This window comes from Vipera berus, assembly GCF_964194415.1.
Source record: "Vipera berus genome assembly, chromosome: 4".
Lineage (NCBI taxonomy): Eukaryota > Metazoa > Chordata > Lepidosauria > Squamata > Viperidae > Vipera > Vipera berus.
This window is the reverse complement of record NC_138206.1, coordinates 22,441,797-22,513,885: the sequence shown is the minus strand read 5'-3', so window position 1 is coordinate 22,513,885 and position 72,089 is coordinate 22,441,797. Positions and strand designations below refer to the sequence as shown.

Here is a 72,089-nt window from a genome sequence, read left to right as displayed (position 1 = left end):
AAAAAGAAGAAAAACTGAAAAGATTAAGATAACTTTGGGACTCAAAGGGAAACTTTAAAAGGGGCCTGGCTGACTGCCCACAGAAATAGATAAGATACATAACCTTGAGAACTTTGAAACAACAGCTGTGAAAGGCTTTGTGTTCCCTAGCTAGAAAAAAAAATATCTCTCTTGGATTTTCTAAGTGTAAGCCTTTAGCTTAAAATACCAATATGGAAGAAGACCAGGAACAAAATGTATTTATGGATGAAGATCAACAAACTCTCGCTATGTTAAAAACAGTAATTCAAATTCTTACCACAACCAATGAAATACTAAGAGGCTATGGGAAGGAACAAGAAGACAGCCCAGATATAAAAGCCCAAACTTTGACCACAACTAAAGAACCATCTATACAAAATACAATAGAAAAAATGAAACATTCAAATACGATGACAAAATAATCTATTATTCAACAAATATTGATATTTGAAAATCCAGAAAAGACATTGACAACTTGGAAAAAGGAAAAGGTTTTATGGAACCAACTGCCGGTTGAGCTCCGGACGGCACCGGACCTTCGCTCCTTCCGGCGCGGTCTGAAGACCCATTTATTTGAACAAGCTGGCCTGGCCTGATGGGGGGCGTCAGGGTTTTTAATGGGTTTTTATATTGCTACTGTTTTTATCTGGGCAATTGTTTAATTCTTTTTTTTTAACTTTTGTATTTTCTATTTATATATGCCCTGTTCACCGCCCTGAGTCCTTCGGGAGAAGGGCGGTATATAAATTTAATAAAATAAATAAATAAAATAAATATAACTCAGAAGGAACTAGAGGATCTAGAAAAAGAACAGTTGGATGAGAAGACAAACAATTCAGAACAACCATGTCGATATGGAAGAATAAAGAGATGACCCACTAGACCAGGGGTAGGCAAACTCGGCTCATTCCTGACTCAGGAATTCTGGGAGTTGAAGTCCATGAGTCATAAAAGAGCTGAGGTTGCCTACCCCTGCACTAGACCTACAAGTCTTCTCAAAAAATGGCGACCAGATGGTTTTGCCAATATCAATTAATATACATGATATTACAAGGAGATTGGTGACCCAAAAACAAGGACATGGAAGATGAGTTGGCAAAGGAAAAAAGCCAGAATAAGACTCAAGAAGAATGGAGTTTCGACCATCTTACTGAAATCTGAAACAGAATGTACTTAAATAGATAAGATGTGTATGCTGAACACAAGACATTGTTATGAACTGAGATAAAGAAAAGATTTTGGTCATTAAAATTTAGCAGTATAAATACTAGCAGCACAGATCTGCACAGACACTGTTATAATTTTTTAAAAAAGAATCAAATGAACATTGCTTTAATAGCTTAAAATGGGTTGGAAATAGCCTCTTTTATTACAAATTATTTATAGGGTGTCAGGCTTCCCCAACATTAAATATTGCATATCCTCCTAAACCTATTCTTCTAATAAATAAGTAGTCTAGGATTCTGGATTTCCTTCAAATCCGTCTTCCTCAAATCACTTCTTCCTCATTCCATTCTCTATCCTGAATATACTGTAAACTAGGAGGAAGTAGCTTGTATTTATGCTTTGAGTGACATTTCTAATATCCAGTTACAGTTGGAAACCTGTATCTACATGAATTCTTCTACAAATTAGAGTACACAACTTTTCAGCAACTGGCACCACTACACACTATTTTTTTATTTATAACTAATAATTTATCACAAGGTATACAATTATCTCTGGATCAGCACCAATATTTTTATATATAGTACTACAAATGAATGCATCCCACTTTTCTGAAATTATTATTATTACATATGTCTAGAACACAATACTGTATACTAATATATCTAAGAAAAAAAAAGATTTTCAACATATTAACGGGGGAAAAAAACGCCTAGATTAAAAAATATTTTATATGGCTGAAGCAAACCACCCCAGAAATCCTTATTTCAAGTAATTATGTTAATAGGTCAATAATCTGCATGTGCTAAAATATGGGTTACCAGTAAAATTATTCAGAGGTTCTGAAAAAGAAATAAGGCGAACAAGGATTAAACTGCTCAGGCTGTATTAGTCTCTGTAGGGAAATCCCAAATTGAATTTGTACAGATAAAAACTTTAGATGAGTGCTTAGTAGTAATCTGTTCTCAGTGAAATATGAACCTTTTTATTTTCCAAGAAATAAGGATGTTTTTAAGATCTTTTAAGAGGCAGTAAGGAAAGAGAGGCCATTTTTTGTCTATTTTTCCCATTTTTTTATTGTTATCCTTCTATAACAAATCACTACTACATGACTGTAGTTGCCTGTACGTCAGTCCATGGTATTGTTTTCAAATGACAGCCTTGTTGTTGTTAGCTGCGAAGTCGTGTCCGACCCATCGCGACCCTATGGACAACATTCCTCCAGGCCTTTCTGTCCTCTACCATCTTCTGGAGTCCATTTAAGCTCATGCCTACTGCTTCAGTGACTCCATCCAGCCACCTCATTCTCTGTCGTCCCCTTCTTCTATTGCCCTCGATCTTTCCCAGCATTAGGCTTTTCTCCAGTGAGTCCTTCCTTCTCATTAGGTGGCCAAAGTATTTGAGTTTTAGCTTCAGGATCTGGCCTTCTAAAGAGCAGTCAGGATTGATCTCCTCTAGGACTGACCGGTTTGATCGCCTTGCAGTCCAAGGGACTCGCAGGAGTCTTCTCCAGCACCATAGTTCAAAGGCCTCAATTCTTTGGCGCTCAGCCTTTCTTATGGTCCAACTTTCACTGCCATACATTGCAACTGGGAAGACCATAGCCTTGACTATACGCACTTTTGTTGACAGGGTGATGTCTCTGCTTTTTAGTGTGCTGTCTAGATTTGTCATGGCTTTCCTCCCCAGGAGCAAGCGTCTTTTAATTTCTTGGCTACAGTCCCCATCTGCAGTGATCTTGGAGCCCAGGAAAATAAAATCTGTCACTACCTCCATTTCTTCCCCATCTATTTGCCAGGAATTGAGAGGGCCGGATGCCATGATCTTGGTTTTCTTAATGTTAAGTTTCAACCCAAGTTTTGCACTCTCCTTCTTCACCCGCAACAAGAGGCTCTTTAGTTCTTCTTCACTTTAAATGACAGCCTAACAATATATTTACCCATAGTGTACGTGAATATGTACTTAATACTTAAAAATCTATTTTATAAAAGGATAAACCTCAAAATGTAAGTATGAAATAACTAGAAGAACCTGTGGATACCAGTGATAATGAATAATGAATTCATGCTATGCTTAGTTATTACATCAAGATGACAAAAGTTGTAATGCACTGAACACAAAATTCAAACTAAACAAGTAATCAGTTCAAAGTATCTTAATTCTCTGGAGTTGAGTAGCCCCTAAAACAAATTATTAAATTAAACCAAATTAATTTAAATCAATTCAAATCAAATTACATGTGACATTTTCTAGAGTCAGATAAATCAATGTCAGATTTAAATGCAATGGAAAAAGACACTGATTTCCCACAACAACAAAATTGTTTTTTTTTGTTTCATAACACACTTTTTCCTAGTTTTTTTTTCTTTTGTTTATATTTCTACCCTGTTTTTTCAGATGAAATAGAGTTAGTTTTCAACTTACAACCATTTGTTTAGTGACCATTTGAAGTTATAATGGCACAGGAAAAAAAAACTTATGACAAACGTATAACTGATGCATCTCCGTGGTCACACAATCAAAATTCAGACTCTTGGCAATTGGCTCATATTTATGACGGTTGCTGTTTCCCAGGGTCATGCAATCACCTTTGGCGATTTTCTGACAAGCAAAGTCAATGGGGAAGCCAGATTCACTTAAAACCATGTGACTTACTTAACAACTCCAGTGATTCACTTAACAATCGTGGCAAGAAAGGTTGCAAAATGGGGCAAAGCTCAGTTAACTACCTTGCTTAGCAGCAGACATTTTGGGCTCAATAATGGTCGTAAGTTGAGGACCACCTGCACACCTGGACTTTTCCTGTATTTTCTGTGGAACCAATTTATTAGAGGCTAACAGAATATTAATAGATTTCTTTGTGTTAAAAGGGGAATGGAAAGAATTGGATTTCTGCAACAAAATGTACACATGTGTGAGAGGATCTGAATATCAACCTTACCCTATGCTCCTGTCTTTAGGCTCTTTGGCCCAGTTTCAGTTCTGACAACAATGTTCAACTGGTGAAAAATGCACAAGGTGACAATACAGAAGGAAATTGAAAGAGAATATCCATCTTTCCCTTCTGCTAAAATAGTTTCCTTCCTTCATGTAAATACTTCTTATTTATACATGAAAGAGGCAGTCATGTTCAAATATTTGTTTGATATCTTCTATTTCATTCAATTGATTTATATTATAAAAGGTTCAAGTAATTTTCAATGAGTCCCTATTAAATTAGCAATGAATCCCCTCTCCATTAGGGCAACCTATTTTTCCATGATATTAAGAAATTAATATTTATACTTCAAAACTATATTTTAACCTTAATCAGAAGTTGAAAAAATAGGAAGCAATTACTGGGTCCCAACTTTTTTCCTCTTTCCCCATTTCTTGATGATTATTTTTTAAGCATAAGGATAAAATTGTGCAATCAAAGAAATGTGGAATTAGAAACTGTTATCTCTGAATACACATTACCAAACAATTAGTCACATTCCACTTATGTTTCAGTTGAGTCATATACAATCATTTCTTTGAACGCTGAACAGATTTCATCAATTAAGACCATTAACAACAATTGAAGGATGTTCTTATTCTATTTCCTTAATAACAGCAAGATAATGTCTTCAATGTTTTACAAATCTCTTCCATTAAACTTGAAAGGTTCTTTTGAAAGTCTAGGGGGATGATCTGTGATGAACACTTGGAGAATTTTATTGTAACTCTTTGTGTCATACAATTTCATTTAAATACTTTTCTTTTGAAATTAATTTTTAGAATTAACCATGAAGATACGCCATAGTTGGCACTGAAGGTCATTTATATGTAGCTAAAAATACATGATATATTTGTCATGGACATTTCTAGGTGCAATTTATAATTTTACAAACCAACTGATACTTTTTACCCTTTTTAGTAACATTTACAACATTAGTCAATTTTGTTAAAACTGTTTTCAAATATTATAAAAATCACCCAACATTTAATTTAATTACTGTCAATGTAAATAAATAAATGTCACATTTATTATTGCAAACCATCAAAATACTAAAATAAAGATTTCACTGGATAGTGATATTGAAACAATGGGAAATTCCTCACAAAGCTTTGAAAAAACTCTATAGTGGACAATAAATTGAAGTCTGAAACAGAGAAGGAACCAGGAATAAGACATTTACTCTAGAGTAAGCCCATAAATGTGTATTCACTCAGTGAAATCTATAGTGATAAGAAAAATTTAAACTTATTTAAAGGCATTCATTTGAATTCTCTCCCTAGCTGGAGCAAGAAGAAAAGAGTTTGATGTACACATGTGCTTGCACACAAAAAAACAAACAGAACTGTTGGCTATGTTCTTGTGACACATTGAATTACCAACTAGCCAATCACATTTTAGCCTTGTATGCTGTAATAATCTAGCTTATATGTCTATTGTCCAGTGTAATAGGACCATAAAAATGTCTTCTTCTAGGTAAGCATGTTATACAAACACAGCCATTGCCTCAGGAATTTATCTAGTATTTCCTGATAAATATACACCCAGAAGCACCATGGACAGCACCAAAAACCATTTCCTCCAGTGAAGAGATGGAAGTGAATTGAGGACTTAAAAGGACACATTCAATGGCCAACATCTTCGCCTGAAAATGAGTTGGTTTTTTTTTAAAAAAAAACACACCACTTCCTACACCTTCTACCTCAATTGTTTTATTTCTCGTTGGACAGACAAGGAGGAGGAGAGGATATTCCACTTCTTGTGCAAATTTGGCTGGAGAGAGAGAATAATCTTTCCCAGGGTCCTAATTTGAGTATGATTGGTAGCCTCATCACTAATATGAACAGTTTTAGTTCTGTCCCTCTTCACTGTCAAAGTGAGGGAGCCAATTACATCTCATACTTGCCTGTGCTGAATAAGAAGAGGTAAGAGGCAGCTTTACCTGAAGTCAACTTTTCATCATAGAACATGTTATCCCTTGCAAACTTATAACTTATAATCTCTTATAGCTTTTATTCATTTAAACTCTTTCTTTATTTGAAGTTCAGAAACATCTGAATGACCTATCAAACCTAGTTTTACTCCCTACGTGTATGATGCTATATTTGACCTGTCTCAGAGCATGATTTAAAATTTAAAATGATCTTATCCCACTCTTTTGTGTTCTTAAATTGCAATAAAGCCGTGGTCTACAAACTTTACTACATACCCTTCCCCTTGTTTTTCAAGGTATAGTTCTATTGACCACCTCCATTCAACATTGGTAGCTATTATTAACAGATTTTTTTATCCACCTTTATTTTTTTAATAAATAACACAAGGTGGTAAACATATCTAATACTACTTCCTTCTCCTATTTTCCCCAGAACAACAACAAAGAGCCTTGGTGGAGCAGTGGGCTAATGCCTCCTTAAGTAACACCAGCTACCTGCAATTAGTGCAGGTTCGCATCCCAACAGGCTCAAGGTTGACTCAGCCTTCCATCCTTCTGAGGTAGGTAAAATGAGGACCCAGATTGTTGGGGGCAATTAAGCTGACTTTGTAATAATGCCGCTTGGGGTGTGTGTGAAAGCCCTAATAAGCAGGCATATACATAGAATGAAGGCTACTGCTAAGCTTGTAAGCCGCCCTGAGTCTTCGGAGAAGGGCGGGATATAAATGGAATTAAAATAAAAAATAAATAAAATAAAAAACTCTGTGAGGTTGGGCTGAGAGAGAGTGACTGGCCCAAGGAAACCCCATTTGCTTTCATGCCAAACGGGGGTTAGAACTCACAGTCCCCTAGTTTCTGGCTTGGTGCTTAAATGCCTGCCACAGACTTTTTATCAGTTATACATGCCTTCAAAAGAGAGAGAGGAGAGAAAATGCAGACAATATACTTCATTAGCCAGCTAGGGCCACAACAAGAGTCAGGATGGCATATCATTATGTCAGCAAGATAACATATTGAGGTCTGGGTTACATTAAGTATTCCTGGGGGAAAGACTCTTTAGTAATGGCGTCCAATAGCAGAAGTGCTTTGGCTTGAAGAAACAATTTTACAATTAATTCGTCGATGCTGTCTATTTTATTGCAATAACAGCAGTGTTTATATTGCAGAAGCTCTACTTGCATTAGTCCTGGTTTCTATGTACATAAAATATTAGCTCTTCAGTAATAATGACTAAATGATTCAAGATGCAAGGGGAAGCAAGGAAGAATGATACAAGAGGAAATGGTTTTAAAAAGGACTTGTACAACAACCAAAGGCACATTTATCTACACGACATGAGCATTAAGGTCGGGTTGGAATAATAATTATGTTATGTGCTGCGCTGTTTAGATCCCCAGGCCAAATTTCTATGCTTCAGTTACTTGTATTTTTTTCTAATTTAAACTATATTAAAGTGACATCTTTAATACAGATATTTCCCTAAACACTTTGTCTTAGGCAAACCACTTTTTTTCATTTTTCATTATGAAGATGATATTCTTGACAAGTGTTTTTTTCCAGATTTGAACACAAAATTCATGTTGGGGGTCTGACCACAATAAAGGAAGAGCTACTTTCCACAATAGGAAATTTATATTTCAATTAATACAACCTGAAAATACTTTGTTATGACTTCATATATTGCCATGTTTACTGAGCATAACAAGGATATTTCTTTTCCTTTTAGTCTGAATATATCTGAAGAAGCCCTACTTTGATTTGCCCTGCCATGAATAAAAAACTAAATCTTCCCATCTGCATCATCTGCACAGTGAAGTCAATATCTGGCTGTATTTTACTTTCTTTCCAGTGCTTTTCCATAGACTGGAAGAATATATAAGAGCAAATTTTGAGTTTCTTATCTAAAATTTTTAAAATACATAATGGTCTGATGATAGCTCTTCTTTGCAGTGATGTTCACTTCACCCAGATTCTCCAGAAGGGAAAACCCCTTGATGGATTCAATATATCTCAGAAACTGTTCTAAGCCATCTCACTCTCGGCAGGCTGCACATTTCAGACTTTATGGGTATGAACATTAGACATTTATTTCTATTCCTCCCTGCAGTGAATCAGCAATTACCACAATTGTATATTTCTTCCTGTGGAACTCAGCTGCATCATCCTGAAATTCAAGGCACCACTGTCCTATTTTCTGTTCTACAATAATTGTTTTCCTTCCCTTTGAAGGAATGTTATCTATTACTAGACCCACTGGTTCATTCTTTGTGAGAAAGGTAGTGCAGTCTGATTTGAGCAGAATATCAAATTTCCATGAAATGTATTGTTATTGCTTTACAATGACAGCGAGGGCAGATTTTGGTTATTGCACCAACATCAAGAGAAATATTAAGCCTTGTGAATAATGCATTTGGTCTTGCTGTTTCTCTATTGAGATCTTACTATCAGGCATTAACATGTTCAGGAATTCTTTTCTTTTTAAAGAAAATTTTATTGGTTTTCTATTTTTTTATAAGTTTTTATTGATTTTCTAATATTACAATAATATCTTTAAAAAGCAACGTGGTGTCTGGGTTACAATAGTTCCATTTCATACAAATACATATTATTACAAATCTCCAATTTATTATAACCAAAATTTCCTCTCTTTTTTCCTTTGATACATATTATCTCTTATATAAATAAACATACCTTATTTTTATCCATCAGTTATTAAGTAGTTTTCTTACATTTATCAATACTTTAATATATTTTATATTTTAACATTCCATCTTTAAGACATCAAACACCTTATATATTTTTCCAGCTTTAATTTTGCATTAATATTAAAATTAAACATTTGAAAGTTTCTCAATTTTATATTTCTAGGTGACCTCCCTTCCCTTTACACAATTTCTAATACCTGGTGATATAGAAACACTTCTTATCTATTTCATTTCCATATCAACCAGTTGATAAAACAATATAATATTCTTGTTTTCATTATAATTTCCACATATTAAAAATTAATACATCTTTTCATCTTTCATATCACTACATCCACATATAATGATTATATTTATATCACTCTTAACATATATACATCTTAATCAATTTCATTTAAACAGTTCAGTATTTCAATTTAACAATTAATATTCATACTTCTGAGTTTGTTTTTATTTTTTATTTTTTTTAATTAGCTAGTATTTTAATCTATTCATCAAAACAATCTCTCATAATCCAAGTACAATCCTGTGTAATCTGGTATTCCATTTCAGGCCTCTTAGATATGTCCATTCTTTTTCAGTCTTATTCTTGCTTTTTTCCTTTGCCACATGATTTTTCACTTCTTTCCTTCAGGGTCATCCGCGCTGCTTTAAAATTGCCTGTTGGTAAGTGTGACTTTGGCTGTTTGCAGCCTAGTGACAAGCCATATTACTATGGCCGGTCTTTCATCCACCGTGTCAAGCAATAACATTTGATGTTAGCTTGACACGCCGGTTTGGAGGGCTGCCCTGGATCAAGGGAAGGGCAACTGACCTCCCGTGATCCAACAGGGATCCCCTCCTTGCTGGTCGCCCCTACAGGGTGACTTTTGACCCTTTCCAGGGTCCCCCAGCAAAGCAAAACTGGATGCGGAAGATGGAGCTCGCCTTCCAGACGTCCATGGCGGTGGCGGTGGCAAACTGGAAGTCTGTTCAGGAATTCTTGCAGTTATAACTGTTTGCCATATTGTCAACACTGCAACGATCCTGGTTGAAGTCATTTTTCCTTCGCTTTCGGTTGTCACAGTACTGGGAGGGGGGATGAGTGGTTTTAAGGTTAGACTAAACAATAATTTGTCCCGTGGGAACCAAGGTCATAGCTGACTGACGTTTGGCAGACTGAGCCTTCTGTTAGAAAGCCCACCAAAGTATTCTATTGGGGTTCTGGATAATTACATAGTGCTGGGGTGGGAAGTTCAACTTTATAACATTGTAATGCTTGGGAGGGAACTCCAGACTTGATTATACTTTTGACTATGCCGATACTTTGTAGCCAATAAACGTGTTCTTTGAGGAAACCTCTTGCCTTTGAGTTCTGCTTTTACTGGTCTCATCTATCAGAACCATGACATTAAACCAAGTCTCCTTAAAATTTTAAAACTTGGGGTACTGAGCCCCAGTTGCCTACCTAACTCTTTTAGGAGGATGACAATCACTCCGGGAAGAGATCAAGATGGAGAAGAAGGGGGAGTTGGCCACTGGTCTTGGTGCAATGTTGGCTGATGGAACACAGGCTACAGCCCAGGCAGAGAGTGCAGCCCCTGCAGCTGGAGTGAGGCCGAAAGCCCAGGCAATCCCATCAGAGAAGCTGATGCAGCAAGAAGGAGTACTGACCCTTAGAGGGAATTGGTGATTGGATGCTGCCCTGCAGCAGAGAAGCACCTTTAAGGCTGCTGAGGTTGAATTCTCATTGATCTCATCCCACAGCTCTCGTTCACCTGTGCTGAGGAAGGTGAAGCAGCCGGATGGGTGGGATGAATCAGGGGAGTGGAGGTACCTGACTGCCATCCACAGCCACTCCGTTGAGCAGTTGAAGGAAAAGTTTGACCAACTCAAGATGGGAGAAGTGGAGCCAATTGCCAGCCAGGTGATTTCCAGTAGACAAGACAAAAGGCGCCCCCCAACTCTTCCACCTCCTCAGCAAAGCCCCAGTCCCATAGCGATGGCTCGTGGTGCCTCCCCGCTGCCTAGACCAGCTTTAACATTAAGCCCAGTGCTCTGGCAGAGCCCCGACTGAGATCGATGCCCTGCCAGCCCAGGTGCCCAGCCAAGGGGTTTCCAGGGATAGGCCCTTCTGTAACCCCAGCACCACCAGCCAGGCATACAGCAAGCTTACTGGGGGCAATGGCCTGGGGGCCCACCCCCTATCAAATCCACAACTGATGGGGACCCCAAGAAACTGTCTTTTTTCCTGAATCAGGTGGGGGCTCATCTGAATCATTATATGAATGCTTACCTGATGACTTAGCAACAAACCTGGAAGAGGAAGCTGCCAAATGGGTGACTAGCCTACACGATGAGCAGGCACCAGAACTGTGGGACATCAGTCTGTTTATGGGCAAGCTGAGAGCCAGATTCAAAGACAAATCCTAAGCCCTGCAAGCTGAAAAGGACATCCATAATATGAAGTAGAGGGGCCAGTCAGCGAAAGAATATGTAAGAGAATTCTGAAAAGTGACCAGATGAATCAGGCAGTGGCCTGAGCGATCACTGATTCACCACTTCAAAGCAGGCTTAGATCATGAATTATTCCATGCGTGCACCTATAGGGGGGATCCCTGACCAGCTTCATGAATGGTACCTGTTGTAGTGTGGGCGACCGCGTGGACACAGGAACAAGTCAACATAGTGCAAGGTACCTTTATTGATTACAAGATGGAACTGAGTCCCCAAACCCCCCAGTGTCCTCTTATAGCCTACTGATGCCATGACTCCAGCCAACCTGTTTGCTCTATTTTCCTGCCGGCCAGGTAACACTCAACCTGGTGCTGTATATTTCCCGCCGAACAGGTTGACCAGTCAGGACGCCCGACCAATTCCACCTGGTGTTGTGGTGGCTATACTAGCCTGGCATTTCTACATACACAACAGTACCACCTGCCTATAACCTTAGACATCGATCTGGACCATTACCAGAGACCCCCAGCATCAGAGTCCAGACCAAGACGAACCCAAAAAAGACGTCAAGTGTCCCGATATCCCTCACCTGCCATAGCCTCTGACTTTTCTAGAGTACCTACTGGACCCCCGATCAAGTGTTTCAGATATGGGCAGATTGGACACTGAACAGCTGATTGTCCAGTCCCATTTCCTCCAGCTAAGAACGCACCTACTGCCTCCACAAAACCCAATAGGAAACTCGTGCAGTGCGAAAGAAGTCAAATTGGGTTTGCCAGGAGCAAGCTGCGCAAGTTACTTCTCCTCCCAGGGGAAACATGAGACTCCAGCAGAGCGCTTGCCTACGCCTGCCCCTTATGACAGCAATGATGAGGGAGAAGACAACCTGATGATGAGTCAGCCCGTCCTGCCTTTTGCCATGTTTGTGAAGCTCTTAGTCTCTAAGACAGGATCCCAGATGGGCTTGCATGTTTTAATTGACTCAGGCTGCACCAGATGCCTAATCAACCTCCGCATGGTACTTAGAGTAGGCATTCGTGCCAAATTATTGCCCATAACTATGAGGTTTGAACAAGCAGATGGATCTTTTATGGAGGAGCTCCTGCCACTCACCTAACCAAACCAGTGCGCCTGGAGATGGGGAAGCACTGGGAACTCATCCGTTTTGTAGTGGTCCCAAAAATGACTGAGGCTAATAACACCACTTTTTTTGGAGTAGTACCATAAAATTATACATCAATGGAAAGTTAATTTAATCAAGAATATAATGCAACAAAGTTTGTTCAGTTATCTGTATTTTATGAAAAGTTATAGCCAAATCACCAGAAAAAGGAAGCACAACTTGCTTAGGTTGATATCTGGTAGCTTTCCTTCATCTGATTGTAAAAAATTTGGGGAAACTTAAGCAAAGGTGGCATTTTTAAGTTTTTGAAGAGGTATAAGGAGTCACTACAAAAGCACACTGGTAAAGGCAGGAAAAGGTGCACAACAGCAAGTGATGATAGAAGAATTAAGAGACTGTGCCTATGTGACAGAAGAAAATCATCTGGGTGTATACAAGATGAAATGGCATAATGCAATGCGAAGTTGAGTGCAAGGACTGTTCAGCGCAGACTGCAGGAATTTGGCCTAAAATCTAGAATTTCATGAGAAAAGCCACTTTTATCTCAAAGGTTTTTTCAACAAAGGTTGAAAAGACTAAACTGGGCTAAAACTCATGTTAGCTGGACAGAGGAACAATGGGACAGTGTTATTTGGAGTGATAAGACCAAGATCTCCCTGTTTGCTAGTGACATAAGGAGAAGAATCGGAGAAGATTTGCATCCTGATTGCATTACATGTACCGTGAAACACCCAGTTAGTGTTATAATCTGGGGTTGATCTTTTCCAAGACAATGAAGCATTTATATTTTAACAGGATTCAGCCCCATGTCATGTTGCTGCTGTGTGCAAAAGGTGGTTTCAAGATAATCATATTCCACTGCTGGAATGGCTTGGAAATAGCCCAGACCTTAACCCAACTGAAAATCTATGGAGCCGACTAAAGAAACTTGTTAGTCAGAAGCAACCCAGCAATTAAACCCAGTTAATAGAAGCAATCATTCAATCTTGGCTTCACATTATAATAGCTGCAGAACTAAAGAACTTGGTTCACTCCATGGGAAGACATTGTAAGGCTGTAATTCATGCTAAAGGTTACCCAACTAAGTATTAACTGACATGGTGATAATTTTTGTATATCTCATTTTTTCTATGGTGATAATTTTTGTATATCTTGTTTTTTCTGTTTCACTTTTCTTCTTTATAACTGCTATTCTAATAGCAAATCCTGCATAAACATTATTGCATTACATTCTTGATTAAATTATCTTGCCATTGATATATAATTTTATGGTACTAGTCCAAAAAAAGTGGTGTTATTAGCTATCAAACCTCAAATGTACACTTTTCCCAAAAGGTTTCCACAATTTTGGCCACTACTGTAAGTCTTACAAATTGCAATTGGATGGGGGGGGAACGATTGTTGACTCTTCCATCTGGTTAAAATGAAAATCCTAAGCGGTAATCCTTGTGGAAATAAATCAGGGGTTGGGCATTTTAGTTCTTTCAGAGCTCAGTTCTCAGAATGATAATATGTAGGTCACTTCGCCATCATCTTATTAATTAAAAACTAATATATCTGATAATATATCAATGGAGATAAACTGTAAGATATTTTAAATCTAGATTCCATTTTAAGCTCATCTATGTCACCACTGCTAAGTTGTGAATTCCACAGACCTTCCTACTTTATCCTATTGACATTGCAATACTTTAAGTCAGGACCAAAAATAAGGACACTACTGGGGGTCAAACTATTCTCCAAAGCACCAGAGGGCAAGACAAGAAACAATGGTTGGAAACTGATCAAAGAGAGAAGCAACCTGAAATTAAGGAGAAACTTCCTACCAGTGAGGACAATTAACCAGTGGAACAGCTTGCCTTCAGAAATTGTGGGTGCTCCATCACTGGAAGTTTTTAAGAAGAGACTGGGCAGTCACTTGTCTGAAATGATATATGTTCTCCTGCTTGAGCGGGGGGCTAGACTAGAAGACCTCCAAGGTCCCTTCCAGCTCCTACTCTACTCTACTCTACTCTACTCTACTCTACTCTAGTCTATTCCATTCTGTCTGGAGTATTTATTTGTTATATTTCATCATTTCCCCAAGAGCCCAGGATAGTTTGCCAATTACTTCTACACATATACCATTTATACCCTATATTTGAAAATTAAGGCTTAAAAGACTAGCATGTGGGTGCATGGGCGCGCACACACACAAATACATGCAATAAACAAGACAATCTGCTATGGATCTGGAACTATTTCTTTTTAGATAGTGACATAAGTTCATGAACTTGGTTTCCAGGAAAATCTACTTGATTTCTAGTTGACTGCCATCTTTTAGCAATTAGGTGTCCTATGTTATAGAGAAAGTCATCTTATAGTCCTAAGCCTTCCTAATATAGTGTCATCCGGATATATTGAGACAACAGTTCCCAGAATTATTACTTCTCTGACCAATATTGTTAGGAAACTGATAGCTGCAAGCCTAAAAGTATTGTATTTACAGGGCTGTATAAGCCAATTCTAATGTAAAGAATCCTACAAATGGAAAGGAGGATCCTGGAGTTGTCCATCCACAAAAGTTGAACAGGCATATGGTTCTCCTGGTTGCAATTAGTCTTCTTGTAATACGGTGTGTTATTTCCACTCACAGCATAGCAATGCATTTCTAAATTTGTATTCCCACATAATGTAAACATTATGCAACTCTAAACCCTCCTTTTGTCTGATACATCAATAGCATTTTATGAAGAAGGGCTAAAAGATAATATACCCGTAGATCCATTCAGCACTCATGGCAGAAGTGGGACAAGATCAAGTCTTCTCGGTCAGCTTGAAAACAATCCCTTCTTTGTTTTTTCTTTTTAATCCAAGGATGTGCAAATTGTGTCTTGAAGCATTCTGTACCAAACTATTCAAAACAGGAGATAAAAGGTAATAAAGAAACGCTTTGTGTAGTGTATATGTATGCTCTCTTTCTCTCTCTGTGGTATATTGACATTTGTGTTCCTTTAAATTATTGCTAGAGCTGGACCACAGCCAACTGCAAACTTCTTATAGCAGAGCAGAATAACACTTGGCAACTATACTGTTCAGTACAGTTTTGTGTCATTACGGATAACACAGAATAATTAGATCCATGTTATAAAGGCTGACCCCTGGCATCCCACAGCACTAGTCAGAGCCTGTTTGCCTGATAGGACTCATCCATAAAGCTGCCTCTCATCTGCTTCTCATTTTAATTTCTTAGCCTATCTTGTTGGAATATTATGGAGAAGATGCTGTGGAAAGTTGAATATTTTGCAGAACAGAGCTGCTGCTATTGCCACCACTAGCACAAAGAAGCTCACCTGAACAGACACAGAGAACGGAGGCTTTGAAGGACACCTTGCTGGGTGGCTCAACAAAATGGAGAGATACACAGTTCAAGGAGATGATCCCTTTACAAAGGCATTTAATTCTACCAGCTGTATCACAGCATTTTGTTGTTTCGAAACTGTAGTGGTTTCCAGCTAGATTCCTAACTGGGTTTTTCTTTGTTTGCTTCTTCAACATAAGCTTCTGTTTACTCAGACTGTGAAATAATAGTTTGTCTGAATATCTGCCTTATGTAATGTGGCAGCTGTGGATAGGTTGTTGGTACAGAGTATCACATATTAGATTCTAGACCAAACATTAGAAGCCTTTTCTTCCCCAAAGCGAAAAAGCACAAAACAAGCCCCTTTTACATATTCACAAAGCCTTCTCTCTGACCCAGATTTTAAATACTGCATCTGTAGTGCTCCTTAGCTAATAGCATGGAGTAGGACTTCCATTCTCAAAGTACTTTGATTATGTCAACAAAAGCAATCTTTGTTAAAAGATCTTATGACCGCTCACGTGCACAGGATATATTCCATTAATAACCCCTTTATGTACACTTACTGCAAATATTTGTCCAATTGAATCAGTATTCTCTCCAGCCTGATCAAAACAGCAAATTCAGCATATCAGGCAGAGGTTTTTCTTTCCATTTCCTGCTATCTGAGCCTTTTTACAGGAAATATTAGGGCTCCAATCTGGCACTTTGTACATATTGTTCTACTACCAAGATATGATCCTTTTTCCAATCATAAATTTTTCTTTACGTAAAAAGTTTTTTTAAAATTTTTTTTTAATTGCCACGGTAGTGTACCTTCAGTTGTGGCACCCACTCTCTGAAACACATTGTAGAAATTAGATAGCTACCTTCTTTCTCATATTAAAAAAAACCTTACCAAACACTTATTATATAATATATTCCATGCATAAATGGGTTCTATCCCAAAGCTGGCTTTGAGGGGTCCAGGACCAAACCAAAACATGTGCACAGGGCGTGATCTGGATGTGACAGGGAACATGGCTGTTTGACATAAGAATGGCTGCTGAGAGGAAGTAGGGGAGAAAAAGAAAAAAAACAGAAAGAAGGGGAAGGGTGCCAGCACGCTGAGCATTCAGGGCAGGAGGAAAGAGGGAGAGATGTGCACCAGCTTTTCCCTAATTGCCCCATAAAATGACTCTGACATATCTGGAAATTTTGTTTTGGCTCAAACCCAAACAAGCAAAATGTTCCAAGCTTTGTTTCTGGCAAAGCATGTTTGATCCAAAACAGCTCAGCAAAACTTCTAGCATGTCATAGGGATCAAAACCAGCCAGATTTTCTGCTTCAAGCCTACCACTATTCCATTTTCTAAATAGTTTAATTGGAACAAATGAGCATAAATAGCTCTGTGAGTGAACTGGGGCACAAGCTCTCACACATGAAAAACTACATTAGACACCCCTAGCTGGTTTTTAGATGTATTGCTTGCAATTTTCAAGAAGCTAGTTTAAAAACTAGCATTAATTGCCTGTAGTAATCTCCTTTTAAGCCATCATACTGGTTGGGAAATTTGGGAGTTGAACTCCACATATCTTAAAGTTGCCAAATTTGAAAAGCGTGGATTTAAATTGATATACAGCCAGAGTGGTGTGCTGATCAAGACATTGGACAAACTGTAAAAACCAAATCAATTTAAGTCTTGGGTACAGAGGTTTATTGGATTAAAATTCATTCAATTTTCTTTCTCTTTTTTCCTCTTACAGTGTATTGCATACTGTAATTGTATTAATTGTCTGTCAGCATTCGGCTTCTAAAACAAATATAATTTTGCTGTGTACAGTATGTTCTGTTTGATTTGCTTATGTAACATGTTCACTTTACCTTGATAAGAAAAGCAGGAAGCAGCATAAAATGTATATTAAAAAAATGGAAATGTTGTGGGTAGCCATTGTTGTACATTGCCTTATCCTTTTTTATTTTTATATTCCTCAAACATTTGCTAACTATTACTCAGACCAGTTAAATAGATTTTGCCTTTAACCAATTAAAATAAATAAAATAAATAAATAAAATCACTATTCTGCATACTTCCTAAGGCCAAGATGAATTAGTGTATATGCATGTAATCTGTTAAAAAGTGGTGAACCTATTAAGTAAGCATCCAGAGACATTTTTTATCAAAAATAAATAATTACTAGCTTTAATATAATATGCCTAGGGGTTATGATGATGTTATTTTAACATTTATCAATAAAATATTCAACTAGAAAGCAGTCTTTTTATATCATATGTAAAATACATTCATAATTGTCCATAGCACGGCATAAACAAAACTCATGTATTAAATATGTTTATGATTGACATATAAGTACATATAATAATTTAATTTATCTGAACTTGCATTTTTGGAGTTATATAAATAGCATCATAGTGACAAGTCTAATCGCAGACCTCAAAATAATTTCTGAAAAGTGACATGGATAAAACATTTGCAGGAAAGCAGAATCACCCATGACTACAGCAAATGAATACAAAACATACCTTGTTCTTAAAAGGATTTGGGGGCAATGAGAAGTCTTGTCTGACACATGGGAGATGTTAATTGGATCTCCAGAGATTTTTGTTCTATCTTAAAAGCACCAAGATAGAGGAAAGCTATCTCAATTTAATGCAGCAAAAGATTCTCAGGGTGAACATAGTTCTGTTTTCTTTTACATAGTTCTGATACAAAAACATGACCCAGCTGCTGTTCTTGAAATAAAAGAACTAGGCTGAGTCAAAACCTTTTTTTTGCATTTTGCATCAGCTTGATGCAATCAATTTTCTATTTTTGCTATATAACCAATTCAGAACCTCTGGTTAATTGCTTAAACAGTTATGAAATGCATTTGGGGGTTTAGAGCTGTATTTTGAAGTATAAGGTAGTCTCGACTTATCAATATTTATTTAGCAACTGATCCAAGTTACAATGGCACTGAAAAAAAGTGACTGCTTTTCGTACTTATGACCTTGGCAGCTTTCCTAGTCAAGTGATCAAAATTTGGAAGCTTGGCAACTGCCATTGTATTTACACAGTTGCAGCACCCCGGACTCATTGCCATTTTGCAACCTTCCCAGCCAGCTTCCAAAAAAGCAGTCAACGGGGGAAGCTGGATTCATTTAATGACTATGTAATTCAGTTAATATCTGCCGTGATTTACTTAACAATTGTGGCAAAAAGGTCATAAAATCCAGCGTGACTATGACTACTTGCTTAGCAAAGGAAATTCTAGTCTTAGTTGTGGTCGTAAGTGGAGGACTACCTGTAAAATGTTTTTCTTTCAAAGAACAGCATCATACTCTATCCAAGTTTATTGCCATCCCGCTTAGTCCATGGTGAGTTTTCAACATGTGCGTTCTTTTTTTTAATCCCACCTTTATTCCTTTTATAAATAGTTTAAGGTGGCAAACATACCTAATCCTCCTCCTCGTTTCCTCAGAACCACCACCCTATGAAGTGAGTTGGGCTGAGAGAGAAAGAATAGCTCACTTAACTGGCTTTCATTCCTAAATCAGAACTAGAACTCACCACCTCCTGATTTGTAGCTTGGCGCCTTAATCTCTACCAAACTGGCTCTTGCAACCTCTGCTTTGTTTGGTTTGAATGGATATTCAAGCTTCAAGGTTAGAATAGGGAACTAGGGTTCAGCTTCTTTCCACAGGTCGCTGCACTTAGGGCAGGGGTAGGCAACCTTGGCTCTTTTATGACTCGTGGACTTCAACTCCCAGAATTCCTGAGCCAGCTATGCTGGCTCAGGAATTCTGGGAGTTGAAGTCCACGAGTCATAAAAGAGCCAAGGTTGCCTACCCCTGACTTAGGGGGACTTTCGAAGCAGAGATTGAACGGCATTCGTTTATGTCCCGTTTCCTACCATCACTCCCGCCGGTAGAAAACCGTACCCTCGGCTAACAAGTCCTGGAGAGAGGGACTCCCAGGGGTCTGAGAAGCCGAGACCATCTTTCCCGCTTCGGTAGAGCGTAAGCAAGAGCTTCATATGCTCCAAATCACCCGCCCCCAGCCCGCGTCCCTCACGCAGACCCTGAGGCTGAGCGAATGAGCAGCCGCAGTCCCAGCCGCCGCAAGTGGATTAGATTAAACCAGCCTTCCCCCCCCCTCCTCATTCGGGCGGCGGAGAAGAAAGGAGCCGCCCCCTTCCCTTCCCCCCCCCCCGGCCCCTCTCGCGGCTCGGACGAGGGTGCCGTGGCTCAGGTTGGCCGCCATGGACGGCGGAGCCTGGCGCAGGCCCAGGCCCGACGCGGAGGCAAGCTGCTCAGCCCTGCCTGGGTTGCCATGGTGACGGGCGGCAGGCAGAGCAGCAGCAGCAGCGGCAGCGGCGGCGGCGGCGGCGTCGAGGCTGTCAGTGAGAGCCGAGCGAGCGAGCGAGCGAGCGGCGGAAATCAAGCGCAGGCGTCCGTGGGGGCTGCAGGAGGGGAAGGCAGCGCCGCCGCGGCCGCCGCCGCCATGGACGCGCACTGCGATGGTGGCGAACCCACCGCGCTGGGCGAGCAGCCGCCGCCGCCTCCCTCGGGCAAGCTGAACAAAACCGCCTTCAAATTGTTTAAGCGAAGGAAATCCGGGGGCGCCATGCCAAACATCTTCGGTGTAAGGAGCGGCGGCAAAAGCAAAAGCGGCGAAGGCGGCGGCGGCGGCGGCGGCGGGCAGGGAACGGGCATGGTGAGGAGCAAGACCCACGATGGCCTGGCCGAGGTGCTGGAGGTGGAGAGCGGCAGGAACGAGGGCCCAGGGACTGGCGGCAGCGGTCGTGTGGCGGGTAGCGGGGCCGCCGCTGTGGCCGCCAAGGAAGCCGCCTCTTCCTGCTCGTCCTCGGCGGCGGCGGGCAAGTCGCACAGCTTCTTTTCGCTGTTGCGTAAAAACGGCCGCTCCGACGAAGGCGGCAAAGGTGAGAGACCCAAAGGGCGCGGGGGCCTCAAAGGGCTCTTCAGCAGCATGCGGTGGTCCCGGCGGGAGAAGCCAGGCGGCGGGGTGAAGGACGACGCCGACGCCGGTGAGGGCTCCGAGGGCCAGGCCAGTCCCAGCATCCTCAATACAGGCTCCCTCACCGCCAGCCTGGAGTGCATCAAAGAGGAGGCGGCACCAGGAGCGTCCACTGACCCCGTCCTGACACCCCTGGTCGCTAAGGATGGAGATCAGCCAATGAATCCCCTTGCCACTGAGGTCATGCTCACCACAGACCTGGCACCGCAGCCGGCACCAGGTGGCTCCGGAGGAGAGGAGCTTCCCAGGATTTTGCCCCAGGAGAAAGAGGTCCATCCTGAATCCACCGCTAGTGATGGCCAAGAGATCAAGGAGGACTCGGCTCAAACAGGTGACCTCCCCATCAAGTCTTCCCCCCCTGTTGAACCCAAGTATGACCGCAGCCAAGAGGCGGCAGCAGCCCCTGACCCTTCCTCTCTTGATCCACCCTCTGAGCCATCTATTGACCGTATTTGTTTGATGTTTGCTGACGTGACTTCACTGAAAAGCTTTGACTCTCTTACAGGCTGTGGGGACATTATTGCTGACCAGGAAGATGACGTGGGCAGCGGCGGTGGCAGTGGTGGAGGTGGAAGTGAGAGGAGTGCCCCTGGGATTGGCAAAGCTGGGCCCTCCAAGAAGCCTGCCGGCGTGGTGACTTACCAGGGAGGAGGAGAGGAGATGGCCAGCCCTGAACAGGTGGGAGACACTTGTACTCAGGAGTTCTGGGATTTATTGTCACACACTGAAGAGAAACCACAGGGGACAGCAGGAAGGACGGAATCTCCTGAGACCTCCAAAGGTGATAAGCTTGTCAGGAGAGTTCAGGATGGGTCAGCAAATGGAAAGCACATTGGTCTTAGCCAGATTCCAGTTCACCACCCGAAAGAAGACCAGAAAAATAGAGAAAAGGAGCAGCAGGAAGCCATCCCCAGCAGTGACGAGGGCTATTGGGATTCTACTACACCTGGACCTGAAGAAGACAATACTAATAGCATTCAGAAAGAGGTCATTCCCAGGGACAGCTACAGTGGGGATGCTCTCTATGATCTGTATACTGATCCAGATGAAAACACAGCAACTGTGACTTCTGCAGAAAATATCACCACGGTGACTTGTTGCAAGCCATTATCTCCGATAACAACTACTTGTCCAGTCAAAACCCATACAACTTCACTCAAGGATTCAAAGATACCCATCAGTATCAAGCATTTTACATCACCACATGGTAGCCATGGCCAGGATTCCAGTAATAGCCATCACATTGTACACCACCAGGCTACCAAAAGTGAGATTCCTAGAACAAAAATCCCTGTTTCAAAAGTGCTTGTACACCGAGCCAGTTACAGAAGCTTAGCAGGGACAACAGGTAAAACAGCCACATATCATGAAAGTGCCAAAAAATAAAAGGAAATAATAATGGGCATCCCAGTCTTTTCAGGAACCCTGTGATAAGCAGTTTGGCCTTGATCTCATCTAAAGGAAGACACTTCCACTTTTTATGAATGATGAATGCAAGGGACAATTGCTTCTCAATTCCATCTTGAAATACAATGTGTGTGTGTGTGTGTGTGTGTGTGTATGTATGTATGTATGTATATATATGTATGTGTGTGTGTGTATATATATCCCACACACATACACATATTTATATATAAATTTCTTTTTGAGCACTTTTTTTAACATTTATATCTGTTTTTTCCTGATTCGCTAAAATGCTTTGGAGGCCACTTTTCCAGATAGAATTAATAATGCAAACTTGTATTAAGAAGACAGAGCTGTGGGAGAAAGAGGACCAAATGAAATTATTCAGTATATACAAACTTTTTAAAAAATGTTTTTGGCTTATATTGAAAATGCTTGCTCCAATGCTGTGAGAAAGTGTCAAAAATAATTAAATAATAGTAACAGCAGTAAAAGTTCAGATATTTAATTCGAGATATAGAGAGCGCTATCTACTGTTAGCAGATTTAGTTCATTAAAGGTAGCTGATTAACAAGTTAGGTGGGTTTCTATAATGGGAAGATATATTTTTGCTTGCTTTTCTGTCTGCTTTGGATCTGAACTAATATAAATGGATGTTGAAGACATCTAGTGAACTTTCAGAGATGTTTACATCAATATTTTTCCATTGCGTAAACTAATCAGGTTCCGGGAACTTCCCTACATGTCAAGTTAGAGGCAAATACAACATTTATACAATAAATTGTACTTCATGTATAAATAGGTGCATATGTTACTACTAGTGATACAATTTTTAATAATTAAAATGTCTTTCTGTATTTACTAGAGTTGAAGCAAAATTAGTTTTTATAGCTTGGTAGTTTTATGGTTCTAAATGTGTGAGCCTTCCTATAATACTGTAAACTAGAACAAAATTTTATATAGGCTGTACCACCCCAGAATAAAAACTGTATTGTAATGATCCTGCAAGATGATGCATGCATCAGAGCCAAAGTTCCAGAGATGTTTTCTTTTTACAAAGCTAATTCCTAGGAATTTCTAAGACAGAATATGTTTAGCTTATTAAGGCACTGCCAACATGTTAATATTTTCAAAGGTGTCATATTTAATTTGGGATATATTTAAAGTAGTTGCTTCCCTAAATTTTAATCCCTATAGTAATGAAATAAAACAACTGGCAAACTCTTAGTCCATCAAGTGTTCTTTTTTCCCCTTTTAATCTCAGGCAACAATAGACGTGTTGAGGGCCACAGAATATATGAGTACTACTGAAGTAGCTACTATACAGTGTTGACATCTTTTCAATAAGGTATCATTATTGCCTAAAGACTTATTTTCAAGAGAGATAAGAACAGTAGGGTGTTATGTCAATCCATTTGCAAAATTGATGCATTTATAATTAAAATTTGCTTTTAAAACTAGATACAAAGTATTAACTAAAAATAACAAATTACACACGACTAACATTTTACTCATTTAGCATTTGTTTAACCTTTTTAGCTTTTACAGTAAATAAAGCTAGGTATACAAAATACACATCAAAAGCATAGAGGCTGTATACTAATAAAGGAAAGCTAAAAATACAAGTTTGGAATGTAGTAACAATTGTTTAATTGCTTATATTAATTAAATTATATTGAAGTACTTTATATATAGCAGTGCAAAAAACAAGATTCAGTATGTTTATTTGTAAAGATCAAGCTCCAAAAAGTTGAATTTAGATACCTGAGAATGGGTCATTTGGTATTTCCCCTATTTTTTCCCCTTACTGTGAACAACTGAATCCATGGTGTGTCAAAGTGGTGCTACAAGCTACTTTTTCAAGTAACTTCACTTTCATAAATGTCTATGGAGATTTTCAGTCATCCGGGTCATAGTTGTCAAAGATCCTTTTTCACAAGGCAACTGGACTATCTTGTTTTACTTTGAAGAAGTTTCACTTCTCATTCAAGAAGTTTCTTCAGCTCTGATTTCCATTCCCCACCATCCAGTCAGAGCTGAAGAAGCTGCTTGGATAAGAAGTGAAATGTCTTCAAAGAAAAACAAGAAAGTTGAGTTGCTTCGTGAAAAAACATCTTTGGGTTCACTTTCATAAGTAGTTTGCTATGCAGAATAGAAATGGAGGAACAAACCTAGTCTATTCCTTTCTGCATGAGGCATGTGGAACTACTTAAGGATGTTTTTGAGATCCTAGCCAGGTTTTTCTACTCATAGGTCATGCTCTGAAGTATGGATGTTCTGTGCTGTAAGTGGACTTTAAGTTTATTATCCCAAATAGCAGCTCTCATTGAAATTTTCAAAGGGAATTTCTAATATGTCTAGTTAAGAAAAACAAATATGAGGTTAAAGCAAGGATGATCTTTGGATTCAGCTAATAATGTGTCTTGACTGTAATGTTGCATATATAGGTTCTAATCCTTAACCATTAAGTTCTAGAAAGTAAGAAAACTGTTTCTAATGGTTTGTAGATAATGTGTCAAAAACTTGAGGTGGGTCATGTCATCCATTATTTTGTGAAAGAAGCAAAAATCAAAGCCTTTCTATATTTGTTATGTAGCTGTATATTCAAGCCGGAAATATCCATTCTAAACATGCTTAAATATTGAGATCTCCCATATAAAATGCATGCTTATTAGAATGTGAAGGCACTATCTGGTGGAATACTTTATATATGGTATTGTCTCACAATATATTTGTGGGTTGTTGCAGGTGCACTCCTTTATGCAAACCTAATGTATATATATGCATGTATATTCCTATGGATACACATACCATACATGCACACATTTCTGCAAAGTGCTAAATGGCAAGTATATTAATTTCCAAAGGATAAGATCAAGGATATACAAAGCAATTCCGCTCAGATCATTTTGACAGTTAATCACCTTTTCATGAGAAAGGGATGGGTATTTAGTCTGATTTTGCTTTAAAAATAGGGTGAAGATAGTGAGTGGCTCACTTTAATGTAGGCCCTTTCCCTGGGAATTCTGCAACTACATCAGATGAAACCATTTTTATTTGTACTGTAACTGTAATATTTTGGAAGGAAACATGTAAAGGATACAGAGCTTTAATGCTAGTAATATATAAGAAATGTTTATTCTGTTTTATATCAATGAAGGGTATGCTTTCCTTTTGCATGCTGTTTAAGCAAGTCTATCAACAGGCTCCTTGTATTATTATAAAAATAATGCATACATAAGAGCTCAGGGAGCTGAAAGTTGCAATGGAAATAGAATGTTGTCATTTGTGAGATGAGTTAATTACAGAACAAAACAACGGCGCACCATTTAAAATATTAAACAATATTTAAATTTCCTTATTTCTCTTGCAAACTTTCATCATACACATTTTGTTTATCTGTAGAATATTTATAAGAAGAAATAATAGATTTAACTATAAGTTTTCCTTTCCATGAATAATGAGAAATTAAACATATGTTGTCTTTCATTTTTTTCATTTTTCATTTTCATCTTGTCCTTTTCTGAAAATCAATAAATAAAGCTTCAAGGCATAATATTCATTTCAATTTACGATTCAAAGTATTCATAATTAATTAGAAATATATTTAAGTAGTTCTTGACTTATGATGGGTTGCTTAGTGACTATTCAAAATTATTGCGGAGTTTCAGAAAGGGACAATGATCCAGATTAAAAGCTCTAATGAAGAGGTCCCCACCCTTTGGGGCACCAGGGACCAGTTCTGTGGAGAAAGGTTTTTCCACGGACCGGAGGGGGCATGGTTTTGCATGCTGCCTGCATCCTGCAGATGGGGCTTGTTTGTGCGGTCCAGTTGCTGACATGCCGCGGACCAATGCCGGTCCATGGACTGGGGGTTGGGGACCCCTGCTCTAATGTTTATGACCCTCCACAGTCATGTGACTACATTTTGGATGCTCAGCAACCAGCCTACTTTTACCGCCTTTTGCAGTGTCCCATGGTCAGGTGATTGTGATTTATGACATTTTGAAACTGACATTTACTTCTGATTTTCTACAAAAATTGCTCCATAGTGAACAATCACTTAATGATCACTTAATGAATGATTCACGTAGTGAACAATCACTTAATGATCACTTAATGATTGTGGTGTTCACGACTGCTGCCAAAAAGGTTGTAAAACATGTGCCGACCTGTTTAAGAAGATCATGACTGGGCTCAGTTACAGTTGTAAGTTGAGGACTACATGGTTCTGATAAACATAGTGGTAATCTATCAGTGATCGTCATTTTGTAGTGTCAAGATGAGGTTATTTTTCTTTTTATTCTGTTGGAAATGCACGATGATAATGAAAATATTAAGGTGGCTGTTGTCTTAACATATGGATGTGAAGGTAAAATGACTGGCATCTGGCAAAAAAATCCATAAGGAATTTAAGAAGGAATCAATTCTTGTATCAGTTGATATGACCCAGTACAGTAGCAAGTCATTTATCTGCTAGCAGTATTTATAAGTTGATGACAATCATATCTTGAAAAAGATTAACTGAAGCCAAGTATTTGTATTCCTTACCATAATAATACAGATCTTTATAAATCATATAAAAGCCATAAAGTGATTCTATCTTTGGAAGACAAAGAATAGTTACCATAAAAGTAATATTTATTTAAAAGACCCTACAATGTACTGTTCAGATCTTGGCTAGTTCAAATCCAGAGCACTGGTTAATAGCAAGGAGGTATAGATAACCAGCTTCTTATAACTGTTTAGTGGTCATCTGAATTTTTGCAGTCCATATTTGAATTCCACATTATAGACAGATTATTACTTACTTCCATAATAATAAGGTGCCTGCAGGTCTTAGAAGACTACAATTAACAAATATCTGTCATTAGTTAAGACTTGTGAATTTGCCAAGCTATTCCCGGAATTTGAAGACGAGGGCGCTTTATCGAACCAAGAAAATGTGAAACCTGTGTAGGAAACTTGTGTGGAAAAAGCAATGGAAAACTTTAGTTACTGCAGAACATAGCATGGGGAAATGTCATATTATTCTGGTGACACGAAAATTATTTTTTTTGTGCTGCCTTTGAATTAGAAGTAATCAAATCTTGACTCTTATCTGCAATTACACTCAACCCCCATGCTGCTACAACCAGTGTCTTTAAAAGTTGTCCCTAATTATTAACAAACCATCATTTCATGCAATTCAGTTTATTCCTATTTACTCTAAAATAATTCCTGTTGCTCAGTGGCCTTATTCCCAGGCATAGTATTGAGTAGTTAATGATTTTCAAATCTTTAATTTTGCAACTTGCAAATGTGACTAATTTTTGCCAGGCTCCTTTTATTTTTAAATATATATATATAGATATATTTGTATTTTAGAAAAATAAACAATATCTAAGACAGTGCACTGAAAAGCATGCTAAACAAAGTTCTGTTGGTACTCTATATACCCCTCTTAATATATTAATGTTTGAGGGGGGCAAAGTTAACTTAGAAATTTAGGAAAGAAACAAAAGATTACCATCTTGGAGGCATTCTTTAGAGTTGTGCAGGTGAATCAGAGATTCTTGCATTTCTGCAGCCTTAATTGGCTAATTGGTTTTTCAGGTCCCAAAGATGCTGTATCCTTTAATAATTGTCACTATTTTTATTTGTTAAAGAAGACTTTATTAAATTTCTATTTGGGATGATGCTTGTGTTGTTATCCTGTAATTTACATATAAAGACTATATTGGAGCAGGCATTTTAATCTCTTTGCACTTCCTGTTCACCTAGTACATTTTATATGTTTTTAGAAAATGCATACTATAGTATAGTTCTAATATTTTATATCACATATTTTAGGAAACTATTTTCAGAAGGAGGTACTTTTTTCTTTTAGTAGCATGAACTGCCTTGTGCACCCCTAGTTTACTCTCATAGATGTAAAATTTGTGCTGAAAATGTGGTCTCCATTTGACACAAAGAGTTCGTTCTCATTTCAGTGTACATGCATTGCTCTTACTGGCAGAAATCCACAACCCACTTATTCTAAAGCAATTCAATTGACTTTAGTCTAGGATAAATGGGATGTGGATTGTAGCCATCTGCAGTCATGGGAATAAAGCACATGGAATAGATTTAAAACAGGCCCTGCCATCACAGAGCAAATGCATGATTGGTGTTACTGAAGAAGCAAACTGATTACCCTGTAAACATCCTGACTAGTTTAGCAATGGGGAAAAAAGCACACAAAATGGTAGTATTTTTATTTATAAATTTACCCTTTGGAGAATCCATTTCTGGTTAATTTTTCATGCCCTCTGCTGAATTATTTATTAACACTTAAATGATATTGCATCAAAGTCTTTGAAATATTCTGAGGGTAATTCCAGCATGCTTCTGTATCAGAGCAAATTGCCATGGTTTTGCCTGGTGAAACAAAACTACTAGTTAGTCTGGAAATTTATGGGATTGCCAAGAAGTTACAAGGGGAGCTGTCTGATTCTGAACCTGATCTCACTCTGAAGCTTTTCTTGCTGTTAACAGCATGGTCTCAAAAACAATTTTTGTTGTGTTTTGGATAATGCTTATGAATAAAAGTTAGATTCCACAATCAAGTACAGAAGCCATGTTTTGTAAGAAAATGGGATGTGGATGAGGAACTGCATCATTACTAATAGGAAGTCACATTGCTTTTGTCTTTAGGAGAGAAAACACATACTTTATCAAGGCTATGGTAGAATAGAAATTGATATATTTATACACTAAATAGAGCAACAGTATGTTCCAGATTTCTCCTTTTGTAAACAGACATCACATATGTGTTCACGTGTAATTTTATTCACACTATTCCCATTTTGAATGGGAGATCATAATCATAAGGTCTTTTAAATATTTATGGGATATATTCTGCTACAATGGAACAATGTGATTTGAAACCAGATGGCGGATGCAGTGAAACTTGACACTAAAAGTTGAGAGTAAATTGCATGGAGTTTTAATTTTGTCGCAAAAAATACCTATTTATGGACGGCATGATTCTGAATGTGGACGTGGGAGATTTAGTTTTCATCTGGTATGCCGTGTTGCAATCCATCTCTATTTGAACTGTAAAGAGAGGGGGGGGGGAATCAAATATTGTAGCTGAAATCCCCAAAATTTTACAAATATAATAGTTCACAAATGTGGGATACCATAACTCTGACATATAAAGTTTGGTTCTGCTACTTGCATTCTCAAATAGATGTGAAGAAGGTACCACCACTCCACCCTGCCCAATCCCATTATTTCTCTGATGCCAGAGCTTCCAGAAATTTGGTCACTTCAAACTTGTTCAATATGTGCCTGATGTATTTATTACATGTTTCAAAAACCCAGGGATTACCAAAGGCTGGGTCTCCTTGTCTAACATGAATTTGGTGACAAATCTGATTTTATTATAACATAAAACATGAAAACATACATTTCATCTATGAGATGAATGTGAAGCTACAGGCACAGCAGTTATGGTGACTTAAGTTCTTTGCCCATAAGCAATAGTGCACTAAAAGAATGTGCAGACATCTTTTCCTTGTGCTTGTAAAATGTTTTGATCCTTTTATTTGCTGTATTTCCTGATTTTGTTTGACATCTATGACATTCTGTGCTGAATCTTTAGGCAAAATGGCAGTAATAATTATTTTTGAATGGATGTAGAATCAGTAATTAGTATAACTAAACTGAGAGGAATAAAATAAAACAATGCAAGTTATTTCTTAAATACTGAACTCAGGCGCTGCGTATTATTAGGAACCATGCTACAGTATGTAGCAGTTAAAATGAAAAGCTGCAAACTGGTGGGATAATACGGAATTCCAGATTATATTAACGTTCATTAATATTTGTTATTGAGTTTAGAGAATTAAAACAAATCTGGGAATCTTAATTAAAATGCAATGCACTTCCATCATTGACACTGTTTAAGTCCTCTTCAAGCCGTGAGTTAAGAAGATCCCAAAGTTTGCATCAAACTACTTTTTTTTTATATCCCATATTTTGGAGTGACCTGATTAATATCACCTGTTTGTATGAAGCACACAAAATCTAACATTATGCAAGAGCTTGTCAAAATCCCAGTAGCCCTGCATCTATGCATTCTGTACATTTATAGAAAATCCCTTCACATCTGATGTGTTGCTCAATCATAGGCTGTGAGTGTTATTGCTTGTATCACTTGTTTAAAGTAGATTTGTATTATGTATCGCAAATCTATTTTCCACTTCCATTCATATATAGGCACAAACCCGCTTCCCACTACGAATGTACTCTAGATGTTGTGCTCTCTGCTTTGATACTGCATATCTCCTTGTGTAGTTTTATTCTACTCATCTTTCATAGCCTGATCAGATCACTGCTAGCATGACTTGTTTACATTACTATTCTGCATTTTCTCTCTGTTTACGCTGTGTATTCTATGCTTATTTATTTTTCCCTAATGCCAGCAATAATGATGTGCTAGTTATCTTTCATTCAGTTTGCGTTTTGCCAGCAATACTTTCTCCATGCCCATCCTCTTTCACTCAACCAGAAGTGCATTTTCCAGGCAAATTTATCTTTCTCCTGCCAAATATCTGTTCTCCTTCTGCAGTCCAAGCACACTGCAGGGTGCATATGCATTGTTTATAAGCATGTCACATAGCATCAGTCATACATTTCTGTGAACATCTTCATTGGTGCATTTTTTATGAGCAGCCCACTCCATTCTGCTCCCTTGTCAGAATTGTCTTACTGCATTCTCCAAAGTAGACAAAATTTAATCGACAAATGGTGTAGCTCATTTAAAAGAATAAATGTGGGGTTTGATGATCAACAATATCATTTCAAAGAATCTATTTTGCTTTGTATTAGGTGTCTGTGCTGTGTAAAAATTATTAGCGTTCATCATAGCTGTTGTTTATTTCATTTCTCTCAGCATGCAAGAATTAAAAGTGTACAAGGTATGGAGAAATAATTTGTCCTTCAATGAGCTATCATTCTGACTAAAATTAATGCAGTCATTTTTTTAAGGAAAAGTGGATGTTTCCATCTAATACAGATACTACACCATAAGCTTCAATCATTTCATGCATGGCATCAATATAAGTTGAGAAATAATAAAATATATGTCACCACCTTATTTTTGAATGTGCAGAAATCATTTAAAAGACTTCGTGATAATTCCTATCCTCCTCAACAGCTGGATATTTATTCCAGAGCATTTCATGCAAAATGAAAAGCTTTGGTTTTGAATATCAGTCAACTGATATTTTAAATGTTTTTTTTACTATCAGATGGAATTCTAATTGTTTTCCGTATTTGGGTGATCTTCCCCATGACATCTACATGCAAATTACATATATTGCTGTTGTTTTATTCTATATGCTACCAGCAATTCAGTCCAGGATTAGCACTTGGTGTTTGACCTGTGCAATTTAAAGTTAACACAATCAATACCAAACTTAATTTAGTTTGTGATGGTAGAAAAGAGATCAATCCTTTCAAGTTTGGTGAATTGAATGTGCTGTCTACTGTGCTATCTATCTGCCTGTCCTCATTTTGTGGTTAATGTATGATTTTTTTTCTTTTATAATTTTAATTCAAATTTTTAAAGAATTTTTTTTTTAGCAAGTTGATAAAACTGGTTTGGGATTGTAAGGATGATGATAATAATTTTCTGTGCTTCATTAAAGAAGTCATTGAAGTATCTAAAACAGTTCAGTCTATTTTTTTTCCATACAGAAGTAAAGTAAGTACAGAATTAAAAGTTTTTGCTGTTTCAGTAATTAATTAATTTTGGATTTATTAAACATTGATGCTATTTGCAATTGCAGTCTAGCCAAAGTTATGGTATTTAATATGAATTGATGTTGACTGAGCAGGTAGTTGCCATGGAGTACAAAGGAAGATTTAGGATGCAAATGTGTGTCTGGTATCATAAATATTTTGCCTGATTCAGTAAAGCAAATCCATGTCTGGAACTAGTCTTTTGTTTGTGGGCACTTGCACTGAAGAATAAAATTGTAATTATTCAGTATATGTACTTGTCTTCAATGACTGCTGCATCGGGGCCATGGTTTCTAGCTTCCATAATAAAATAGAAACGTCTAATCTGAATACTGATGCAGCATTCATCATGTAAATCTCAGTGAGCTAGAAGATCCATATATTGTTTCTGGGACCTTCCAGCATATCAGTAAGTATATGTCCAAAGAGTTACTTCAACCCCCTACAGCTGCTGAGATTATTATAATGTGCAATGCAATGCTCTCTACATGGGGCTGCCCTTGAAGACCACCCGGAGGCTTCAGCTGGTGCAGAATGCGGCTGCACGGGTAGTGATGGGAGCACCCCGATACTCCCATATTACAACCCCTCATGCGTGGGCTTCATTGGTTACCGGTTGCCCTCCGGGTGAGATTTAAGGTGCTGGTACTTACCTTTAAAGCCCTACATGGCTTAGGCCCGGGATACTTGCAGGACCATCTGCTACTGGGATCAAATTCCCATCACCCAGTACGCTCACACAGAGAAGGCCTCCTCAGGGTACCGTCGGCTAGACAATGTCAGCTGGCGACCCCCAGGGGAAGAGCCTTCTCTGTGGGAGCGCCAGCCCTGTGGAACCAGCTCCCCCCTGAGCTTCGGATGACCCAAGATCTCCAGTCCTTTCGCCGCGGCCTCAAAACACTCATTTTCCACCTGGCTGACCTGGACTGACAGGGATTTTAATTATGTTTACAACTTTTAACTCTAATCTTAATTTATTTTAATTTTTAATTTTAATTTATTGTACAGAGATCTTTAATTTTGTTGTTGTTAGCCGCCCTGAGTCCTTCGGGAGATAGGGCGGGATATAAGTCCCATTAATAAATAATAAATAAATAAATAAAATACCTGTCAATAATTTCAGTTGATTGACAATAAAAATGGTAGAGCCATTTCCAAGTTCAGTCTTGAGTATCTTCAGGTGAATCTAAGAAACAGCTAGGAGATAATCTGCTAGTCTGAGAACAACATGGATTTAAATTTAAATTTAAATTTTATTTTATTAGATTTATATACCGCCCTTTCCCGAGGGACTCAGGGCGGTTTACAGGGCGTGTAAAATCAAACCAATACAAAATACAAAAGTTAAAAAAAATTAAAAAGATTAAATTATCCCTGAAAATAAAAAACCCCAGTTAAAAATTCTCAGCCTGGGCCAGAGAGCTCAAAGAGCCAAGTCTTCAGGTCCCGGCGGAATGAACGCAGGTCAGGGGCAGTCCTGAGCTCCACGGGCAGCTGGTTCCAGAGGGCAGGCGCACCCACAGAGAAGGCCCTCCCCCTGGGTGTTATCCGCCGGCAATCTTTTACCGGCAGCACCCTGAGAAGACCCTCCCTGTGTGAGCGCACTGGACGAAGGGAACCTGATGCTGGCAGCAGGTGTTCCCTCAAATATCCTGGACCCAAGCCATTCAGGGCTTTATAGGTCATCACCAGCACCTTGAATCTCACCCGGAGGGCAACCGGAAGCCAATGCAGCTCGCGGAGTAGAGGTGTTACATGGGAGTATTAGGAAACCCCCATCACAACTCGCGTGGCCGCATTCTGCACCAGTTGAAGCCTCCGAGTGGTCCTCAAGGGCAGCCCCATGTAGAGAGTGTTGCAGTAGTCTAAACGAGAGGTCACGAGCGCATGAGTGACTGTATGCAAGGCATCCCGGTCCAGATAGGGCCGCAACTGGCGCACCAGGTGAACCTGGGCAAAGGCCCCCCTAGTCACAGCTCCTATATGATCTTCCAAGGAGAGTTGTGAATCTAGGAGGACACCCAAGTTGCGAGCCCTATCTACGGATGCATAGTAATTTTATTGATATGGTTACCTAGTTAGTTAATTAATATTAATTTTATGTATAGCCACCGTTAAGAATCTCACCCCCAAGTCAGAAGGTTAATTTATGGAAAGCTTCTTAACCACCTTTGGAACAACTAGATCAGAGTTTCTGAGATGAAATGGAATATTCTGGAATTATCTGGAATGTTTTATTCCTTGTAGTGTAGATTCATTGCATGTCTAGGTGCATTGGAAACCCCCATCACAACTCGCGTGGCCGCATTCTGCACCAGTTGAAGCCTCCGAGTGGTCCTCAAGGGCAGCCCCATGTAGAGAGTGTTGCAGTAGTCTAAACGGGAGGTCACGAGCGCATGAGTGACTGCGTAGGGCATCTCGGTCCAGGTATGGTCGCAACTGGCGCACCAGGCGAACCTGGGCAAAAGCCCCCCTGGTCACGGCTCCTATATAATCTTCAAAATTGAGCCGTGAGTCCAGGAGGACACCCAAGTGGCGAGCCTTATCAACGGGGGGTAACACCTCACCCCCCATCGTTAAAGATGGAATACTTTGGTTAGCCCAAGATGCTGATATGCACAGCCACTCAGTCTTGGCAGGATTGAGATGAAGCCTGTTTCTCCCCATCCAGACCTGGACCGCCTCCAGGCAACGGGACATCACGGCGAGGGCATCGCTGGGTTGGTTCGGGGTGGAGAAAAAAAGTTGGGTATCAGCGTACTGATGATACCCCACCCCGAAACCACGAATGACCTCGCCCAGCGGCTTCATATAGATGTTGAAGAGGAGGGGAGAGAGAACCGCCCCCTGAGGAACTCCACAAACGAGAGCCCTCGGGGTGGATCTCTGCCCTCCCGTCAACACCGACTGTGAGCGGCCCAGGAGATAGGAGGAGAACCACCGCAAAACAGTGCCTCCAACTCCCAGCCCCCTGAGACGCTGCAGTAGGATACCATGGTCGATGGTATTGAAAGCCGCTGAGAGATCTAATAAGACTAGGACAGAGGAGCAACCCCTGTCCCGAGCCCACCAGAGATCATTCACCAGCGCGACCAATGCCGTCTCCGTGCTGTGCCCGGGCCTGAAACCCGATTGGTACGGGTCCAGATAATCAGTTTCCTCCAGGAACAGAGGAAGCTGATGCGCCACCACGCTCTCAACAACCTTCGTCAGAAAGCGAAGGTTGGAGACTGGACGATAGTTATTTAAAACAGCCGGGTCCAGGGCAGGCTTTTTGAGGAGGGGTCTCACCACCGCCTCCTTCAAGGCGGCGGGGAAGACACCCTCCTTCAAGGAAGCAGTTATTACTGCCTGGAACCAGCCTCGTGTCCCCTCCCGAGCTGCATAAATCAGCCAGGAGGGGCACGGATCCAACAAACAGGTGGTGGAGCTCATCCTCCCCATGATCCTGTCCACATCATCAGGGGAAACAGGATCGAACTCAGTCCAGATAACATGCTCAAGACCGTCCGATTCCTCCACGTCAGACTCCGCCCAGTCAGAGTCCAAACCGGCCCGGATCTGAGCGATTTTGTCCGTCAGATGATGACTAAACTCCTTGGCCCGTCCCTGCAAGGGATCCTCCCTCACCTCCTGGTTAAGAAGAGAGCGAGTCACCCTAAACAGGGCGGCCGGGTGATTATCTGCAGACGCGATGAGGGCGGCGAAGTAATTAGCCCTCACCGTCCTCATCGCAGCAAGAAAAGACCTTATAAAGGTTCTTAACTGCAATCAGTCAGATTCGGAACGGCTGGACCTCCAACCACTCTCTAGACCCCGTCTCCGACGTTTCATCTCTCGGAGCTCCACAGAAAACCATGGAGCCCAACGGGATCTGCACTGGGTCAGAGGTCGCAAGGGTACAACACAGTTGAGTGCCTCAGTGGCCGCCCTTTCCCAGGCATCCACCAAGGCATCAGCTGGGCTGTGAGTGAGGGTGATAGGTATAGACTCAAGCGCCATCTGGAACCATTCAGGGTCCATTAGGCGCCTGGGGCAGAACCATCTAGTTGGTTCCGCCGCCCAGCAGCGGGGGGTGGCATAACGGAAGACCAGCCGCAGGAGATGATGGTCGGACCATGACAGGGGAGTAACAACCGGTAAACCCCCTCCCAAATCATCCAACCACTGTCCAGACAGGAACACCAGGTCGAGAGTGTGACCCCCCCACATGAGTCGGGCCTTGAATTACCTGGGTCAGGTCCATGGCCGTCATGGAGGCCATGAACTCCCGGGCTAGCTCCGATGACCCTCCCAGGGAAGGCAGGTTGAAGTCACCCAGCACTATGAGCCTGGGGAACTCCACCGCCAACCCTGAGAGGGTGTCGAGCAGCTCGGGCAGAGCTGTTGCCACACAGCTGGGCGCCAGGTATGTAAGCAACAAGCTCATCTGAACCCGAGAACCACATCTCAGGAGGAGGGACTCACTCCCGCCAATCTGGACAATGGTGGTCTCCTGCAGACATAAAGTCTCCCTAATAACCACCGTCACCCCACCGCCCCTACCCTGAGCCCGTGGCTGGTGTAGCACACGGAAACCTGGGGGGCATAACTCAATCAGAGGGACCCCTCCCTCCGAGCCCAACCAGGTTTCCGTAATGCATGCCAGATCTGCGCGTTCCTCCTCGATCAAGTCTCGAACGAGGGGAGCCTTATTAACAATGGATCTGGCATTAAGGTAAACCAGCCTGAGCTCAGGGGCCTGATCACCCTCACCCCCGGGCAAAAGGGTGCTAACTGGAGGGTCGGAGCGCGTCACCGCTCGCAAGCAGCGGGGGCGCGATCCCAGATGTCGATACGGCCCTCCGTGCACACATCTGCTGCCATTCCCTATCATCGTGGGGATTTGAAGCCCCACCCCAGTACACACAGAACCAGCAGCCTCTACCCTCAACCCTATCCCGCCGGGACCCCTCATAGGCCCAGACTGAGTACTAATTAAAAATTCCCTCCCCATCCTACTATCCCTCCCCTTCCCTAACCCTTTAAAATACCCAGCTAAAAATGTATCAGGGGCCTCTTAATGCGTCTCCACCAGAGGAGACGGATTTTAAAAGGGCTTCTGATGTTTCTTTCCAAATTCTTTAAACAACCATGAAGGAAAATACAACACTTATGTTTGAAGAATCCGGAACAGACTTGATACAAGCTGACTGAGATAGATTTGTATTGTTATAAAATATTGATTTGGTAAATTGCACTCCGCATATTTCAACTGACGTTCATTTTTAACTACACAGTTTTCCCTGTTGTGCTATTTCTGCTCAGCTTGTTACCAGTGCAATAGCATTAAAAATAAATCCAGAAATTCTGTTTTCACTTCACCTTGCTCAGAAATCAAATACGCTATGTGTTGTGAGTAATAAAAACTATAAGAAACCAGCTGTACAAACTATGTTGCTTCACATGGTTATTTGTATAATTGTTTGATGCCATTAAAATTGGACATAGTTTTGTTTTAATGAGGGTCTTTATTGAATGTGGAATATTTAATACAATAGGTGCTATTTTGGGTACATATGTATAAGTGTCCAGTACAAACTTTGATGAAAAAAATAACAAAATGTGCAGTGTGATGTCATAGTGCAATCTTTGATCTTGCATACAGTTACAGAACCATGGTTTGTGTCATGATGTCCGTTCTATCATTTGTCCCTAGACATCTATGTATATATGCATGTTAAAAGTAAAACTCTGAGCACAATTTACTTGCAAGAGTAAAAACATCAGCTGCCTGCAATTAGTGCAGGTTCGCATCCCACCAGGCTCAAGGTTGACTCAGCCTTCCATCCTTCCGAGGTAGGTAAAATGAGGACCCAGATTGTTTATTTATTTATTTATTTATTTAGTTATATTTATATACCGCCCTATTCCCTGAGGACTCAGGGCGGTTTACAGGGAATTAAAAATCCAAAATACAAAAATTAAGAACCAAATTAAAAAATATTAAATTGACCCTGTAGTCGATTAAAAAGAACCCCAAATTAAAATTTCTCCTCAGTCTGGGCCTGAGAGCTCGAAGAGCCAGGTCTTCAGGCCCCGGCGGAATGATCGGAGGTCGGGAGCAGTCCTCAGCTCCACCGGCAGCTGGTTCCAGAGGGCAGGCGCCCCCACTGAGAAGGCCCTATCCCTGGGTGTCACCCGCCGGCAATCTCTTACCGGCGGGACCTTGAGCAGACCCTCCCTGTGGGAGCGCACTGGGCGAAGGGCGTTTGATGACGGCAGCAGGTGTTCCCTCAAATACCCCGGACCCAGGCCATGTAGGGCTTTATAGGTGATAACCAGCACCTTGAATTTCACCCGGAGGGCAACCGGAAGCCAATGCAGCTCGCGGAGTAGAGGTGTTACATGGGAATATCGGGAGACCCCCATTACAACTCGCGCGGCCGCATTCTGCACCAGTTGAAGCCTCCGAGTGGTCTTCAAGGGCAGCCCCATGTAGAGAGCGTTACAGTAGTCCAAACGGGAGGTCACAAGCGCATGGGTAACTGTGCGTAGGGCGTCTCGGTCCAGATAGGGACGCAACTGGCGCACCAGGCGAACCTGTGCAAAAGCCCCCCTGGTCACGGCTCCTATGTGATCTTCAAAATTGAGCCGTGAGTCCATGAGGACGCCCAAGTTGCGAGCCCTATCAACGGGGGGTAACACCTCACCCCCCATCGTTAGAGGTGGAATAACTTGGTTAACCCGAGATGCCGATATGCACAGCCACTCAGTCTTGGCGGGATTGAGACGAAGCCTGTTTCTCCCCATCCAGACCTGAACCGCCTCCAGGCACCGGGACATCACAGAGAGGGCATCGCTGGGTTGGTTCGGGGTGGAAAGAAAAAGTTGGGTATCATCAGCGTACTGGTGATACCCCACCCCGAAGCCACGAATGATCTCGCCCAGCGGCTTCATATAGATGTTGAACAGGAGAGGCGAGAGAACCGACCCCTGAGGGACTCCACAAATGAGAGGCCTCGGGGCGGATCTCTGCCCTCCCGTCAACACTGACTGCGAGCAGCCCTGGAGGTAGGAGGAGAACCACCATAAAACGGTGCCTCCCACTCCCAACCCCCTGAGACGCCGCAGCAGGATACCATGGTCGATGGTATCGAAAGCCGCTGAGAGATCTAATAGGACCAGGACAGAGGAGCAACCCCTGTCCCTTGCCCTCCAGAGATCATTCACCAGTGCGACCAATGCCGTCTCCGTGCTGTGTCCGGGCCTGAAACCCGATTGGTACGGGTCCAGATAATCAGTTTCCTCCAGGAACAGAGGGAGCTGATGCGCCACCACACTCTCAACAACCTTCGCCAGAAAGCGAAGGTTGGAGACTGGACGGTAGTTGTCTAAAGCAGCCAGGTCCAAAGCAGGCTTCTTGAGAAGGGGTCTCACCACCGCCTCCTTCAAGGCGGCAGGGAAGACACCCTCCTTCAGAGAAGCAGTTATTACTGCATGGAACCAGCCTCGTGTTCCCTCCCGAGCCGCATAAGCTAGCCAGGAGGGGCACGGATCCAACAAACAGGTGGTGGTGCTCAGTCTCCCCATGATCCTGTCCACATCATCAGGGGAAACAGGGTCGAACTCAGTCCAGATAACGTGCTCAAGACCGCCTGATTCCTCCATATCAGACTCTGCCCAGTCAGAGTCCAGGCCGGTCCGGATCCGAGCGATTTTGTCCGCCAGATGATGACTAAACTCCTCGGCTCGTCCCTGCAAGGGATCCTCTCTCACCTCCTGGTTAAGGAGGGAGCGAGTCACCCTAAACAGGGCGGCCGGGCGATTATCTGCGGACGCGATAAGGGCGGCAAAGTAGTTAGACTTCGCCGTCCTTATCGCCGCAAGATAAGACCTTATAAAGGTTCTTAACTGCAATGGGTCGGATTCGGATCGGCTGGATCTCCAACCGCTCTCTAGACCTCGTCTCCGACGCTTCATCTCCCGGAGCTCCACAGAAAACCATGGGGCCCAACGGGATCTGCGCCGGGTCAGAGGTCGCATGGGTACAACGCCGTCAAGTGCCCTGGTGGCAGCCGTTTCCCAGGCCTCCACCAGAGCATCGACTGGGCTGTGGGTAAGGGTGATAGGTATAGGCCCAAGCGCCCTCTGGAATCGATCCGGGTCCATTAGGCGCCTGGGGCGGAACCACCTGGTCGGTTCCGCCACCCAGCGGCGGGGGGTGGCATGACGGAAAACCAGCCTCAGGAGGTGGTGATCTGACCATGACAGAGGGGTGATGGACGGGGAGCCCCCTCCCAGATCATCCAACCACTGTCCAGACAGGAATACCAGGTCGAGAGTATGATCCCCCACATGAGTCGGGCCCTCAATAACCTGGGTCAGGCCCATGGCTGTCATGGAAGCCATGAACTCCCGAGCTAACTCCAACGACCCTCCCAGTGACGGCAGGTTGAAGTCACCCAGGACTATAAGCCTGGGGAACTCCACCGCCAACCCTGAGAGGGTGTCGAGCAGCTCAGGCAGGGCTGTTGCCACACAGCTGGGCGCCAGGTATGTAAGCAACAAACCCAACTGAACCCGAGAACCACATCTCAAGAGGAGGGATTCGCTCCCGGCCATCTGGACAATGGTGGCCTCCCGGGGACACAAAGTCTCCCGAATAACCACTGCCACCCCACCACCCCTGCCCTGAGCCCGTGGCTGGTGCAGCACCCGGAAACCTGGCGGGCATAACTCGGTGAGAGGCACCCCTCCCTCCGAACCCAACCAAGTTTCCGTGATGCACGCTAGATCCGCACCTTCCTCCTCGATCAGATGAGGGCAATTAAGCTGACTTGTTGGGGGCAATTAAGCTGACTTTGTAATAATGCCGCTTGGGGTGTGTGTGAAAGCCCTAATAAGCAGGCATATACATAGAATGAAGGCTACTGCTAAGCTTGTAAGCCGCCCTGAGTCTTCGGAGAAGGGCGGGATATAAATGGAATTTTAAAAAAAAACAGCAATAGAATTGTGCATCTATTTGAATGGGACACAGAAGAAGTTTCTGGAAGATTCTATCTGCAGTTACACTTTCTTTGAAAGTTTCATTTAAAAATGTAAATGTAACTTACATTTTAGTGCTATAGATATCTATGTAGAACTTAAGTGTGCATTATATACACAGAGATGCTTCATTGCTTAAAATAGAGACCTTTCACACATCAACCTATAAACGGAGCACAGCGGTGAACGTATAAACTAATACACAGGAATACTGAGGGGAAGATAGGAGTTGTAACATCTTGACAGAGGAGAGTAAACATGTACAATGCGGAAAATGATGTGTGGACCCAGTAATAGTGTTCCTAGGATAGAGTGTCTTTTCTGGAGAAGATGTCCTTCAGAATCTGATTCATTCATTCTTACGTGTTCCACCTCCATTTTCTCTCCCTCCAGGTTCTCCTTTGTAATTTTCTAGGCACCAGGCAGCACTGGAAACTTTTGTTTAATAAAAATTGGAAAACAAAACTGGGTTTCTATCAAATTCTTAATTTCTCCAGAGACTACCCAAGTGATGAATGAAGTTTGGTTATTGCACATGGGCTTCGTGGTCTTCACAGGTGGCTATTTTAGCAACTTGACTCAGTGACTCTGCAGTCGTATTGATGGAATAGGAGAGAAAATGGTTTTATTATGGGAGTTAGGCAATCCCTGCTAAATATCCATTTTAGTTATGACCTTTACACTTTTATAAGGTGGTTTGTGGCCTGAGGGTGTTGATAGTTTCCATAGGGTCTAAGGAACGTTCCTCGCAGCTGAACTGAAGTATTCCCACCATCCTTGACTTTGCAGAAAAGTATGCCAGCAGGAAATTTCCTGTTTCCAGTGCCAAATCTAGCCTGCCTCTGTTTCATGTCATTGCAGTCATCTGGCTTTTCCTTTGGTACTGGCTGATACCTAACAGATTATGTACACCTCGATGCTGCTCTTGGATAGTATGAGATTAAGGGAGAAAATGCTACTTTTGCAGAGAATGACTTGAGCCTGTCTCCTCCTACATGAAAAAAAAACTTCTTGGGAAGGCAGAAAGAAAATATTACAGCCACTTTATGCCAAAATTAACTGCACACCAAGAAAGGATCTAAGAATGGGCTAATTTTTGCATCTGACCCAAACACTAACAAAATAATTATACTGGAGCCAATGGCAAAATCTAAGGAGGGCATAATTCCTCTTTCTCAAAACTTCCTATGCTTATAGTCAGGGTGGAAAGAAAAGAATAGCTACATTTTTCCATACATGCATGAACACATGGTTTTGACCATTAAAAATTCTTTCCCTCTGGTTTCAATAGGAAAGAGTAATGTATACCAGCTAGAGGGTTAACAGAAATCTGGAAGTGATTTGGAAGTTTAGTGGTGACCAGGAGGACAATGAATTCTGTCAAATGATTAACTTCTGTGTTTTAGTCCTAAGATGCCACTAGACCTCTTCCGTTCTTCACCTCCAAACCCACCAGCCTTTGAAGTTTTGGTGAAAGATTGGAGAAAGTTTTGCAGTTTGAATTTCCTCCTCCAAAAGCAAATCTCTCACTCCAGCCTCAAAAGGGAAATGCAACACCACCTGTAAGAGCTGTGGTGGTGCAGTGGTTAGAATGCAGTATCACAGGTTAACTCACTGCTCACTCCAGGAGTTCGATTCTGAGCGGCTCAAGGTTGACTCAGCCTTCCATTCTTCGGAGGTCAGTAAAATGAGGACCCAGATTGTTGGGGGCAGTCTGCTGACATTGTAAACCACTTAGAGAGGACTGTAAAGCACTGTGAAGCGGTATATAAATCTAAGTGCTATTGCTCTTGCTCTAATGGTTATATATTATTGTTCAGATTAGTATGTACCTGTGTGTCATAACTAACAATACAGTGTGCCTTTTCTGCTGTTGAGCAATAATTGATTGGTCAATTGATTGATTGTGTGCCATCGAATTAGTGTTAATTCTTGTGGACCACGTAGATGTATTTTCTGCAGGATGATTTATAATTTGGTCCATCAGATCTTCCAACAGTGCATTCATTGCCACTTTAACTGAGACAACACACCTTGCTACTGTCCATCATCTCTTTACTTCCATCTTTCCCAATATTACAAAGCTGGATCTTCACATAATGTATCCAAAGTAGGATATTCTGAGCCTGGTTCCTTGTACCTCTAGTGAGAACTCTGCATTGATTTCTTTGGTGATTCGTTTGTTTCTTTTCTCAGCTTTCTCAGCTTTTCTCAGGAGACTTCTCCAATACCAGTCTTTCAAAGTATCAATACTAATTTTATCACGCTCCTGTTAAAATTATTTTTCTTTTCTTTTCTTGAATTTAAATCCTACTTTTCTAAAATAAGCGCCATAAATACTTACTATGACAGCATCAATACAATAAAGTCAATATAGCAATCAATATAACAACAAAATATCCAGTGTTATAGGTGACAATTCCAGAGATGACAATTTTCCCTATTGTCCAGTGGGTCATAGTTTCCCAGAATGAGTATGTTTAGGAGTCCTTAAATTTAAATCTCCGATTCCCAAGATTGCAACTAAGATTGGGAGAACCTTTTATCACTTTTAGTTGATGGTTGTTTGCCCTTCTGAAAGAAAATAACTGTAAAAGTGTTACTCATGTTGATAGAAGAGAATATTTATTGCTTAGGGTTGAACTGTGGGGTTCTTGGGTCTCTCTGAGATTGGTTGTTTTCATGCAGATGTTTCATTTCCAAGCTAGGTAACATCATCAGGGCTAACAATGAGCATTGATAATGCTATCTAGCTTGGTAATGAAATGTCCATATGTTGGTAACCTACAATATAAAACATCCTTGACACAGGGCTGCCTTTGTCTAGTTTACTCTTACTAAATTCAACAACCAGGTTGCTCTCTTGGGGGAAAAAGATCCCCACACCCTTCTGCTAAAAGCATTGCATTGGCTGCAGGTATGGATGAAATACAAAGAAATTATTATTACCTTTAATGTTCTCTATGGCTTGGCAGCATTTCAAGAGAGAATGCCGCTTTTGAATTTTTTTCAATTAAATAATCTAGTATGTTTTGCTTATAAATGCTAAAGGTTTGTCAAACTTTCTGGGAAATACCCACCCCACACACACCTCCTCCCCCAGCTATTACTCACATTTTCTCTGGGAAGCCCTCTTTGGATAATTGAGAGCTACCCTTTTTTTCAGCTTTTAAAACAAACCTTTGCAAACCAGCATTTTACTTGTTGATTCTATTTTTAACATGCTTTTAACACCTCAGATTTTCAGTTTGGATTTTGCATCTTATTGTTTTCCCTACAGACGAAATATAAGAGGTTCATTTTTTAAAAGACTGAAATAATATCTATAATAAGAAGATTGGGTAAAGCACAGGCATAGTTTGAAATATAACCAATACAAAGGAACATCAATTGACCAGTTGACATTCCAATGCTTTACCCTAACTATAAAATAAATAAATAAACCACAAAAGAAAATAGATTTCTTCATGTGAAACTGTACCAATTCCAAATCCAACATGAGCCTAATAGTCAACTCTGGTTTGGCACAAATGTTTAGTACAGGCACATTTAAAGAGAGTCTGTTCACTCAATTCATCAGATTGTGAAGCTTCTTTTTGACACAATTTTAGTGGTAATTCTATGTCCAAAAGCATAATTGACAGATATCAGCTGATATTTGGGTTTTCTTGAATGCGTGCCAAAAAAAGATATCAAACCAGAATTAATTTTGACAGATGGCTAAATCTGCCATCTATCCAACAGCTAAAATCCCCCCTCCTTTGTCTAGCTCACATGAAAGACAGTGATTGGCAGAGTCTTTTCTGCTTAATGGTGAAGTTTGGGGAAGGAGAAAGAAAAAAAAAGCCAGGGAAATTCACCCAATTCTTGTCCTGCATGTGCCTTCCACACCAAAATAAGAATAACACCATGGGCCAGCATCATATATATGCTGTACAACAGACCAGTAGTTAATTTTATATTGATATAGTTTTCTGCTGACTTCAGTGATGGCTAGCGTATTTACTCAGCCATGTGGAGTTGTTCTCAGAAAGAAGAGTGAGATGAGTATATCCTGGAGACCTTCCCTTTTGCTTCTATTCAACTTATCCTCTTGGCAGTATTTACCATTCTATTAGTGTATTTTCAAATAATCTATGTTATTAATGAAAACAAAATTTGTGCCAATTTGATACAATACAGAAATACCAGCAGGAAAACAGGTTTCTTGAGGTCAATGAATATTTGTCTGGAATAATCAGCTACTATGATGACATTCCCCTTCATGGATTACTGCCTTGTCATGGCGAAGGGGCTTGCGTAATTCAATGAAGCTATGAGCTATGCCGTGCAGGGCCACCCAAGACGGACAGGTCATAGCAGAGAGTTCTGACAAAATGTGATCCACTGGAGAAGGAAATGGCAACCCACTCCAGTATCTTTGCCATGAAAACCCCATGGACAGTACAAAAAGGACCTCCTGGAGGTACGTTGTCCATGGGGTCGCGATGGGTTGGACACGACTTTGAAACTAACAACAACAATGATGACATTAATAAATTTCAAGAATATACCTACAAGATACATCTGGACTACAAAGAGGGGCATCTGTAGTGAATGTCAAAAAAATATGCTACATGCAACCACATGATTGAAATTGTGTCCTTTTATGCAGGTATCATTCAAACAACACAGTAAAAATGGGGGATGTTTAATGATCATGGCATGCTCCTTCCACAAGCATAATGGAAACAAGCCGTCATTCCTCTTGATTAATTAAAAAGTGGAATGGGCCAACCTATTTCTCTCTTACCTCTTGCTACATAGACTGTCTTTGCATACTGGGAGGGACAGGGGGTTCCTAGCACCACAACCATAATGTATTATGTTGCTAAGAAGTGGTCCTAGAGAACATAGTAAACAACACATGGCAAAAGAAAGATATTGTCAGCAGGAAAAGATGGAGATGAGAATAAGAGAGCTATTCAGAAATACTAGGCGGGTTGTTAGAATATGTTGTTGAAAAAAAAATGGTTTGTTTAACAGAGTATTATTAATACACAGTGGAAGTTGTACTGGGACTTTTAGGCAAACAGTAATGCATTAACACGAGTTTTATAACTTATTTTTACTCAGACAACAAAAAGAAACACAGTAAGAAATAGTCCAAATATCAATCCAGTATCATGCACATAAAAGTCAGTCCATAAAAAACATAGTATCAAAATACAAAAGCTGCTTACCAATATCAAAAACAATATACACTGTAGCAAGCAGTTGATTCTTGAGAGAATAAATATCAAGTTAGCAAACAAGAGAACAAGAGGTATCCAAACACTAACATCAAACACATATACAAGAGCAACTACGTGTAACATCTAACTCTCTTTTATGTGGAATAATTACAGCCACACCCTTAGGCCGTTTAACTCCTTAAAGGTGCTTTTACTCCATTATATAATATTGTCACCCAAATCAAGTTTAATCTCTAACAATCTCCCCTTTTTGGGTGGCATATTATACATATATTTTTACAATCTCAAATTACACATATCACAAACAGATTTATGCTTTATAGCACCCTGAGCTTTAGTAAACTGGTCAGCAATATTATCTTCAGTTGCACAATATTCCAGTTTAATCAAATTATCTTTAACACATTGTCTGACATTTAGATACCGTAGATCCGTATGTTTTGATCTAGTTTTCACTGCAGCATTAGTTGCTAATTTTATAGCTGCTTGATTGTCTTCATACACTTTTATTGGTTCATTACAATTTAAACCCATATCAAACAATAATTGTTTCCATACCAATAGCTCAGTACATAATAAAGATAAACAAGAAAATTCGGATTCAGTTGTTGATAAGCTTATATGCTTCTGTCTGTTAGACCTCCATCCTACTAAAGCGTTTCCCAATAATACAACCAATCCTGAAGTGGATTTCCTGGTTACAGTATCAGATGCAAAACTAGCATCTGCAAATGCTTTTAGTTCCAGTTCCTTTGTTGGCTCTAGATATAGAGAATAATGTATGGTGTGCTTCAAATATCTTAAAACTCTTTTCGCACCTTGCCAACATCTGGTTGTAGGATTCTCACAATATCTAGCTAAATGATTAACCGTAAATGCTATGTCAGGTCTTGACCAGTTACATAAATACATCAAGCTGCCTATTAATGATTGATATATCTTTTTATCAAAGACATTGCTGTTATCTGCTGAATTCTCAAAACCTTGAACCATAGGTGTTTTTACTGGTTTACAGTTTTCCATATTATAACGTTTCAGCAAACCATTAATTTTCTTAGCTTGAGACAGTTTAAATCCTTTACTAGTCCTGACAATATCCAGCCCTAGATAATGACTAATAGCTCCTAGATCTTTTACTCTAAATTTTCTTTTTAACCCTGAAATTATTCTTTCAGTTTCTGTTTCATCTTTTGCTATAATAGCAATATCATCAGTGAATAATAATAACAAGGATAATTCACTATTTTGCTGTTTTATAAATAAACCTCTCTAGCAGGTTCCTCCTCTTCTTTATCACTTTCATTTGAGGAGTTAGTTAAATCTTGTTGAGGAATATATACAATATCTTCTACCCTTTCCCAGCCTGACTGTTCTTGAAAAACAGCGCTAGAACTACAATAAATGTTTTTAGTACCTTTCTCCCAGAACCGATAAGACTTATGGTTTAACTCATAGCCAACAAAAAATAATTGTTTAGCTCTATGTTCTCCTTTATTTCTTATTGAACTTGGAATATGTACCCAAGCAGGTGTCCCAAATGTGTGAATATAACTAAGATTTGGTTTTTTCTTATACCATAAGGTATAAGGAATTTTACCTGTAGCTGAACTAACCACATTGTTTAAAATATGATTAGCACATTTTGCTGCTTCTCCCCATAAGCTATCAGGTAAACCAGAATCTTCAATCATAGATCTAATCATAGCTTGCAATGTTTGGCCCCTCCGTTCAACAAATGCATTATGCTGAGGTCTATAAGGAGCTGTACGTCTATGCTCTATTCCCTCTGAAACTAACAGCTCATTGAACTGTTTATTAACAAACTCAGTTCCATTGTCTGTTATTATGGTTTTTACATTTAACTGAGTTTTCCTTTGTACAAACTTGAGCCAACTAGATATTGTTTGTATAGTTTCAGTTTTTGACGTAAGGAGATAACAGAACCCATATCTGCTATAATGGTCTAGAATATTTAATATGTAGCAAGCACCCCCTAAACTGGGTTTCATAGGACCTATCAAATCCATAAATACCAGTTCTAATGGAGTTGTGGTTTTAAATCCATCTAACCTATTAGCTGGTGCTGCCCTGCTCTTTTCTCTACCACATACGTTACACTGCAGATATTTCTTACAAGCCTTTAACTTAAACCCATTAGACAAAGCTACAGTTCTTTTTAGTGTATTAAAATTCACATGACCCAATCTTCTATGTAATAAATGAATACATTCATCATGTGGTTTTTGATTTGTACAAGTAGTAGCCATTATAATAGGATCATTGCTAATTACAAACAAACCGTCTTTCATATTAGCTATTAAGTTCACTTCATTCTTTTGAATAAGACATTCCTCCCCTTGGAAAGTAACTTTAAAACCTGCTTCCAATAATGCCTTAACTGATAATAGATTATAATCATATCTGGGAACATATAGCATTTCCAAATTTTGTTTTAAAAATGAACAGTAAACCTTACCCTCTCCAGAGACCTTGACTCTCCAGCCATTAGCCATAGAAATATATTTTTTACTAGACCTTATATTCTCAAAATCCCTTTTTATTTTTGAAATACAGTGTGTAGCTCCACTATCTACCACCCACCAATTGTGGTTATTAGTAGTTCTATTAGCTACAGCTACATTAATCAGCTTTTTATTCTTTCTATGGCTTTCCTTTCTCTGACAATTACTATTCTGACAAAACTTAGCAATATGTCCCTTTAATCCACAATTAAAGCATTTCCTTAAAATATAAGCAGATTCAGTCTTCTGTATTTCTTGTTGCAATGGCTCTCTCAACTGTTTTCTCTCCATACGACATCTTGATTCTTCCAACAACCTTCCAGTTATTGAAGAAACAGTTAGGTCTTCTTTGGACAAAACCTCCAAGGACGATACAAAGGCATCGTAGCTCTCATCCAATGATGATAAAATGATGTAAACCTGGTGAAGCTCTGAGAAAATAAGTTCTTTTTCTTGCAGTTCCAACAAAGTTGCTTTTATAAAGTTAAGGTGAGCTAATATATCGCCATTCTTTTCCAGTCTAGCTCTAAATAGCTTTCTGGTAAGATTTATATGAGCACCAACACTGTCCCGAACAAAAATCTTTTTCAACTTAGCCCAACATTTAGCAGCAGATTCTTCTCCACGCACATGGACTAGCTGTTGGTCTCCTAATGTTAGCCCAATGATAGATAAAGCCTTATCATTGTCTTTATTGAAGTCTACAATCTTCTTGTTATCTTCTTCATTAGTTGGATCCCAGGCAGTTACATCAGGAGGATTATGGACTATTTTCCAAAGACCTTGATTTTGTAATAGCAAACTACATTGTGTAGACCAGGATACGTAGTTTGACCCATTAAGCCGGGTAATGCAGAATGGATTGAATAGTCCTTGTGCCATTGTCTGAATTCGAAAACTCAGTTAGGAAATATAAATACAATACTGTGCCTGTCCTCAGCACCACACTGGATCTGGGCCCATAACCATTGTTAGAATATGTTGTTGAAAAAAAAATGGTTTGTTTAACAGAGTATTATTAATACACAGTGGAAGTTGTACTGGGACTTTTAGGCAAACAGTAATGCATTAACACGAGTTTTATAACTTATTTTTACTCAGACAACAAAAAGAAACACAGTAAGAAATAGTCCAAATATCAATCCAGTATCATGCACATAAAAGTCAGTCCATAAAAAACATAGTATCAAAATACAAAAGCTGCTTACCAATATCAAAAACAATATACACTGTAGCAAGCAGTTGATTCTTGAGAGAATAAATATCAAGTTAGCAAACAAGAGAACAAGAGGTATCCAAACACTAACATCAAACACATATACAAGAGCAACTATGTGTAACATCTAACTCTCTTTTATGTGGAATAATTACAGCCACACCCTTAGGCCGTTTAACTCCTTAAAGGTGCTTTTACTCCATTATATAATATTGTCACCCAAATCAAGTTTAATCTCTAACACGGGTCACTGACTTGAGTGGGACTGGGCCACCAGCAGCTCTCAGCTTAATTTGATCTGGCCCTGGGCCTAATTTCATAAACGTCTGCAACCTGCCAAGAGCAGTTTGTCTTATTGTATAGGGAGAGAGAAGTTGATAGAAGAGGGTGTTAAAAAAAGAGGGGGAAATGGGATGGGTTGGCTCCATGGATTTTTGACTCTGCCACTGTTTGCTTTGTCCACCATCTATTAGCATGCACACTCTGCAAATTATTCTAATGGTATTTAATTATTAGATTTGATATATGCCTCGGCTTCCTGCTCAACTAAATGTTCAAAGCAGATAGCCCAGCTACTGTAAAAGAGGTGTGGGTGTCCAATCTGAAACTGCAGAAACCTATAGAGGTAGAGGGAACACGATGTTGGAGACTACAAGCCAATGACCTAGGTGTCAAGCAGGAGTTCACCAGCCCTTCTTGGGCTTTGGTCTGACAGGTAGCACCAGAGTCCTGCAAAATAGTTTCCCTAAGGTCTAGTCCCATTAGATGCTACATAAAAATACAGTGGTTGAAGTGTCAACAACTTGCTTGAGCTGGTTTTTAAGGGAGTACATCTCATGCATCCAGTGTGCATCACAAGTCATCCACTAATGCAGCCACAGCAGTCCAAATAGTTCGATGCCATCCAGTTGTGGAGCCCCTGCCCTCCCTTTGCAATCACTTTTCTCAGAAATGAAATTGCCTATGATTGCACAGATCTCCCAAAGCAACTACCTCCAGTATACAGAAGTGGGTAACCCATTTATCCACAAGACAGTGTGGTTCACCTTAGTTTGCACAAATCGCTAAGAAATGTAGTTGTTTACCTTGGCATTGCAGATTAGATTCTTTATTCATGGGCCCAAAAGTAAATCTGCAACTTGTGCAATTATGTGCAAAAGTGGATTATAGAAAAAGAGGGAATTACATTTCAGAAGCAATATAGTATCAATCTTCAATGCTATAAAACTGCAAGACACTGGCAAACCCCTGGGCCATTGCAAGCAAGCATGAAGCTTTTAGAACGGCAAAATATAGCAATAGCTTGCTTGCAATGGCCCAGGGGATCTCCAGTGTCTTGCAGTTTTTCTTCCAAGGACTGATCAACTAGCCAATGCAACATTTGATGGTCATCTGCCAACAAATAAAGATTAGGTGACCATACCCCGAAAGAAGAAGTAGCAAATATAAAAGAGTTCCCATGTCACTGCAAAAATGCACAAAGGTGTTTTTTTAATGCAATAGAAATATTTATTTATTTATTTATTATGGGACTTATGTGCCGCCCTATCTCCCAGAGGACTCAGGGCGGCTACCAACAGTAAAAAACCAACAGTACAAAAGTTAAGAAAAAAATTAAATAACAGCCCCAAATATTAATTACACAGTTAAAATTAAAACTTTTAAAAACCCATCATCAATCCAGGTCAGCCTGATGGAAAAGGAACGTCTTGAGGTCGCGGCAAAAGGACCGGAGGTCCGGGGCCATCCGAAGCTCAAGGGGGAGTTGATTCCAAAGGGCTGGCGCTCCCACAGAGAAGGCCCTCCCCCTGGGGGTCGCCAGCCGACATTGTCTGGCCAATGGCACCCTGAGGAGGCCCTCTCTGTGTGAGCGCACTGGGCGATGGGAAGTCGTCCCCGGCAGCAGACGGTCCTGCAGATATCCCGGGCCTAAGCCATGTAGGGCTTTAAAGGTAATAATATACATTATTTCCAGCCTTTCCAAGGTGTGATGACTTCATCCATTTGTATCCACTCCTTCTACTTATACCTGCCCCCATCCCCCTTCAGAAAAAAAGGAGTTCTCTTATTCTAATTAAACTGGGAAGAGCATTCGGTTTGGGGAGTCACCTGCTACCATAATACATTCAAAATTAATCCACATCGCTGCTCAAAAGCCTCTTAGGGATATACAGGTATCAGGAGTCTGCACAACTGCTCTTGTTAGGACAGCTGCTAACATCTTGCTGTGTCCCTTGGGAAGGTTAATTTCTTCCAATCTATGTCTCTTACTGCTTTCCAGATGGCAGCAGATTTTCTTTTTAACGAGTTTTTCTTTTCAGGATTTGATTTCAATCTTATCTTGTCACATTTGATTTTTTCCAAGATGGTGATTTGATTTAGAGATGGAAATTAGAAGGTATTGTTTCTTCTAGATTTCATCAGCTTTAGCCCAGCCAGTTCATGTCATCCAAACCTGGAAGAATTCTCCTTTGCCCTGATCATATCTTCACAACTTATTTTTTCTTTCTAAGATTTCATTCCTTCTGAGGTCTTCCTGCCTGCTCTGGCTTGCCATCTGGGTTCATACATCCAAACAAACTCATGGTTTGTTTTAATGATGTTTTCTTGGAAAAGGTTACAGTGGTCCATTTTACATTAAGCAATAAAATATGGTTTACAAATGGCTAAACCAAGAAGAAATAGAGCACATTAGTGTGATGTACATATCTAGACAATGTGAAACAGTTTACAGTACATGTTGCAAGACCTCCGTTTCAGACAGGACTTTCTCTAAGGGAAAAATTGCCTACACTGTGGAATCCTGGCCCTCAAGCAATTCAATCATGTTTAATCATCCATATAATAACTTTGGGTTATGGGCCAAAGACTCAGGAAGCATTATCAGCCTCCATAAGGCATGCTTAGCCTATCCAGTTTAACTTTTAATCTTTCCTCAAAGTAACTGTTACCATTCAGGTGAGAAATAAGAATTGTGTTGATGTCAAGATGAGTTGACTTTGACTTAAGGGCAGGATGCAATCTCATTTGGTCATGCTGAGATTAATTTGAGATCATGAAGGACATGGTTTGCAGGAAGAGTCATGCCAGGTGAGTGTAAAAATGATGCCAGAAAAGCAGGTATGGGAGAACAAGGTCTAAGAAGACGACAGACAAAGTAAAAGAAAGAACTCAAATAAAACATGACCCAATAATTTAGAGATTCCCAACCTTGGTAATTCAGCTCCCAGAATTTCCCAGCCAGCCATGTGAAATCCTCAGCTCTTAAAGTTCCAAGTTTGGGAAACCCTGTGTGATGGCTAAATCAGGGGTCCCCAACCTTGGCAACTTTAAGACCTGTGGACATCAACTCTCAGAATTCCCCAGCCAGCAGAATTCTGGGAATTGAAGTCCACAAGTCTTAAAGTTGCCAAGGTTGGGCACCCCTGGTCTAAATGCAATCTTAGATTGTTGTTGATCATTAAGTCAACTCATTTCCCTTCCTTAAAATTTAAACCCAAAAGAAAATTGCAGGGGTATCCATTTTACTGCTTTTTTTGTTTTGCTTGGGGAGGGGAAGGGTTGCTTTTTTGTGTGTTTTATTTCTGCACCACAGTAAATAAACAGGCTAATGTCTCTTCTATTGATTGGACATTGATATTGATTTGTTTGAATCCTGAATGAGTTTCTGGGTATCTTCTCTCTTTCCTCCTGGAAAGCTGTGCAGCTCCAATGTGTGTGAATTTCACGCCTAGACAATGTATAATTTTCATTAATTGCTTAAAGTGTTCTGATTTTTAGTCTGTCTTGAAAGGATCTGTGTTTACACTAATAGCAGAGGGGAGTATTTCCAGCACTTGTAACCATGGCAATGAATAATTCTACGGTATTTGCAGATTCAGCGCCAGATGCTGTCATGTCTCGATGGCACTGTTCAGCTTGTTAATGAGAGACAGACTTTGCATGTATGGGAGATGGGAAAGGAAGATACTTAATGGTTCGAGAAATAGCCAGTGGTTTCTCAAAACACATTCTTTTTCTTTTTTAATAGCTGTGAGGGTTTTGTTAACCACTGTTTTTCATTCATAAAACCATTTTAAAAAGATATGGGCATGTGTGAATTCACTAAAACAAGAAAAAAAAATCTATGTATTTGAAAACCAATTTTCACTTTCCTAAGAACATACTTTGGAGTCAATTCTAGATATATTTATAAGAAGTGGGTTTTGCAATATGCAATAGGATGCATTCTTTGGAGTGTGTGTGTGTGTGTGTGTGTGTGTGTGTGTTCCTGCCACTTTCAGGCTTTAACTTTTTTATTTGTAAACATTACTACTGTGATACTGGAAGCAGAAAATGATATTATTCTTAACTATTTTTTATTATATTTGTTTGTCTCTTTGATATGCAGATGGAGAAAATAGATAAATGTGTATATCATCTTGAAAATATCCAGAGATACTTCTTTTTTTTTCAGGATGGGGAGTAAAAAGAACTACTTCTTAAATGATTTCATTTTCTGGCTGCAAAACAAGTACTTGAAAAGGAATTGGACTGTTTTTTTTTAATTATTATTGTTATAACCTGCTCTGTCTCATTCAAAAATATTTACAAAATTCTATTTAGCTTATTTGGACAAATTTGCCAACGAAGAGAAACTTGAAAATATTTTTGTTGTGCCTTGCTCTGCCATATAATAAAAAGGATTCTTATTATGTCATCCTACACTTAAAATCTTCCACAGAAAAAAATCTGAATTGAATTCAAGATTGTGGATGGGGTGATCTATAAGAACTTTGCCTTGGTACTGTGAAGAGCCCCTTCCAGCCCTAATCAGCTTGAAATGCATTTTTAAGCTACTCATTCATTGTTTGTTTCAGCAAATGGGATCACCTAGTCAACTTACTTTGTAATACTTGTCTAATATTTTTATAGGAGACCACCAGGGCTTTTTTTCTCATAGAACGCTCAGAACGGAGTTCCGGCACCTTTTTTGGATGGAACCTTGTAGGGTAAGCAAGGCGGGTTGTATGACATATGTGAGTTCTGGCACCTTTTTCTTTTACAAAAAAAGCACTGGAGACCACCATGAAATCTTTTAGCTTCTGTACTGGGATGCAGAAAAAAATTCCAGAAGAAAACAATGAAAATCACTTCTGGCTTGACTCCAAGAAAATAGCATGGGGTGTCCAGTAGCTGAGCTAAACAGTTTTACCTTAACCTTACCTTAAATTTCCTACACTTCTAGTGCTTTCTGGTAACACCTACTTTTGCTCTCTCCTGTTGTCTTTCAGCCAGATTAATTTCTATTTCATAACTGAGCTAGTGGATAAACAACTGATGGGTTACATCTAGCGTCCGAATAATTCAAGAAATCCCCATTCAAGAAATCAGGCTGCTGCTGCTGAGATAAATGGCAAAAACCACTGAGCAATCATAATCAATGTCCTGATGATGTTTATGAAAAAACACACAACACTGGATATATTGAACTGTGGCTAGACTTAATAGATCTGTAGAACTAAAGAGAAACATTCTGCAACCAGTCAACCCCACCCCACAAAGATAAAAACAGTCACAGTCAACCATATCCAGGGTTTGAGTCATTAAGGGAGTTTTTCTGAAAAAATAAAAAAAAACCTAATTCATTTAATAATGTTGCTTTTTGTTTGTTTGTTTCTGGACTGAGAAAGGTTGGGGGTAGGTGGTATTCCTTTACCACTGTGTTCTAAATTACACGAGAGATGGTTTTGAGAAGACTGACCAACTGTATGTGGAATTCTGAATAATTTATTATTGCAATGCAAAACCAATACTTGCAAAAGCAGCTCTGAATTTGTGGCAATTCTAAAAACATGTAGCAGATTTGTAAGAATTTGATCCTGAGAAACTTACTGGGTGACTAAAACTAAGCTAAAATTAGGGATGATGAATTTAAGGTCAAAATTTCAATTTAGAGTTTGTTTTCTTTGAAACTTAGGCTGGCCATAAACTATTTACAACATCCCTTCTTTCAGTTCTTCCTACTCTTTTGAGCAATAAAATAAATCAAGCATGGAAGAGTCCACCTGTGACCCAGGCATGAAGATTGTCCATTATCGGCAACAGCACTCTGATGTTTCCCTTTTAATCACAGAAGAAATGGGTTTAAATTTTTCAGAAGAATTATGTAATAAATAATTGAAATCTGGTTAAGAAGAACTATAAAATGCATTTTAACCCTTGATGTCCTGCTGCTCCTTTTTTTAAAAATTGTTTTTTTTTCCCCTTTTAGATTTGTGCACGTCTCTTCTGGCTTCTGTATATTAATCTTTACTTGCTTGAGAAACAAAAGAAGACATTACATAATTCTAGCTTTGGACTAGCTTATGAAACTTTATGCCCTACATAAAGATAGGAAGGGAATTTTAATGTGGTGCTGAAATTGGTTTTTCAATTTTTCAAATGTTTTTTTTTCTCTTGCTGCATACATTTTTGATTTTCTAAGTTATTTTCAGAGTGCTTGAGATTTTATGTTTTTCTTGGCAGTTCTTTTTGAGCTTACTTTATTATTGGAGATACCAAATGTGCCCCTACTGATAGTCATGTTTTCTGTTACACCTCTTTCCATCACTCTGAAGCCTCCTGGGCTATCTGAAACTTCCCTGTGCAATGAAAGACAAATTGTTTACAGCACTTTGGCACCTGCCCCCAACCCAGAAGAACTCCACTTACTCCCACCATGAAATATTTTTAGTGAAATGCATTTTTCCCTTGGAAGACATTTTGAAACTAGGTCTCCCTGGTCAAATTGGAGCACTAGTAAAATATCTCATACTTTTCTAATCACAACTTAGAACACAGTGTTTATGATCATAGTTCCTTATCTGTTTGAATATTCCCATTAATAAGTGAGATTATTACAATTGTATTGTCAGACACTAAAGATTGGGCCCACATGTGAAGTTCAAATTAAACCGATTTATTGCTAATGATATCTCTGAACAGAAACCTTCTCAACTAACATTAGCACCTGGCTTGGGGTTAGATGACGGTCAATGGAATTCAAGGGTGGTTGGACTTATTTCACTTGTGGCTACATAGGGATTCTAGGCTTATTCCTATTTCAGCTATTTAAGCAGTAATGGTGCAAGGCTCTTCAAATGCTGCTGAGCTGTAATACTCAGCCTTGCTTATCTTTGGCCAGACTATCTGGTATTGCCGGCAATCATAATTCAACAACAGAGGAGCAAATACGTTCCTTATTCCTATTATATACTATGTTGGCTAAAAAATATAGACAAAGTCCCTATGGTACCACCAAGATTGGATAAGATTTCCCTTGCGCTATGACAGAAATTATTGAAATAATTATAAATTATAAATGCCAGGAGTTAGTAATGCTACAGCAGCATGTGCCAGGTGTTAAGTCCGTAACGGGCCCTGGCATTTGTTGAATCCCTAGATAGTATCTACACACTCTCCACTCATTGAGTTAGAATTCAAAAACACTAAAAAAAATGACCATAATCTTGTGAGTTCACTGAATCATGCAAGATTCAAATTATTACTCACATTGGAAAATGCTGACAGATAATACAGTTTCAGCTTTCTCAAATGAGATCTCAGAGAGAGATTAATTTACTTCTTTTACATTTAATCTAACCAAGAAGTGAAGTTTTGGTTATCCTGTAATCTTACAGGATTTGGGGAATAAGCAGCCCAAACTGCTGTAGGATTTTGTGTACGTTAAAAAAGTTTGCTCTCTCTCATTTGGACATCTACCTATCTATTTCTAAATATATTATTGATACTCACCTGCCATTAATACTCATCTGTGAGACACACAATAATGAAAATCTCACACTATATATGTATTTGGATGTATGTCTGTATACCCAAATACATGCATACACCCACTCCCACACTCTGGCACACATGAAAGTCACTGAATGTTTATCATTGCTTCATAATACGAGTTGATTTCTGATATATATTTTGAGCATAGATGGAACTATGTGAACGCTGCTACTTGGAATATTAAAGCTTCTTTGTGAAGATGCAGACTTTGAGCAGGTATTATTATAAAGAAATCCACTTCTCTTTTCTTAGTCATAGAAATATGATAACCAAATTGACTTCAATATTCTGAAGTGGTTCTCATGGACATATATATATATATATATATATATATATATATATATATATATATATATATATATATATATATATATATATATATATATATATATATATATATATATATATATATATATATATATATATATATATATATTTCAACACTATCATTTGTGATTGCCATTTGGAATCTGACCTTTTTTAAAGCTGAGCTTCCATGGACATTCTAATAGGCTTAAAGGGTCATGGGTTCCAGTGAAAATGTAGGCCAGCTTGATGTACAATAAGAAAGATGCAGATTTAGGCAGAATTCTCAGTGTAACCCATTGGAATTAATAATGTAATAATTAGGTAGTGATTGATTTCAAGTACTATACGCTAGTGCTATGCAAGGTCTCCAAAATAAGTACTTTAAAACAGGGGTCCCCAACGCCCGATCCATGGACCAGTACCGGGCCACGGCATGCCAGCAACTGGTCTGCACAAACAAGCAAAGCCCCATCCATGGGATGCAGGCAGCACACAAAACCAAACACCCTCTGGAAAAACCTCTCTCTCCACGAAACTAGTTCCTGGGGTCCGAAAGGTTGGGGACCTCTGCTTTAAAATGTGAAGCATGAAAAATACTTTTTTGTAGTGTTATTTTTCCAAATTGTTAAAGCAGCCACATCTTTTTCTAAGTTGGTGCAGCTACTTTGAAAACCATCCATTCATGCAGAGTCAGCTGGGAGAAGGGTCTGAAGCAGCCACACAAAAGCCTAGCCAAAAAAAAAACCTGGCTGATTTTTTTAAAAAAATAAATAAATCAAGGACCAATATTTTGTATATATTGTGTAGACTCCAAAATGTCTAATCTGAAGCATTTGCAGAGCTTTAGTTTTCTTTAATATGCCAACGCAGGAAGTTAGTGCCTTTGGTCAATCCCCCAAATGAAACAGAATCAGTCTCATTTAGGACTTAGAGGAAGAATGACTTATGTCTGTCACTGGGGGGGAATGCCTATGTATTTATTTGTTTGTTTGTTTGTTTATTACTTTATTATAATAATAAATAAAGTTATATTACTCAAGGCAGGAAACATATATAATACTCCAACACAAAAGAGAGTTTAGAGATTTTTTTTAAAAAAATAATAATCTCCATTTATTTGATCCCTCAAGGTCAAATCTAAAACATTCACAAAAGCAAGGATTAACCACCCTTGAAAAAGGATCTTTCTATTCTACTTACATTTTCCTTATTTAATAAAATTCATCTGTTATTTTTACAGTGAAAACCCAGAGGGATGCACATTTTGAAGATATTTCATAGAGATCAACCTTTAAATAACATCACTTCTTTAAAATACTTTCATTTACACTTTTATTCTAGGCCGCTCTACTCAACTGGTGGAGGGTGGTGAATAATTAAGAACTGCACAAAAGGAAATTCATTTTAAAATATTTTGGTACCTTTGGCAAATTGATGACAGAGAAAATCCATTGTCATAATATCTGAAGCAAACTGCCTTGGCAATGTAGTTGGACTGTATGCTAGCTGCCTTGAGTTGTATATGAGAAAAGTGGAAAATAAATAAATGAGTAAGTCTGGACATGACTACAAGAAGCCATCTTGATGTTCTAAGCAGTAGTTTTGCTTTAAATTATTCAGAATTGAAGATACTTTATGGAAAGAGTAGTATTGCTGTAATAATAATAACAACAACAACAACAGCATACTCAGCCAGATGTTCAGACTGAGTTTGGCATTTTTGTCCACCTATCAAGTCCTTACCAAGCACCTGGGATAGGCAAATGAGGATGTTGGATGGTGTTATAGATACTGTTGCAGGATGAAAGCTGTTCCCAGTAAAGCTGTCTTTTGCAATTGACTGATGGTAAATTTGTCAAGGCCAATGCTGTCCAAGTGGTTGCTTTGGGATTGCATCCAAGGCATCTATTCCTATTGGTACTACCTTTGCTTGCCTTTGCCACAGGCATTCTATTTCTAATTGTAGATCTTTGTAATTTTGTTATCTTCTCCAGTTCTTTCTTTTCTATTCTGCTGTCTCCAGGCACTGCCACATCCACCATCCAGACATTTTGTCTCTCTTATCAACAATTGTTTATTATTGTTATTGTTATATAAAATGTGAAATCACAGCTGCCAGTTCTTTAGTTGGTGATGGCTTTCATATACACTGGGATTTTTTCCAAGAACCTAGGATGCTGCGATGTATTGGTGTATTACATGTGCAGACCCAAGAAGTGTGGTCTTTTGAATTGACATGGAAATATTGCGAAGTGCTGTCCATGATTTTTTGGTATGACACCCAGTGTGCAGATAACCAATATGCAAGGTTATGCCATAGTTGTTTAACTTTGATTTTCAGATCTTGAAACTTTCTAATCCTCTGCAATTCTTTGCTTTTTATTCCACTATTCTCTGGTATTGTGACATCAATTATCCACATTTTTTTCTTTTCAATCACAATTAAATGTGGTATGTTGTGAGCCATCAGTTTGTATTCAGAAATGCCACAATATTTCTACCTGCTCATTTTTAACTACTGTTTCAACTATATGTTTCCACCATTTTTTTATTATTGGCACATGATGATTATAAAGATGTTCCAGGAAATCATTTCGGCAACTGTGTTATATTATTGTTTATAATCAGTTTGTGCAATCTTCTTCCACGAGTATAAGATCTACTGTTTCTTCTGCCTCTTTGCACAATTTGCACTTTGAATCATTTGATGATTTTTTAGTTTGGGCCTTGATTGCATTATTTTGAATTATTAACTATTATGGTTCATCACACAGTCAGCCAGATGTTCAGACTGGATTTGGCATTTTTAGCCCTATCATTTATTATATACACAAAAATATGAAATCACAACTGTCAGTTCTTCATTTTATGTTGGGCTTCATATCCAAGAACTTGGGATGTTGTAATGTATTGATATAATATACTGTAAGTCAGATTCAAGCAGTGTGGTCTTTTGTAGTTGACAGATGGAAATTATGTCAAGGCACAGATTTTGTAATTATTATTAATATTGTAGTAGCACTAGAGATCAACAAGGCAATAAACTGTTCTTTAAATTGACATTTAGGGAAAGTGTGAAATTCTGGAAATTGTCATCACAACATAGCTGGAAGGACTATTTTAAATCAGACTGCTTTACACAAAGGATTGACAACTCCTACCCCACCTCTCCATACAATATCTTATACCTTTAATAGCTGTTATTTCCCAAGTGGGAGAGAAAACTGGATCATAACAGCATCAATAAAGGAGAAGGTGTTATTCAAGGGAGATACAAATACTTTTTTTTTAACTGATGGAGCAATTATAGTATACCGGTAGTTTTCGAATTGTAGTTTAACTTGAATGGAACAAGTTGGCCACAGGGAAAGGATGACAAGTGTGATCTGTTGCTGTCTAGATAATTTGGGCTCCAACTTCAGTTGTCTAAAGCTGACGGAGTTGCAGTCCAACATGGCTGGAGGAGATAAATGATGACAACATCATTCCTTCCTCCCACTGTTCTGGACCACAACTATTCAATGACTGCTTTTAAGTGAAATTAAAGGAAGGTCGCTGAATACAATTATCAGCCTCTCATCTCTTCATGTCACTCTAGTGTGCATCTCTACAGAACATGAAGTTGTGATTTTAATAGAAATCAGAAACAGAAGCAGCATTATGGCAAAGGGGAAAAAAACCATCAGCTAGCAGTTTCTTTGGGGTTTGAATAAGACAGGAAGCAGCTCTTGTTGGCAAAAACACAGTCTTTCCAGGGATGGGAAAGTACACTACAACAGGAACAGGGATATTTCATTCTGGGATGTTTTATATTCCTTTCAAGGCATCCCCGAATGCTTGCTCTTAGAGACAGGATATTGGCCTAAATGAAAGACGAAGCTGCTTAATCCTGATTTACACTGATGTGAGAGAGTTACTGTGCAGAGACAAGAACTGTTTAATACATATAAATCAAGAAGGAACAATCCTGGAAGAAAACCAAAGCCAATGTTTCTCCTACACAGCCGTGGCCATTTCAGCTGCATTCTTGGATATAGTAAATCTGGATTTTAGAAATGCCATTTTAATTCTATATTTCAAATACATGGTAGGATCAGCTTGTGGAACATAAATGAGAAGGGCAAGTATATAAGATTGTTAGAATGGGTGCTAGGCAAATGCATAGATGAGAGATGGAAAATAAAAAAATAAATCTAAATAGGTTTCAGCGAAGAAATACAATTCATAAAGAAATCTAGACTGAAACATTGTCCAAATAGTCCTCAACTTACAACTGTTTGCTTAGCAACTATTTGAGGTTGCAATAGACCCTTCCAAAAGGGATTTATGACCTGGATTAAATCTTCTGACATTGCCCTCCCCCAGTCACATGACTGCATTTTGGATGCAGCCAGCTTCCATTTAGAGCCATTTGCAGTGCCTTGGACTGGAGTCACATGACTGTGATTTACAATGATTTTGCCATAAACCAGTGTACTGTAAATTAAGGACTACCTATATGCACTAACTCCAGAACCTATTTCACCTCCACCCCCCAAATGACATCCTTAGAGCAGTGGTCCCCAACCCCCAGTCTGTGGACTAGTACTGGGCCATGGCATGCCAGCAACCGGTCCAAATAAACAAGCAAAGCTGCATCCGCGAGATGCAGGCAGCACACAAAACCGCACCCCCCCCCGGTCCACAGAAAAACCTCTCTCCACGTAACTGGTCCCTGGTGCCCAAAAGGTTGGGGACCTCTGCCTTAGAGATTTAAACAGGTTGTATCAAAAAGTTAAAATGGTGGCTATGATAGTATTATGAAGCTCCAGTCATTTTTTATGTACATTGTGTACAATGTATATAAAAACTGGACCAAACTGTAATCACAAAATCATGGCAACATTTTGTCTTTTTTATCATATCTGTAGACATTACTGGTTACCATCCTGCTCATGGATGGAGTTATTCATCTCTCATATACTCTTCTCCAGGAAATTCATAGCATTGACAACCAGTCAAGCACTACAACCTGACCACTTTCTCAAACTCTCTTCATATTATTTTCTTAAAACACCAATACTGTAGGGTAGGGTGGGCAACTATGGCAACTTTGCAACTTTCTGTGGAGTTCTACTCCCAGAATTCCTGAGGTAACATAAAGTTGCCACAGATGCCTACCATTGTTGTAGACTAAACAAATCTGTCAAGGTTACAGGGGGATTCCCTGGAGAGGGGTCAAAACAGTCAAAATGACAGATATAACTGCAATATCAAAGCTCCACCTTTTTTATGTATATAACACATGCAACAGGCATTTTTTTAAAAAATCAGGCAAGCTTTGATTGTATGGTCATAGCCACTAGCCTGACTTTTTTTTACTGCTATCCACTCCATGAATAAAGCACATATACCCAGTGCTTTTTTTGTAAGAAAAAAGGTGCCAGAACTCACATCTTGTTAATCTTTTATTTAAAAAATTATATATTCAGTTCTTAACATAAATTTAATTTATTGTATTTAAGGCAAATGTTCATAGTAAATTTTACATTACAATTTTAAAAAAGATTTTCAATTCACCGATTTTTTAAAATAAAGAAATTATTTACCTTTTTCACGTAGTCAATCACTGTACACACACCCACACACGTCAGTTGTGTAACGAAACATAATGATCGCCGCCCACAATAAGCACTCAGTGCACAACCACATGACCAATCACAAGCTGAGCAGTGCACAAGCTGAGCAGCACCATCACAACCAGCGCGAACGAAGTATGCATGCATCAGCCTCGACACACAAGCAGTCCACATGCACCATCAAAAGTACAGAAAAAAGAAATGTGAAGAAATTATTTCTGATTTTTTTGGTAACAGTTATATATTTAAACTAACAGAATAACAGAATAAGAATAAGAGAGTTGAACAGAGCTCCCAATATCTGTTTCAACTAAACTTCTTATGGTTACAGCATAACTTTTAATTTTTTCTGTCTTTTACTATTTTTCTAGTCATAAAATCTAAATATCATAATTTCATATTTTTTTTCTTTTTTGTGCAAAAAGGTCCAAAAGGGCTTTCCAATCAGCATTAATCTTAAATAATATCTTTTCTCTAATCAAAGCTGTCAGTTTAGCCCTGTCTGCAAGCGCCTTAATCTTAGAATTTGTTTATATACTTTTAAGGCTGGGGGAAATGTCAGTTTATTACATTTTGTTGTTGAAGAGGACCTAACTAGTATTAAATGACTGACATAAAACATCTCAGAGAAATTCAGAGAGAAAAAGAGACTATTCCAGATTTACAGTTCAAAGCTTCCTTATGAGTTGGATCCTAGTCAATCACTGATTAAAGATTCAGGACAGATCTCTACCTTTGTACTAACATGTGGTCAATTAGCTATCATGGCGTAGTTTCATGTCCTCATGAAACACCTCACCCACAACATTATTCTTCAATCTTACCGTTCTGCTCTGTTCTGTTCCTTGGGAACCAAGAGATTTAACAGATGGTTCCTGTCCAAAACAATTAGGGACGGTTAACCTGAAAGAGTTCCAGCTGGAAGACAAGCTTAAATTTAATCAAAGGCAGTCAGTTTTGAGGGATAGCATACCTCTCCCATAGGGGATAGCACACTGAGAACAAAGTTGGAGGCTAAAATGTGTACCAGCCTGTGCGCCAAGCATTTTGGTGGAAAAATCCAGTTATCCCTAAAGAACCAAACAACAGGTAGAGATAACAACAGGCAACAGAAAAAAAAAATATCTACAGCCTAAAGTAGAATTCGGGTTTATATTTAGGCCCCTTTCTGAAGGCCATTTGCGCTTGGGGCTTTTCTAAATGGCCAGCTCATGCCACAATTAAATCCTACCTAATGTGGTAACTGTTACCTTTTAAGCTATTCTGTTATTTTCCATTAAGTTCAGAGGGCAGAGAATGATGGATGCTTGTTGAGTGTACCAACTAAATATTTGTTATCCTTGCTGATGTGCAAGTTGGACAAATATTTTTTTTCCTCCTTTCAGGTTTAATCTAAGATTACCCGTTTTTCTTATCTTCTCACAAAAAATCAGGGTTCTTACCTAAAATTCTTTTAGTAAGCCAGCATTCATAGAATTCACACCTATCAGTGTGCTGCTACCACCTCTCATTTTGTTAAGATAGAGCATTGGGACCCCTGATGAGCTGGAAATGAATTTCTGAATTGCTTAATGTTTACTCAGTCCACAAAATATTCCCCTTCCTCCATATTCTTTTTTCCTGAGATTGACAAACAACAAACTCTTTTGCTCACAGTGTGCTCCCCCCCCTTCTCAGTAAGCCATCTGTTATCTATTGTACACATGACAGAAGACATCAGGAAACTCACCAGGTAATTAAGTGAATATCTGACAGCGCCAGCCTGAAAAATTTAGAGGGGGAGCATCACATACACTAAAGTGTGAGTGGATGGATCTTGAATAGTATCCTTCAACTGGGAATTTCATGACTGATTCTTGAAGGAAGATACAAGCAAAGAGGTGAGAATGAGTGACTTAATTCTGGGTAAGCCAAAATGAAATAGGAAGGACTTTGGGAGGGAAAGGAAAACTTGAAAAGGCAGAAGATTCTGAAGAGCCATGAAAGAGTCAGATCTCTCTGCATCATGGGTATATTAAAAAAAAAGATTGAAACATAAATATCAGGATCGTACCTGAATAGCACAGGAAACTGCATAATCTTTATGCACTTATGAGATGCCAGCTAGACAAAAGGGAGACAGACAGAGGTGGATGTCACATTGTCCTGTATCTGATTCTCAACCTGTCCTGCTGTTAGTTAAATGAATAAACACAACTTCGAAATAGACTGGGCAGTCTTAACAAATCTCTTTTCAATTCAAATATCCTGATTTTGTTATAATGATTGAGTTTGGATGAGATGTATGTCCACAATTAGCAAATTTGATTTTGACTACTCAACCTAATTTTCTGGACTCTTGAAATTTTCTATTCCTGAGAGATACTGAACCATAAACAACTTCCTATGTATAGTTCATTCAACATTGCAGGTTAAATGAGGTTCATTAATTTATGGCTCAGTGTGTTATACGAATTACAGCCTATACTTCCTTTGGTTTCAATGTTTATCTGCTAAGCTTGTAAGCCGCCCTGAGTCTTCGGAGAAGGGCGGGATATAAATGGAATTAAAATAAAATAAATAAATAAAATCTTGCTGAAATTCACACTTTTTCCCTCTGTATTGTTGGTGTTTTCACTGGGGGTGTCATGCTTAATATAATTGCTCTATTTATGTATGAATTTGCAGTTTTTTACACTTGTTTCATAGAAAATCAATTTATCAAATTATTATTTCAGGCACAAACAAAATCAAGAAAAGATTCATACAGATGAGTAAGTTTCCAATTTTTATTAAAAAAAATACCTCCCTGTAAATTTTCCTACAAAGAATATCTTCTGAGCGAATATCATCAATCTACAATTCAGTCAGTAGGACCTATTTATATTCTCCTGTATGGCTTAAGAGAAGACCTGTTGATCACCCAGAGAACTCATGGCATCCAGTATTCTGGTTCCAAGACACCAGGTTTCCCGAAAGAAACTTTTGCTTGTATCTGCGAAGCAACAGGAGTTGAGAGATTGGTTGCTTCTGATGCTACAGATCAGATTCTAAGATGAGAAAGCAACCTGATTATGGGAACTTAGATAGTTCAAGGCAAGGATAAATTTCACAGGGATTTCACAGTTCAGAGGCTTAACCATTACAGATATAGTTTTCTCCCTCTGGGTATAGACTTCTGTCCTTTTAAGCAGTACTGTCTATTTTAACTTCCTTGGTTTTTCATTTATTAATTCCAGTTGCTAGTTTTGTTAAGCAACAAGGATTTTAAAAAATCCTGGGCCCAGGCTACCTGCAGGATCTTTCCTCCCCATTACACCAGCCCGTCTCACCTGATCATGCAGGGAGGGTATATTACAGACCCCATCAATTAAAATTTTTCAGTTGCTTGAAAATTGCTCTCCTTGCTGTTGCCCCTGCACTTTAGAATATTTTTCACCCAGAGATGATGAGGGACCCCACTCTCTTGGCCTTTCAGGAGTATCTGAAGCCCTTGCTTGGTATCAAAGATGGACACGCAACCTTGGAGTTGGTTAGCACCTTGAAGTCCCTCCCCCCTATCTTTTTAACTTTAATTGTTCTATTGTTTTAACTGTATCTTAGTGAGATATAACATTTGCATGGTTTTTATGTTTTTAACTGTACATCACTCAGAGTTGCCATGTGAGATAGGCAGTTTCTAAATTTGATATTTTTTATTAAATTTATTTGGCACCCCCATCTTGTTTTAAACAATTTTAGTTGGCTTACAGCATAATATATATACAGTAAGTCACGAGGCAGCAGTGGCCATGCAATCAATGCCCCACCCCTTTTTTACATGAATTGGATTATAAAACAGAGTTGCAGGAGACGACCAGGCTTAGCCTGAGGGAGGGGTCAAACATATTATCAGTCTTGAGTCCCTTTGTACCCACAAGAGATCTACATACATTCAGCCCACCTTGAATTCCATTAACTCTTATATACCGCCAATTGGCTTGGAAGGTTAGTAGTTCAGATTCTTGTGGAGAGCTTGAGCTTGCAATAAATCATTATACCCATTTGAACTGCCTGGAACTTCTGATTTCCCTGCCGCTTGACAACAGCAGGGCTTAATCACACAGTTGATGCTCTCACCTTGGCTTTTGGGATCCACACCTGTGGACATCAAACTGCCAATCTGAAAAAATGGATTTCTCCAGAGGGGGGAAAAAGACAGGAACATTATTGCCTTAACAGGACTTCGCAGTTTAGGGACCAATGACATGCCTAATGTTCTAAATCCGTGGTGGTGAACCTATGGCACATGTGCCACAGGTGGCATGCAGAGACCTCTCTGTGGGCACACACGCTGTTGCCCCAGTCCTAGGCCTTTAGCTGGGTTTTATAAAACCTTTTCGTCTTAGGCCTCTGCTGCTGTGTGCAAAAAAAAAAGGTTCAATCAATCAATCAATTTCAACTTCTCATGGGGAAAAAAAAGATCTCGCAAAGTTGGAATTGATTGATTGAACTTTTTAGTCCCACCCAGTCTGCAGTTACCACTGCAGCCACGCCCACCCAATTGGCCATGCCCACCCAATTGGCCACACCCACCCAATGGCCATGCCCACCCGGCACCCTATGATACATAAGTGGGTTTTGGGTTGCAGTTTGGGCACTCGGACTCTAAAAGGTTCGCCATCACTGTTCTATATAATACCCACTAACTTCCAACGTTTATTGTTAATATTAATATTAATAATAAATGGCTCAAAGATCATGAGAGCACCTTTGTATCCTTATATGAGTTTTTATGAGTTTGGGGCCAGTTTTTACTTTTTAAACCATTTATAGTATTTAAAAATTGGGTCCTTGAAGCACTGTATGAAATCAGTAATCTGTCTTCTGCTTGATAAAGTTATGTATGGTTGCTCTAGAAGATTGGTAATGCAATATTATAAGTAGCTCATAATAATTTCACTAGTGATTAATTCCACCAATGAAAGAGAGGGCAACCATATACACGGAAGCAAATTTGCCTGAACACCAGCAACTGCTATTATTATTACTATCAGAAGATGGCAGTAATAAAACACAACTTCACCTTGCCTGTTAGCTATATGTAGCATTTTTGCTATCCAAAAACCTTTCACCTGAATTTGGTCTTATAAGCAGTTGTTGACAAATGAGAAGCAGAGACAGTTCCTCTTGGTGAAAAAATAGTAATCTGGGAAGCCTTCTGAACAGTCATTAATCTATGATCTGTCAGAAAGAGAGACCAAATCTAGTTGGATTGGGGAGTACCATTCCCAAGACTGTACAATTCCAAAGAGAGATTAGCTTTATAGTTAAGTGACAACTATAAAAGTACAAACAAACTTGCACCTTACTCCTACTGTCTTCTAGAGAAAACGTCTTTCCATGGGAAACACATTCAGTTAAAAAAAGAAAATGCAGCCAAGGGTCATTTGAGCTATAGACATATTTTTAAATGTTTTACAAAGACCTCTGCTATCTGTAATACCAAAAAACCTCTTTACCTATCTATTGTGGCCTTCAATAAGCAAAACTGGCATTTCTCCAGAAGGCAGTCCTGTAAATAGTTGTCTATAAGGGAAATTCTTTCAGACCTATTTTCTAAAGATGTAAAAGATATGCCTGCCTCTGAGCTACCAGACAGCCCTATGTAAAATTAACAATTCACAAGTTCAGTTCCTGGTAACACAAAAATGGATTTTTCTTAGTAATAATACAGAAGTGGTTTTCCATTGCACTTTACAACACTTTTTTCAACTCATAGTCTAGCCTACATTCAGTCAATGGGCAGGCAAAGGAGTGCCTATTTGAGGAACTGGATTCCTAGGTTATGGAGAAGTCTTGAAGAAAGGTCTTCCCTTGAACAGGACTTACAAGACCATCTCTGATGCTTTGCAGAGAAGCTCTAGGACACGGGTGTCAAACTTGCGATGTCATGTGACATATCACGACGTATTGCGACTTTCCCCCCATTGCTGGCAATGGGTGAGCGCGGTTTGGGCGTGACGCATCCAGCCCACGGGCCAGCAGTTTGACACCCCTGCTCTAGGTGGACTTTTCAGATCTCATAGTCTCTTTTCTTATCTTGGATGTGTTATATGTTTATTTTCTTGCAGTAGATGTTTGCATTGTATTTTGTTTTGTTGTAAGACACTGGGAGTTGGAAATATTCAATAGCACACACATTTAACGCATAATAGTAATAATAATAATCACAGCAACAGTCACCCTATTGAAAGAACACACTTCCAATAGGATGCTGCAGTGGGGCTCCACTGTGGAATGAAGGAATTGGTATATTCTAAGTTCAGGTTCCCTCAGCATGCTGGCTGAGGAATTCTGGGAGTTGAAGTCCACAAGTCATAAAAGGGCCAGGTTTGAAGACCCCTGCATTAAACTTCAACCACTCTCCCTCAGAGTCCTTGTAGGCTGTTAGAGAGAATTAGGGCATTAAAAGCAATTTATATGGGAAGTACTGGCAATGAAAGGAAAACTGCTTTGCCTGAGGCCATTTCCCATTCATCAGAATTTATGTCAGTCTGGTAAGGGCATGCTGAGCAGATGTGCCAAATCACCTTTTATTTAACTAAAACAAAGGTTCTGACATTTTATTATTTTTTCTACAAGGTAAATGAAATGAATGCTGCTGTTGATGTTTTTCTCCTCTCCAATTTTGAGGTGGCATGTGTGAACAAGGACCTTGGAAAGCATCAACTCTGCCCAGTGCAAGAATCCACTATTACTGCATCCAAAATAGACAGCCATCCAGACTCTGTTTAAAGTCCTCCAGTGAAGGAGAATCATAACTTTTAGAGGCAGCCTGTGCATTGTAACAACTCTTTACCGTCAGGAACTTTTTTTTCTTGATGTTCAGCTGAAGTCTATTTCTGAATAATTTAAATTCATTGTTACTTCTGAAACATCCTTAAATAACCCTACCCCATTTTCTACATGAAAGTCTTTTAAGATATTTGAAGACAGAGATTGTATTTCCCCACTCCACTTTTTTCCAAGCTGAATATATGCAATTCCCTCAACCGTTGCTGAACCATTTGTAATTTTTATTATCATCTGGACAAATTCAGTGCCCAGAACAGGACATAATATTCTAAGTATAAACTTACCAAGACAGAATAAAGAGGAACAATGATATTTCTTTATCTTGATACTATATTGCATTTCTGTTGGTACTGTATTGTATTTCTGTGGTTGAAGCCTCTGATTGCAATTTTTTTTATTGCAATATCATATTTTGACTTTGTTCAGTTTGTGACCTAAAAAAAAACAACAACAGCTCACTTAGATATTTTTTTGCTGCTGACCAATATGGTAAACCCTCTGGTCTATATTCATGCTCTGATTTTTCCCAAAGGTGCATTTCTCCACCCCACCCCCCACCCCCACCAAAGGTGTGTTGTCTGCATCTCAGACTGAAGCGCAAATGGTTCCCATAGTCTGCAATGTTTTCTGGAAATTCATTCATACATGGGAAGGGTATTCATCCCAAGGTGCATAGCTAAATGTCTATGGAGATTCTCAGTCATCCAGGTCACGCTTGTCCCAAAGGTGCTTTTTCATGAGGCAACTGGACTTTCTAGTTTTTCTTTTTCAACATGAACTCATCCCCAACAGCCTGCACCTGTCTTCAACAGTGAAGGGACATAGGGCAGAAAAAACATCCGGCAGCCAAAAAGGCTCCCCACACATTTGCACTACTCAGGTAACTCTGAGGACACAGGTATGACTCTCTAAAAGAATGCAAATGACCAGCTGTCTGCAAGGAATATAAAACCTCCCATTCCCCACCAACCAGTCAAAGCTGAAGAAGCGAATGAGAAGCGAAACATCTTCAAAGAAAAATAAGAAAGTCCAGTTGCCTCCTGAAAAAGCACCTTTGGGACAGCCATGATCCAGATGACTGAGAATCTCCATAGACACTCTAATTTTTCATAATCACGTGTATGAATATGTATTTGCCCATGTTGAAATTTATTTTGTAGGTGTCCATTCAGAAGCTCCGAGATGACATACATGAACTCCGTCAAAAGTTTCAAAGACATTTTCAGATGTTTTCAACTTTCTTGTACTTTCTTTAGCTTGAAGATTTCTAGCCATGAGATCCTGCCTAGCACTTTGTTTTTGAAATTGGGTGACCTGAATTTAGTGTGCATGTACATCAGATTCTGTAGTATCTGAAAACCCAGTGTTACATAATAATTTCCTCCTAAAGTTCCTTCTGTTTTTATCTCTTCAGTTAGCAATTCCCAATTGCTGGGATCACATCTAAGAGAGCAAGTTCATTTATTTCTTCTTCAAACTTTTATAACATGAATCAGTCAGCAAAGCCACAAGGAGTTTTGGGGACCATGCAATCTTACATGAGATAGCTTTCCAACAGATGTCTGGGTAGCTGAATTATTCCATCTTTGCTAGGTCTCTGCTCTCTGAAATCTGACATAGGAGAGCATTATCCAG

General features: G+C 39.6%; 1 protein-coding gene across 1 annotated transcript; it reads left to right on the top strand.

The window, feature by feature from the left end:
* Positions 1 to 19,951: 19,951 nt before the first annotated feature.
* Positions 19,952 to 25,481, top strand: AMER2 (APC membrane recruitment protein 2). Its single transcript, XM_081328075.1, has 2 exons — positions 19,952 to 21,050; positions 21,225 to 25,481. The coding sequence occupies exons 1-2, from the start codon at positions 20,015 to 20,017 to the stop codon at positions 22,103 to 22,105; spliced, it is 1,917 nt and encodes a 638-aa protein (XP_081184201.1). The 5' UTR covers positions 19,952 to 20,014; the 3' UTR covers positions 22,106 to 25,481.
* Positions 25,482 to 72,089: the final 46,608 nt, after the last annotated feature.

Excerpts from the sequence above, each read along its gene's own strand:
- AMER2 (XM_081328075.1), top strand. The coding sequence starts at position 20,015 with ATGGTGACGGGCGGCAGGCAGAGCAGCAGCAGCAGCGGCAGCGGCGGC. Across the intron at positions 21,051-21,224 it reads GGAGGACTCGGCTCAAACAG|GCTGTGGGGACATTATTGCT; the intron begins GTGACCTCCCCA and ends ACTCTCTTACAG.